Here is a 72,089-nt window from a genome sequence, read left to right as displayed (position 1 = left end):
CAATATTCCCCAATTTGCCCCAAAATAACACAAATTGATGCCATTTCTGCCTGGATGCTGCGTCTGAAATTTAAGCTCTCTCACTCCTTCCTTGCCCAAGATCTGGGCGTTTCAAGTTCTCCTCAGCTGAAAAAAACATTGACCGCGGGGTCAACATTTTCACCAAAAATTCAATATTCCCCAATTTGCCCCGAAATAACACAAATTGAAGCCATTGCAGCCTGGATGCTGTGTCTGAAATGTGAGCTCTCTAACTCCTTCCTTGCCCAAGATATGGGCGTTTCAAGTTCTCCTCAGCTGAAAAAAACATTGACCGCGTGGTCAACTTTTTCACCAAAAATTCAATGTTCCCCAATTTGCCCCAAAATAACACAAATTGAAGCCATTGCAGCCTGGATGCTGTGTCTGAAATGTGAGCTCTCTCACTCCTTCCTTATCAAAGATATGGGCGTTTCAAGTTCTCCTCAGCTGAAAAAAACATTGACCGCGTGGTCAACTTTTTCACCAAAAATTCAATGTTCCCCAATTTGCCCCAAAATAACACAAATTGAAGCCATTGCAGCCTGGATGCTGTGTCTGAAATGTGAGCTCTCTCACTCCTTCCTTGTCCAAGATATGGGCGTTTCAAGTTTTCTCCAGTTGAAAAAACACGTTGACCGCGGGGTCAACATTTTCACCAAAAATTCAATATTCCCCAATTTGCCCCAAAATAAAACAAATTGATGCCATTCCTGCCTGGATGCTGCGTCTGAAATTTAAGCTCTCTCACTCCTTCCTTGCCCAAGATATGGGCGTTTCAAGTTCTCCTCAGCTGAAAAAAACATTGACCGCGGGGTCAACTTTTTCACCAAAAAAACAATATTCCCCAATTTGCCCCAAAATAACACAAATTGAAGCCATTGCAGCCTGGATGCTGCGTCTAAAAATTTGAACACTCTAACTCCTTCCTTGCCCAAGATATGGGCGTTTCAAGTTTTCTCCAGTTGAAAAAACACGTTGACCGCGGGGTCAACATTTTCACCAAAAATTCAATATTCCCCAATTTGCCCCAAAATAACACAAATTCATCCCATTGCAGCCTGGATGCTGTGTCTGAAATGTGAGCTCTCTCACTCCTTCCTTATCCAAGATATGGGCGTTTCAAGTTCTCCTCAGCTGAAAAAAACATTGACCGCAGGCTCAACATTTTCACCAAAAATTCAATATTCCCCACTTTGCCCCAAAATAACACAAATTGAAGCCATTGCAGCCTGGATGCTGTGTCTGAAATGTGAGCTCTCTCACTCCTTCCTTATCCAAGATATGGGCGTTTCAAGTTCTCCTCAGCTGAAAAAAACATTGACCGCGGGGTCAACTTTTTCACCAAAAAAACAATATTCCCCAATTTGCCCCAAAATAACACAAATTGAATACATTGCAGCCTGGATGCTGCGTCTAAAAATTTGAACACTCTAACTCCTTCCTTGCCCAAGATATGGGCGTTTCAAGTTTTCTCCAGTTGAAAAAACACGTTGACCGCGGGGTCAACATTTTCACCAAAAATTCAATATTCCCCAATTTGCCCCAAAATAACACAAATTGAAGCCATTGCAGCCTGGATGCTGTGTCTGAAATGTGAGCTCTCTCACTCCTTCCTTGTCCAAGATATGGGCGTTTCAAGTTTTCTCCAGTTGAAAAAACACGTTGACCGCGGGGTCAACATTTTCACCAAAAATTCAATATTCCCCAATTTGCCCCAAAATAACACAAATTCATCCCATTGCAGCCTGGATGCTGTGTCTGAAATGTGAGCTCTCTCACTCCTTCCTTATCCAAGATATGGGCGTTTCAAGTTTTCTCCAGTTGAAAAAACAAGTTGACCGCGGGGTCAACATTTTCACCAAAAATTCAATATTCCCCAATTTGCCCCGAAATAACACAAATTGAAGCCATTGCAGCCTGGATGCTGTGTCTGAAATGTGAGCTCTCTAACTCCTTCCTTGCCCAAGATATGGGCGTTTCAAGTTCTCCTCAGCTGAAAAAAACATTGACCGCGGGGTCAACATTTTCACAAAAAATTCAATATTCCCCAATTTGCCCCGAAATAACACAAATTGAAGCCATTGCAGCCTGGATGCTGTGTCTAAAAATTTTAACACTCTAACTCCTTCCTTGCCCAAGATACGGGCGTTTCAAGTTATCTCCTCTGCTGAAAAAAACATTGACCGCGAGGTCAACTTTTTCACCAAAAATTCAATATTCCCCAATTTGCCCCAAAATAACACAAATTGATGCCATTCCTGCCTGGATGCTGCGTCTGAAATTTAAGCCCTCTCACTCCTTCCTTGCCCAAGATATGGGCGTTTCAAGTTCTCCTCAGCTGAAAAAAACATTGACCGCGGGGTCAACATTTTCACCAAAAATTCAATATTCCCCAATTTGCCCCAAAATAACACAAATTCATCCCATTGCAGCCTGGATGCTGTGTCTGAAATGTGACCTCTCTCACTCCTTCCTTATCCAAGATATGGGCGTTTCAAGTTTTCTCCAGCTGAAAAATACATTGACCGCGGGGTCAACATTTTCACCAAAAATTCAATATTCCCCAATTTGCCCCGAAATAACACAAATTGAAGCCATTGCAGCCTGGATGCTGTGTCTGAAATGTGAGCTCTCTAACTCCTTCCATGCCCAAGATATGGGCGTTTCAAGTTCTCCTCAGCTGAAAAAAACATTGACCGCGGGGTCAACATTTTCACCAAAATTTCAATATTCCCCAATTTGCCCCAAAATAACACAAATTGAAGCCATTGCAGCCTGGATGCTGTGTCTGAAACGTGAGCTCTCTCACTCCTTCCTTATCCAAGATATGGGCGTTTCAAGTTCTCCTCAGCTGAAAAAAACATTGACCGCGGGGTCAACATTTTCACAAAAAATTCAATATTCCCCAATTTGCCCCGAAATAACACAAATTGAAGCCATTGCAGCCTGGATGCTGTGTCTAAAAATTTTAACACTCTCACTCCTTCCTTGCCCAAGATACGGGCGTTTCAAGTTCTCCTCAGCTGAAAAAAACATTGACCGCGGGGTCAACATTTTCACCAAAAATTCAATATTCCCCAATTTGCCCCGAAATAACACAAATTGAAGCCATTGCAGCCTGGATGCTGTGTCTGAAATGTGAGCTCTCTAACTCCTTCCATGCCCAAGATATGGGCGTTTCAAGTTCTCCTCAGCTGTAAAAAACATTGACCGCGGGGTCAACATTTTCACAAAAAATTCAATATTCCCCAATTTGCCCCGAAATAACACAAATTGAAGCCATTGCAGCCTGGATGCTGCGTCTAAAAATTTGAACACTCTAACTCCTTCCTTGCCCAAGATATGGGCGTTTCAAGTTCTCCTCAGCTGAAAAAAACATTGACCGCGTGGTCAACTTTTTCACCAAAAATTCAATGTTCCCCAATTTGCCCCCAAATAACACAAATTGAAGCCATTGCAGCCTGGATGCTGTGTCTGAAATGTGAGCTCTCTCACTCCTTCCTTATCCAAGATATGGGCGTTTCAAGTTCTCCTCAGCTGAAAAAAACATTGACCGCGGGGTCAACATTTTCACCAAAAATTCAATATTCCCCAATTTGCCCCAAAATAACACAAATTGATGCCATTCCTGCCTGGATGCTGCGTCTGAAATTTAAGCTCTCTCACTCCTTCCTTGCCCAAGATATGGGCGTTTCAAGTTCTCCTCAGCTGAAAAAAACATTGACCGCGGGGTCAACATTTTCACCAAAAATTCAATATTCCCCAATTTGCCCCAAAATAACACAAATTCATCCCATTGCAGCCTGGATGCTGTGTCTGAAATGTGAGCTCTCTCACTCCTTCCTTATCCAAGATATGGGCGTTTCAAGTTCTCCTCAGCTGAAAAAAACATTGACCGCGGGGTCAACATTTTCACCAAAAATTCAATGTTCCCCAATTTGCCCCAAAATAACACAAATTGAAGCCATTGCAGCCTGGATGCTGTGTCTGAAATGTGAGCTCTCTCACTCCTTCCTTATCCAAGATATGGGCGTTTCAAGTTTTCTCCAGTTGAAAAAACACGTTGACCGCGGGGTCAACATTTTCACCAAAAATTCAATATTCCCCAATTTGCCCCAAAATAACACAAATTGAAGCCATTGCAGCCTGGATGCTGTGTCTGAAATGTGAGCTCTCTCACTCCTTCCTTATCCAAGATATGGGCGTTTCAAGTTTTCTCCAGTTGAAAAAACACGTTGACCGCGGGGTCAACATTTTCACCAAAAATTCAATATTCCCCAATTTGCCCCAAAATAACACAAATTGAAGCCATTGCAGCCTGGATGCTGTGTCTGAAATGTGAGCTCTCTCACTCCTTCCTTATCCAAGATATGGGCGTTTCAAGTTCTCCTCAGCTGAAAAAAACATTGACCGCGGGGTCAACATTTTCACCAAAAATTCAATGTTCCCCAATTTGCCCCAAAATAACACAAATTGAAGCCATTGCAGCCTGGATGCTGTGTCTGAAATGTGAGCTCTCTCACTCCTTCCTTATCCAAGATATGGGCGTTTCAAGTTTTCTCCAGTTGAAAAAACACGTTGACCGCGGGGTCAACATTTTCACCAAAAATTCAATATTCCCCAATTTGCCCCAAAATAACACAAATTGAAGCCATTGCAGCCTGGATGCTGTGTCTGAAATGTGAGCTCTCTCACTCCTTCCTTATCCAAGATATGGGCGTTTCAAGTTCTCCTCAGCTGAAAAAAACATTGACCGCGGGGTCAACATTTTCACCAAAAATTCAATGTTCCCCAATTTGCCCCAAAATAACACAAATTGAAGCCATTGCAGCCTGGATGCTGTGTCTGAAATGTGAGCTCTCTCACTCCTTCCTTGCCCAAGATATGGGCGTTTCAAGTTCTCCTCAGCTGAAAAAAACATTGACCGCGGGGTCAACATTTTCACAAAAAATTCAATATTCCCCAATTTGCCCCGAAATAACACAAATTGAAGCCATTGCAGCCTGGATGCTGTGTCTGAAACGTGAGCTCTCTCACTCCTTCCTTATCCAAGATATGGGCGTTTCAAGTTCTCCTCAGCTGAAAAAAACATTGACCGCGGGGTCAACATTTTCACAAAAAATTCAATATTCCCCAATTTGCCCCGAAATAACACAAATTGAAGCCATTGCAGCCTGGATGCTGTGTCTGAAACGTGAGCTCTCTCACTCCTTCCTTATCCAAGATATGGGCGTTTCAAGTTCTCCTCAGCTGAAAAACACGTTGACCGCGGGGTCAACATTTTCACCATAAATTCAATATTCCCCAATTTGCCCCAAAATAACACAAATTGATGCCATTCCTGCCTGGATGCTGCGTCTGAAATTTAAGCTCTCTCACTCCTTCCTTGCCCAAGATATGGGCGTTTCAAGTTCTCCTCAGCTGAAAAAAACATTGACCGCGGGGTCAACATTTTCACCAAAAATTCAATATTCCCCACTTTGCCCCAAAATAACACAAATTGAAGCCATTGCAGCCTGGATGCTGTGTCTGAAATGTGAGCTCTCTCACTCCTTCCTTGCCCAAGATACGGGCGTTTCAAGTTATCTCCTCAGCTGAAAAAAACATTGACCGCGGGGTCAACATTTTCACCAAAAATTCAATATTCCCCAATTTGCCCCAAAATAACACAAATTCATCCCATTGCAGCCTGGATGCTGTGTCTGAAATGTGAGCTCTCTCACTCCTTCCTTATCCAAGATATGGGCGTTTCAAGTTCTCCTCAGCTGAAAAAAACATTGACCACGGGGTCAACTTTTTCACCAAAAATTCAATATTCCCCAATTTGCCCCAAAATAACACAAATTGATGCCATTCCTGCCTGGATGCTGCGTCTGAAATGTGAGCTCTCTCACTCCTTCCTTATCCAAGATATGGGCGTTTCAAGTTTTCTCCAGTTGAAAAAACAAGTTGACCGCGGGGTCAACATTTTCACCAAAAATTCAATATTCCCCAATTTTCCCCGAAATAACACAAATTGAAGCCATTGCAGCCTGGATGCTGTGTCTTAAACGTGAGCTCTCTCACTCCTTCCTTATCCAAGATATGGGCGTTTCAAGTTCTCCTCAGCTGAAAAAAACATTGACCGCGGGGTCAACATTTTCACAAAAAATTCAATCTTCCCCAATTTGCCCCAAAATGACACAAATTGAAGCCATTGCAGCCTGGATGCTGCGTCTAAAAATTTGAACACTCTAACTCCTTCCTTGCCCAAGATACGGGCGTTTCAAGTTATCTCCTCTGCTGAAAAAAACATTGACCGCGAGGTCAACTTTTTCACCAAAAATTTAATATTCCCCAATTTGCCCCAAAATAACACAAATTGAAGCCATTGCAGCCTGGATGCTGTGTCTGAAATGTGTGCTCTCTCACTCCTTCCTTATCCAAGATATGGGCGTTTCAAGTTTTCTCCAGTTGAAAAAACACGTTGACCGTGGGGTCAACTTTTTCACCAAAAATTCAATATTCCCCACTTTGCCCCAAAATAACACAAATTGAAGCCATTGCAGCCTGGATGCTGCGTCTGAAATTTAAGCTCTCTCACTCCTTCCTTGCCCAAGATATGGGCGTTTCAAGTTCTCCTCAGCTGAAAAAAACATTGACCGCGGGGTCAACATTTTCACCAAAAATTCAATATTCCCCAATTTGCCCCAAAATAACACAAATTGAAGCCATTGCAGCCTGGATGCTGTGTCTGAAATGTGAGCTCTCTCACTCCTTCCTTGCCCAAGACACGGGCGTTTCAAGTTATCTCCTCAGCTGAAAAAAACATTGACCGCGAGGTCAACTTTTTCACCAAAAATTCAATATTCCCCAATTTGCCCCAAAATAACACAAATTGATGCCATTCCTGCCTGGATGCTGCGTCTGAAATTTAAGCTCTCTCACTCCTTCCTTGCCCAAGATATGGGCGTTTCAAGTTCTCCTCAGCTGAAAAAAACATTGACCGCGGGGTCAACATTTTCACCAAAAATTCAATATTCCCCAATTTGCCCCAAAATAACACAAATTCATCCCATTGCAGCCTGGATGCTGTGTCTGAAATGTGAGCTCTCTCACTCCTTCCTTATCCAAGATATGGGCGTTTCAAGTTCTCCTCAGCTGAAAAAAACATTGACCGAGGGGTCAACTTTTTCACCAAATAAACAATATTCCCCAATTTGCCCCAAAATAACACAAATTGAAGCCATTGCAGCCTGGATGCTGTGTCTGAAATGTGAGCTCTCTCACTCCTTCCTTATCCAAGATATGGGCTTTTCAAGTTTTCTCCAGTTGAAAAAACACGTTGACCGCGGGGTCAACATTTTCACCAAAAATTCAATATTCCCCAATTTGCCCCAAAATAACACAAATTGATGCCATTCCTGCCTGGATGCTGCGTCTGAAATGTGAGCTCTCTCACTCCTTCCTTATCCAAGATACGGGCGTTTCAAGTTCTCCTCAGCTGAAAAAAACATTGACCGCGGGGTCAACATTTTCACCAAAAATTCAATATTCCCCACTTTGCCCCAAAATAACACAAATTGAAGCCATTGCAGCCTGGATGCTGTGTCTGAAATGTGAGCTCTCTCACTCCTTCCTTGCCCAAGACACGGGCGTTTCAAGTTATCTCCTCAGCTGAAAAAAACATTGACCGCGGGGTCAACTTTTTCACCAAAAAAACAATATTCCCCAATTTGCCCCAAAATAACACAAATTGAAGCCATTGCAGCCTGGATGCTGCGTCTAAAAATTTGAACACTCTAACTCCTTCCTTATCCAAGATATGGGCGTTTCAAGTTTTCTGCAGTTGAAAAAACACGTTGACCGCGGGGTCAACATTTTCACCAAAAATTCAATATTCCCCAATTTGCCCCAAAATAACACAAATTCATCCCATTGCAGCCTGGATGCTGTGTCTGAAATGTGAGCTCTCTCACTCCTTCCTTATCCAAGATACGGGCGTTTCAAGTTATCTCCTCAGCTGAAAAAAACATTGACCGCGGGGTCAACATTTTCACCAAAAATTCAATATTCCCCAATTTGCCCCAAAATAACACAAATTGAAGCCATTGCAGCCTGGATGCTGTGTCTGAAATGTGAGCTCTCTCACTACTTCCTTATCCAAGATATGGGCATTTCAAGTTTTCCTCAGCTGAAAAAAACATTGACCGCGTGGTCAACTTTTTCACCAAAAATTCAATATTCCCCAATTTGCCCCGAAATAACACAAATTCATCCCATTGCAGCCTGGATGCTGTGTCTGAAATATGAGCTCTCTCACTCCTTCCTTGCCCAAGATACGGGCGTTTCAAGTTATCTCCTCAGCTGAAAAAAACATTGACCGCGAGGTCAACATTTTCACCAAAAATTCAATATTCCCCAATTTGCCCCAAAATAACACAAATTGAAGCCATTGCAGCCTGGATGCTGTGTCTGAAATGTGAGCTCTCTCACTACTTCCTTATCCAAGATACGGGCGTTTCAAGTTATCTCCTCAGCTGAAAAAAACATTGACCGCGGGGTCAACATTTTCACCAAAAATTCAATATTCCCCAATTTGCCCCAAAATAACACAAATTGAAGCCATTGCAGCCTGGATGCTGTGTCTGAAATGTGAGCTCTCTCACTACTTCCTTATCCAAGATATGGGCATTTCAAGTTTTCCTCAGCTGAAAAAAACATTGACCGCGTGGTCAACTTTTTCACCAAAAATTCAATATTCCCCAATTTGCCCCGAAATAACACAAATTCATCCCATTGCAGCCTGGATGCTGTGTCTGAAATATGAGCTCTCTCACTCCTTCCTTGCCCAAGATACGGGCGTTTCAAGTTATCTCCTCAGCTGAAAAAAACATTGACCGCGAGGTCAACATTTTCACCAAAATTCAATATTCCCCAATTTGCCCCAAAATAACACAAATTGAAGCCATTGCAGCCTGGATGCTGTGTCTGAAATGTGAGCTCTCTCACTACTTCCTTATCCAAGATATGGGCATTTCAAGTTTTCCTCAGCTGAAAAAAACATTGACCGCGTGGTCAACTTTTTCACCAAAAATTCAATATTCCCCAATTTGCCCCGAAATAACACAAATTCATCCCATTGCAGCCTGGATGCTGTGTCTGAAATATGAGCTCTCTCACTCCTTCCTTGCCCAAGATACGGGCGTTTCAAGTTATCTCCTCAGCTGAAAAAAACATTGACCGCGAGGTCAACATTTTCACCAAAAATTCAATATTCCCCAATTTGCCCCAAAATAACACGAATAGAAGCCATTGCAGCCTGGATGCTGCGTCTGAAATATGAGCTCTCTCACTCCTTCCTTGCCCAAGATACGGGCGTTTCAAGTTATCTCCTCAGCTGAAAAAAACATTGACCGCGGGGTCAACATTTTCACCAAAAATTCAATATTCCCCAATTTGCCCCAAAATAACACAAATTGAAGCCATTGCAGCCTGGATGCTGTGTCTGAAATGTGAGCTCTCTCACTACTTCCTTATCCAAGATATGGGCATTTCAAGTTCTCCTCAGCTGAAAAAAACATTGACCGCGGGGTCAACTTTTTCACCAAAAATTCAATATTCCCCAATTTGCCCCGAAATAACACAAATTCATCCCATTGCAGCCTGGATGCTGTGTCTGAAATGTGAGCTCTCTCACTCCTTCCTTATCCAAGATATGGGCGTTTCAAGTTTTCTCCAGTTGAAAAAACACGTTGACCGCGGGGTCAACATTTTCACAAAAAATTCAATATTCCCCAATTTGCCCCAAAATAACACAAATTGAAGCCATTGCAGCCTGGATGCTGTGTTTGAAATGTGAGCTCTCTCACTCCTTCCTTATCCAAGATATGGGCGTTTCAAGTTTTCTCCAGTTGAAACAACAGGTTGACCGCGGGGTCAACTTTTTCACCAAAAATTCAATATTCCCCACTTTGCCCCAAAATAACACAAATTGAAGCCATTGCAGCCTGGATGCTGTGTCTGAAATGTGAGCTCTCTCACTCCTTCCTTGCCCAAGACACGGGCGTTTCAAGTTATCTCCTCAGCTGAAAAAAACATTGACCGCGAGGTCAACTTTTTCACCAAAAATTCAATATTCCCCAATTTGCCCCAAAATAACACAAATTGATGCCATTCCTGCCTGGATGCTGCGTCTGAAATTTAAGCTCTATCACTCCTTCCTTGCCCAAGATATGGGCGTTTCAAGTTCTCCTCAGCTGAAAAAAACATTGACCGAGGGTCAACTTTTTCACCAAATAAACAATATTCCCCAATTTGCCCCAAAATAACACAAATTGAAGCCATTGCAGCCTGGATGCTGTGTCTGAAATGTGAGCTCTCTCACTCCTTCCTTATCCAAGATATGGGCTTTTCAAGTTTTCTCCAGTTGAAAAACACGTTGACCGCGGGGTCAACATTTTCACCAAAAATTCAATATTCCCCAATTTGCCCCAAAATAACACAAATTGATGCCATTCCTGCCTGGATGCTGCGTCTGAAATTTAAGCTCTCTCACTCCTTCCTTGCCCAAGATATGGGCGTTTCAAGTTCTCCTCAGCTGAAAAAAACATTGACCGCGGGTCAACATTTTCACCAAAAATTCAATATTCCCCAATTTGCCCCAAAATAACACAAATTCATCCCATTGCAGCCTGGATGCTGTGTCTGAAATGTGAGCTCTCTCACTCCTTCCTTATCCAAGATATGGGCGTTTCAAGTTCTCCTCAGCTGAAAAAACATTGACCACGGGGTCAACTTTTTCACCAAAAATTCAATATTCCCCAATTTGCCCCAAAATAACACAAATTGATGCCATTCCTGCCTGGATGCTGCGTCTGAAATGTGAGCTCTCTCACTCCTTCCTTATCCAAGATATGGGCGTTTCAAGTTTTCTCCAGTTGAAAAAACAAGTTGACCGCGGGGTCAACATTTTCACCAAAAATTCAATATTCCCCAATTTGCCCCGAAATAACACAAATTGAAGCCATTGCAGCCTGGATGCTGTGTCTGAAACGTGAGCTCTCTCACTCCTTCCTTATCCAAGATATGGGCGTTTCAAGTTCTCCTCAGCTGAAAAAAACATTCACCGCGGGGTCAACATTTTCACCAAAAATTCAATATTCCCCAATTTGCCCCAAAATAACACAAATTCATCCCATTGCAGCCTGGATGCTGTGTCTGAAATGTGACCTCTCTCACTCCTTCCTTATCCAAGATATGGGCGTTTCAAGTTTTCTCCAGTTGAAAAAACAAGTTGACCGCGGGGTCAACATTTTCACCAAAAATTCAATATTCCCCAATTTGCCCCAAAATAACACAAATTGAAGCCATTGCAGCCTGGATGCTGTGTCTGAAATGTGAGCTCTCTCACTCCTTCCTTATCCAAGATATGGGCGTTTTCAAGTTCTCCTCAGCTGAAAAAAACATTGACCGCGGGGTCAACTTTTCACCAAAAATTCAATATTCCCCAATTTGCCCCAAAATAACACAAATTGAAGCCATTGCAGCCTGGATGCTGCGTCTAAAAATTTGAACACTCTTACTCCTTCCTTGCCCAAGATATGGGCGTTTCAAGTTCTCCTCAGCTGAAAAAAACATTGACCGCGGGGTCAACATTTCACCAAAAATTCAATATTCCCCAATTTGCCCCAAAATAACACAAATTCATCCCATTGCAGCCTGGATGCTGTGTCTGAAATGTGAGCTCTCTCACTCCTTCCTTGCCCAAGATACGGGCGTTTCAAGTTATCTCCTCAGCTGAAAAAAACATTGACCGCGGGGTCAACTTTTTCACAAACAAATCAATATTCCCCAATTTGCCCCAAAATAACACAAATTCATCCAATTGCAGCCTGGATGCTGTGTCTGAAATGTGAGCTCTCTCACTCCTTCCTTATCCAAGATATGGGCGTTTCAAGTTCTCCTCAGCTGAAAAAAACATTGACCGCGAGGTCAACTTTTTCACCAAAAATTCAATATTCCCCAATTTGCCCCAAAATTACACAAATTGATGCCATTCCTGCCTGGATGCTGCGTCTGAAATTTAAGCTCTCTCACTCCTTCCTTGCCAAGATATGGGCGTTTCAAGTTCTCCTCAGCTGAAAAAAACATTGACCGCGGGGTCAACATTTTCACCAAAAATTCAATATTCCCCAATTTGCCCCAAAATAACACAAATTGAAGCCATTGCAGCCTGGATGCTGTGTCTGAAATGTGAGCTCTCTCACTCCTTCCTTATCCAAGATATGGGCGTTTCAAGTTCTCCTCAGCTGAAAAAAACATTGACCGCGGGGTCAACATTTTCACCAAAAATTCAATGTTCCCCAATTTGCCCCAAAATAACACAAATTGAAGCCATTGCAGCCTGGATGCTGTGTCTGAAATGTGAGCTCTCTCACTCCTTCCTTATCCAAGATATGGGCGTTTCAAGTTTTCTCCAGTTGAAAAAACACGTTGACCGCGGGGTCAACATTTTCACCAAAAATTCAATATTCCCCAATTTGCCCCAAAATAACACAAATTGAAGCCATTGCAGCCTGGATGCTGTGTTTGAAATGTGAGCTCTCTCACTCCTTCCTTGTCCAAGATATGGGCGTTTCAAGTTTTCTCCAGTTGAAAAAACACGTTGACCGCGGGGTCAACATTTTCACCATAAATTCAATATTCCCCAATTTGCCCCAAAATAACACAAATTAATGCCATTCCTGCCTGGATGCTGCGTCTGAAATTTAAGCTCTCTCACTCCTTCCTTGCCCAAGATATGGGCGTTTCAAGTTCTCCTCAGCTGAAAAAAACATTGACCGCGGGGTCAACATTTTCACCAAAAATTCAATATTCCCCAATTTGCCCCAAAATAACACAAATTCATCCCATTGCAGCCTGGATGCTGTGTCTGAAATGTGAGCTCTCTCACTCCTTCCTTATCCAAGATATGGGCGTTTCAAGTTCTCCTCAGCTGAAAAAAACATTGACCGCGGGGTCAATATTTTCACCAAAAATTCAATATTCCCCACTTTGCCCCAAAATAACACAAATTGAAGCCATTGCAGCCTGGATGCTGTGTCTGAAATGTGAGCTCTCTCACTCCTTCCTTGCCCAAGATACGGGCGTTTCAAGTTATCTCCTCAGCTGAAAAAAACATTGACCGCGAGGTCAACTTTTTCACCAAAAATTCAATATTCCGCAATTTGCCCCAAAATAACACAAATTGATGCCATTCCTGCCTGGATGCTGCGTCTGAAATTTAAGCTCTCTCACTCCTTCCTTGCCCAAGATATGGGCGTTTCAAGTTCTCCTCAGCTGAAAAAAACATTGACCGCGGGGTCAACATTTTCACCAAAAATTCAATATTCCCCAATTTGCCCCAAAATAACACAAATTCATCCCATTGCAGCCTGGATGCTGTGTCTGAAATGTGAGCTCTCTCACTCCTTCCTTATCCAAGATATGGGCGTTTCAAGTTCTCCTCAGCTGAAAAAAACATTGACCACGGGGTCAACTTTTTCACCAAAAATTCAATATTCCCCAATTTGCCCCAAAATAACACAAATTGATGCCATTCCTGCCTGGATGCTGCGTCTGAAATGTGAGCTCTCTCACTCCTTCCTTATCCAAGATATGGGCGTTTCAAGTTTTCTCCAGTTGAAAAAACAAGTTGACCGCGGGGTCAACATTTTCACCAAAAATTCAATATTCCCCAATTTGCCCCGAAATAACACAAATTGAAGCCATTGCAGCCTGGATGCTGTGTCTGAAACGTGAGCTCTCTCACTCCTTCCTTATCCAAGATATGGGCGTTTCAAGTTCTCCTCAGCTGAAAAAACATTGACCGCGGGGTCAACATTTTCACAAAAAATTCAATATTCCCCAATTTGCCCCAAAATGACACAAATTGAAGCCATTGCAGCCTGGATGCTGTGTCTGAAATGTGAGCTCTCTCACTCCTTCCTTGCCCAAGATACGGGCGTTTCAAGTTATCTCCTCAGCTGAAAAAACATTGACCGCGAGGTCAACTTTTTCACCAAAAATTCAATATTCCGCAATTTGCCCCAAAATAACACAAATTGAAGCCATTGCAGCCTGGATGCTGTGTCTGAAATGTGAGCTCTCTCACTCCTTCCTTGCCCAAGATATGGGCGTTTCAAGTTCTCCTCAGCTGAAAAAACATTGACCGCGGGGTCAACTTTTTCACCAAAAATTCAATATTCCCCAATTTGCCCCAAAATAACACAAATTCATCCATTGCAGCCTGGATGCTGTGTCTGAAATGTGAGCTCCCTCACTCCTTCCTTATCCAAGATATGGGCGTTTCAAGTTCTCCTCAGCTGAAAAAAACATTGACCGCGGGGTCAACTTTTTCACCAAAATAACAATATTCCCCAATTTGCCCCAAAATAACACAAATTGAAGCCATTGCAGCCTGGATGCTGTGTCTGAAATGTGAGCTCTCTCACTCCTTCCTTGCCCAAGATACGGGCGTTTCAAGTTATCTCCTCAGCTGAAAAAAACATTGACCGCGAGGTCAACTTTTTCACCAAAAATTCAATATTCCGCAATTTGCCCCAAAATAACACAAATTGATGCCATTCCTGCCTGGATGCTGCGTCTGAAATTTAAGCTCTCTCACTCCTTCCTTGCCCAAGATATGGGCGTTTCAAGTTCTCCTCAGCTGAAAAAAACATTGACCGCGGGGTCAACATTTTCACCAAAAATTCAATATTCCCCAATTTGCCCCAAAATAACACAAATTCATCCCATTGCAGCCTGGATGCTGTGTCTGAAATGTGAGCTCTCTCACTCCTTCCTTATCCAAGATATGGGCGTTTCAAGTTCTCCTCAGCTGAAAAAAACATTGACCACGGGGTCAACTTTTTCACCAAAAATTCAATATTCCCCAATTTGCCCCAAAATAACACAAATTGATGCCATTCCTGCCTGGATGCTGCGTCTGAAATGTGAGCTCTCTCACTCCTTCCTTATCCAAGATATGGGCGTTTCAAGTTCTCCTCAGCTGAAAAAAACATTGACCGCGGGGTCAACATTTTCACAAAAAATTCAATATTCCCCAATTTGCCCCAAAATGACACAAATTGAAGCCATTGCAGCCTGGATGCTGTGTCTGAAATGTGAGCTCTCTCACTCCTTCCTTGCCCAAGATACGGGCGTTTCAAGTTATCTCCTCAGCTGAAAAAAACATTGACCGCGAGGTCAACTTTTTCACCAAAAATTCAATATTCCGCAATTTGCCCCAAAATAACACAAATTGAAGCCATTGCAGCCTGGATGCTGTGTCTGAAATGTGAGCTCTCTCACTCCTTCCTTGCCCAAGATATGGGCGTTTCAAGTTCTCCTCAGCTGAAAAAAACATTGACCGCGGGGTCAACTTTTTCACCAAAAATTCAATATTCCCCAATTTGCCCCAAAATAACACAAATTCATCCCATTGCAGCCTGGATGCTGTGTCTGAAATGTGAGCTCCCTCACTCCTTCCTTATCCAAGATATGGGCGTTTCAAGTTCTCCTCAGCTGAAAAAAACATTGACCGCGGGGTCAACTTTTTCACCAAAATAACAATATTCCCCAATTTGCCCCAAAATAACACAAATTGAAGCCATTGCAGCCTGGATGCTGCGTCTAAAAATTTGAACACTCTAACTCCTTCCTTGCCCAAGATATGGGCGTTTCAAGTTTTCTCCAGTTGAAAAAACACGTTGACCGCGGGGTCAACTTTTTCACCAAAAATTCAATATTCCCCACTTTGCCCCAAAATAACACAAATTGAAGCCATTGCAGCCTGGATGCTGCGTCTGAAATTTAAGCTCTCTCACTCCTTCCTTGCCCAAGATATGGGCGTTTCAAGTTCTCCTCAGCTGAAAAAAACATTGACCGCGGGGTCAACATTTTCACCAAAAATTCAATATTCCCCACTTTGCCCCAAAATAACACAAATTGAAGCCATTGCAGCCTGGATGCTGTGTCTGAAATGTGAGCTCTCTCACTCCTTCCTTGCCCAAGACACGGGCGTTTCAAGTTATCTCCTCAGCTGAAAAAAACATTGACCGCGAGGTCAACTTTTTCACCAAAAATTCAATATTCCCCAATTTGCCCCAAAATAACACAAATTGATGCCATTTCTGCCTGGATGCTGCGTCTGAAATTTAAGCTCTCTCACTCCTTCCTTGCCCAAGATCTGGGCGTTTCAAGTTCTCCTCAGCTGAAAAAAACATTGACCGCGGGGTCAACATTTTCACCAAAAATTCAATATTCCCCAATTTGCCCCAAAATAACACAAATTGAAGCCATTGCAGCCTGGATGCTGTGTCTGAAATGTGTGCTCTCTCACTCCTTCCTTATCCAAGATATGGGCGTTTCAAGTTTTCTCCAGTTGAAAAAACACGTTGACCGCGGGGTCAACTTTTTCACCAAAAATTCAATATTCCCCACTTTGCCCCAAAATAACACAAATTGAAGCCATTGCAGCCTGGATGCTGCGTCTGAAATTTAAGCTCTCTCACTCCTTCCTTGCCCAAGATATGGGCGTTTCAAGTTCTCCTCAGCTGAAAAAAACATTGACCGCGGGGTCAACATTTTCACCAAAAATTCAATATTCCCCACTTTGCCCCAAAATAACACAAATTGAAGCCATTGCAGCCTGGATGCTGTGTCTGAAATGTGAGCTCTCTCACTCCTTCCTTGCCCAAGACACGGGCGTTTCAAGTTATCTCCTCAGCTGAAAAAAACATTGACCGCGAGGTCAACTTTTTCACCAAAAATTCAATATTCCCCAATTTGCCCCAAAATAACACAAATTCATCCCATTGCAGCCTGGATGCTGTGTCTGAAATGTGAGCTCCCTCACTCCTTCCTTATCCAAGATATGGGCGTTTCAAGTTCTCCTCAGCTGAAAAAAACATTGACCGCGGGGTCAACATTTTCACCAAAAATTCAATATTCCCAACTTTGCCCCAAAATAACACAAATTGAAGCCATTGCAGCCTGGATGCTGCGTCTAAAAATTTGAACACTCTAACTCCTTCCTTGCCCAAGATATGGGCGTTTCAAGTTTTCTCCAGTTGAAAAAACACGTTGACCGCGGGGTCAACTTTTTCACCAAAAATTCAATATTCCCCACTTTGCCCCAAAATAACACAAATTGAAGCCATTGCAGCCTGGATGCTGCGTCTGAAATTTAAGCTCTCTCACTCCTTCCTTGCCCAAGATATGGGCGTTTCAAGTTCTCCTCAGCTGAAAAAAACATTAACCGCGGGGTCAACATTTTCACCAAAAATTCAATATTCCCCACTTTGCCCCAAAATAACACAAATTGAAGCCATTGCAGCCTGGATGCTGTGTCTGAAATGTGAGCTCTCTCACTCCTTCCTTGCCCAAGACACGGGCGTTTCAAGTTATCTCCTCAGCTGAAAAAAACATTGACCGCGAGGTCAACTTTTTCACCAAAAATTCAATATTCCCCAATTTGCCCCAAAATAACACAAATTGATGCCATTTCTGCCTGGATGCTGCGTCTGAAATTTAAGCTCTCTCACTCCTTCCTTGCCCAAGATCTGGGCGTTTCAAGTTCTCCTCAGCTGAAAAAAACATTGACCGCGGGGTCAACATTTTCACCAAAAATTCAATATTCCCCAATTTGCCCCAAAATAACACAAATTCATCCCATTGCAGCCTGGATGCTGTGTCTGAAATGTGAGCTCCCTCACTCCTTCCTTATCCAAGATATGGGCGTTTCAAGTTCTCCTCAGCTGAAAAAAACATTGACCGCGGGGTCAACATTTTCACCAAAAATTCAATATTCCCAACTTTGCCCCAAAATAACACAAATTGAAGCCATTGCAGCCTGGATGCTGCGTCTAAAAATTTGAACACTCTAACTCCTTCCTTGCCCAAGATATGGGCGTTTCAAGTTTTCTCCAGTTGAAAAAACACGTTGACCGCGGGGTCAACTTTTTCACCAAAAATTCAATATTCCCCACTTTGCCCCAAAATAACACAAATTGAAGCCATTGCAGCCTGGATGCTGCGTCTGAAATTTAAGCTCTCTCACTCCTTCCTTGCCCAAGATATGGGCGTTTCAAGTTCTCCTCAGCTGAAAAAAACATTAACCGCGGGGTCAACATTTTCACCAAAAATTCAATATTCCCCACTTTGCCCCAAAATAACACAAATTGAAGCCATTGCAGCCTGGATGCTGTGTCTGAAATGTGAGCTCTCTCACTCCTTCCTTGCCCAAGACACGGGCGTTTCAAGTTATCTCCTCAGCTGAAAAAAACATTGACCGCGAGGTCAACTTTTTCACCAAAAATTCAATATTCCCCAATTTGCCCCAAAATAACACAAATTGATGCCATTTCTGCCTGGATGCTGCGTCTGAAATTTAAGCTCTCTCACTCCTTCCTTGCCCAAGATCTGGGCGTTTCAAGTTCTCCTCAGCTGAAAAAAACATTGACCGCGGGGTCAACATTTTCACCAAAAATTCAATATTCCCCAATTTGCCCCAAAATAACACAAATTGAAGCCATTGCAGCCTGGATGCTGTGTCTGAAATGTGTGCTCTCTCACTCCTTCCTTATCCAAGATATGGGCGTTTCAAGTTTTCTCCAGTTGAAAAAACACGTTGACCGCGGGGTCAACTTTTTCACCAAAAATTCAATATTCCCCACTTTGCCCCAAAATAACACAAATTGAAGCCATTGCAGCCTGGATGCTGCGTCTGAAATTTAAGCTCTCTCACTCCTTCCTTGCCCAAGATATGGGCGTTTCAAGTTCTCCTCAGCTGAAAAAAACATTGACCGCGGGGTCAACATTTTCACCAAAAATTCAATATTCCCCACTTTGCCCCAAAATAACACAAATTGAAGCCATTGCAGCCTGGATGCTGTGTCTGAAATGTGAGCTCTCTCACTCCTTCCTTGCCCAAGACACGGGCGTTTCAAGTTATCTCCTCAGCTGAAAAAAACATTGACCGCGAGGTCAACTTTTTCACCAAAAATTCAATATTCCCCAATTTGCCCCAAAATAACACAAATTCATCCCATTGCAGCCTGGATGCTGTGTCTGAAATGTGAGCTCTCTCACTCCTTCCTTATCCAAGATATAGGCGTTTCAAGTTCTCCTCAGCTGAAAAAAACATTGACCGCGGGGTCAACATTTTCACCAAAAATTCAATATTCCCAACTTTGCCCCAAAATAACACAAATTGAAGCCATTGCAGCCTGGATGCTGCGTCTGAAATTTAAGCTCTCTCACTCCTTCCTTGCCCAAGATATGGGCGTTTCAAGTTCTCCTCAGCTGAAAAAAACATTGACCGCGTGGTCAACTTTTTCACCAAAAATTCAATGTTCACCAATTTGCCCCAAAATAACACAAATTGAAGCCATTGCAGCCTGGATGCTGTGTCTGAAATGTGAGCTCTCTCACTCCTTCCTTATCCAAGATATGGGCGTTTCAAGTTTTCTGCAGTTGAAAAAACACGTTGACCGCGGGGTCAACATTTTCACAAAAAATTCAATATTCCCCAATTTGCCCCAAAATGACACAAATTGAAGCCATTGCAGCCTGGATGCTGCGTCTAAAAATTTTAACACTCTAACTCCTTCCTTGCCCAAGATACGGGCGTTTCAAGTTATCTCCTCAGCTGAAAAAAACATTGACCGCGAGGTCAACTTTTTCACCAAAAATTCAATATTCCCCAATTTGCCCCAAAATAACACAAATTGATGCCATTTCTGCCTGGATGCTACGTCTGAAATTTAAGCTCTCTCACTCCTTCCTTGCCCAAGATATGGGCGTTTCAAGTTCTCCTCAGCTGAAAAAAACATTGACCGCGGGGTCAACATTTTCACCAAAAATTCAATATTCCCCAATTTGCCCCAAAATAACACAAATTGATGCCATTTCTGCCTGGATGCTGCGTCTGAAATTTAAGCTCTCTCACTCCTTCCTTGCCCAAGATCTGGGCGTTTCAAGTTCTCCTCAGCTGAAAAAAACATTGACCGCGGGGTCAACATTTTCACCAAAAATTCAATATTCCCCAATTTGCCCCAAAATAACACAAATTGAAGCCATTGCAGCCTGGATGCTGTGTCTGAAATTTAAGCTCTCTCACTCCTTCCTTGCCCAAGATATGGGCGTTTCAAGTTCTCCTCAGCTGAAAAAAACATTGACCGCGGGGTCAACTTTTTCACCAAAAATTCAATATTCCCCAATTTGCCCCAAAATAACACAAATTCATCCCATTGCAGCCTGGATGCTGTGTCTGAAATGTGAGCTCTCTCACTCCTTCCTTATCCAAGATATGGGCGTTTCAAGTTCTCCTCAGCTGAAAAAAACATTGACCGCGAGGTCAACTTTTTCACCAAAAATTCAATATTCCGCAATTTGCCCCAAAATAACACAAATTGAAGCCATTGCAGCCTGGATGCTGCGTCTGAAATTTAAGCTCTCTCACTCCTTCCTTGCCCAAGATATGGGCGTTTCAAGTTCTCCTCAGCTGAAAAAAACATTGACCGCGGGGTCAACATTTTCACCAAAAATTCAATATTCCCCAATTTGCCCCAAAATAACACAAATTCATCCCATTGCAGCCTGGATGCTGTGTCTGAAATGTGAGCTCTCTCACTCCTTCCTTATCCAAGATATGGGCGTTTCAAGTTCTCCTCAGCTGAAAAAAACATTGACCGCGGGGTCAACATTTTCACCAAAAATTCAATATTCCCCAATTTGCCCCAAAATAACACAAATTGAAGCCATTGCAGCCTGGATGCTGTGTCTGAAATGTGAGCTCTCTCACTCCTTCCTTATCCAAGATATGGGCGTTTCAAGTTTTCTCCAGTTGAAAAAACATTGACCGCGGGGTCAACTTCTTCACCAAAAATTCAATATTCCCCACTTTGCCCCAAAATAACACAAATTGAAGCCATTGCAGCCTGGATGCTGCGTCTGAAATTTAAGCTCTCTCACTCCTTCCTTGCCCAAGATATGGGCGTTTCAAGTTCTCCTCAGCTGAAAAAAACATTGACCGCGGGGTCAACATTTTCACCAAAAATTCAATATTCCCCAATTTGCCCCAAAATAACACAAATTGAAGCCATTGCAGCCTGGATGCTGTGTCTGAAATGTGAGCTCTCTCACTCCTTCCTTGTCCAAGATATGGGCGTTTCAAGTTTTCTCCAGTTGAAAAAACACGTTGACCGCGGGGTCAACATTTTCACCAAAAATTCAATATTCCCCAATTTGCCCCAAAATAACACAAATTGAAGCCATTGCAGCCTGGATGCTGTGTCTGAAATGTGAGCTCTCTCACTCCTTCCTTATCCAAGATATGGGCGTTTCAAGTTCTCCTCAGCTGAAAAAAACATTGACCGCGGGGTCAACATTTTCACCAAAAATTCAATGTTCCCCAATTTGCCCCAAAATAACACAAATTGAAGCCATTGCAGCCTGGATGCTGTGTCTGAAATGTGAGCTCTCTCACTCCTTCCTTATCCAAGATATGGGCGTTTCAAGTTTTCTCCAGTTGAAAAAACATGTTGACCGCGGGGTCAACATTTTCACCAAAAATTCAATATTCCCCAATTTGCCCCAAAATAACACAAATTGGCGCCATTGCAGCCTGGATGCTGTGTCTGAAATGTGAGCTCTCTCACTCCTTCCTTATCCAAGATATGGGCGTTTCAAGTTTTCTCCAGTTGAAAAAACACGTTGACTGCGGGGTCAACTTTTTCACCAAAAATTCAATATTCCCCACTTTGCCCCAAAATAACACAAATTGAAGCCATTGCAGCCTGGATGCTGCGTCTGAAATTTAAGCTCTCTCACTCCTTCCTTGCCCAAGATATGGGCGTTTCAAGTTCTCCTCAGCTGAAAAAAACATTGACCGCGGGGTCAACATTTTCACCAAAAATTCAATATTCCCCACTTTGCCCCAAAATAACACAAATTGAAGCCATTGCAGCCTGGATGCTGTGTCTGAAATGTGAGCTCTCTCACTCCTTCCTTGCCCAAGACACGGGGGTTTCAAGTTATCTCCTCAGCTGAAAAAAACATTGACCGCGAGGTCAACTTTTTCACCAAAAATTCAATATTCCCCAATTTGCCCCAAAATAACACAAATTGATGCCATTCCTGCCTGGATGCTGCGTCTGAAATTTAAGCTCTCTCACTCCTTCCTTGCCCAAGATATGGGCGTTTCAAGTTCTCCTCAGCTGAAAATAACATTGACCGCGGGGTCAACTTTTTCACCAAAAATTCAATGTTCCCCAATTTGCCCCAAAATAACACAAATTCATCCCATTGCAGCCTGGATGCTGTGTCTGAAATGTGAGCTCTCTCACTCCTTCCTTATCCAAGATATGGGCGTTTCAAGTTCTCCTCAGCTGAAAAAAACATTGACCGCGGGGTCAACTTTTTCACCAAAAAAACAATATTCCCCAATTTGCCCCAAAATAACACAAATTGAAGCCATTGCAGCCTGGATGCTGCGTCTAAAAATTTGAACACTCTAACTCCTTCCTTGCCCAAGATATGGGCGTTTCAAGTTTTCTCCAGTTGAAAAAACACGTTGACCGCGGGGTCAACATTTTCACCAAAAATTCAATATTCCCCAATTTGCCCCAAAATAACACAAATTGGCGCCATTGCAGCCTGGATGCTGTGTCTGAAATGTGAGCTCTCTCACTCCTTCCTTATCCAAGATATGGGCGTTTCAAGTTTTCTCCAGTTGAAAAAACACGTTGACCGCGGGGTCAACTTTTTCACCAAAAATTCAATATTCCCCACTTTGCCCCAAAATAACACAAATTGAAGCCATTGCAGCCTGGATGCTGCGTCTGAAATTTAAGCTCTCTCACTCCTTCCTTGCCCAAGACACGGGGGTTTCAAGTTATCTCCTCAGCTGAAAAAAACATTGACCGCGAGGTCAACTTTTTCACCAAAAATTCAATATTCCCCAATTTGCCCCAAAATAACACAAATTCATCCCATTGCAGCCTGGATGCTGTGTCTGAAATGTGAGCTCTCTCACTCCTTCCTTATCCAAGATATGGGCGGTTCAAGTTCTCCTCAGCTGAAAAAAACATTGACCGCGGGGTCAACATTTTCACAAAAAATTCAATGTTCCCCAATTTGCCCCAAAATAACACAAATTCATCCCATTGCAGCCTGGATGCTGTGTCTGAAATGTGAGCTCTCTCACTCCTTCCTTGTCCAAGATACGGGCGTTTCAAGTTATCTCCTCTGCTGAAAAAAACATTGACCGCGAGGTCAACATTTTCACCAAAAATTCAATATTCCCCAATTTGCCCCAAAATAACACAAATTGAAGCCATTGCAGCCTGGATGCTGTGTCTGAAATGTGAGCTCTCTCACTCCTTCCTTGTCCAAGATATGGGCGTTTCAAGTTTTCTCCAGTTGAAAAAACACGTTGACCGCGGCGTCAACATTTTCACCAAAAATTCAATATTCCCCAATTTGCCCCAAAATAACACAAATTGAAGCCATTGCAGCCTGGATGCTGTGTCTGAAATGTGAGCTCTCTCACTCCTTCCTTGTCCAAGATATGGGCGTTTCAAGTTTTCTCCAGTTGAAAAAACACGTTGACCGCGGGGTCAACATTTTCACCAAAAATTCAATATTCCCCAATTTGCCCCAAAATAACACAAATTCATCCCATTGCAGCCTGGATGCTGTGTCTGAAATGTGAGCTCTCTCACTCCTTCCTTATCCAAGATATGGGCGGTTCAAGTTCTCCTCAGCTGAAAAAAACATTGACCGCGGGGTCAACATTTTCACCAAAAATTCAATGTTCCCCAATTTGCCCCAAAATAACACAAATTGAAGCCATTGCAGCCTGGATGCTGTGTCTGAAATGTGAGCTCTCTCACTCCTTCCTTATCCAAGATATGGGCGTTTCAAGTTTTCTCCAGTTGAAAAAACAAGTTGACCGCGGGGTCAACATTTTCACCAAAAATTCAATATTCCCCAATTTGCCCCAAAATAACACAAATTCATCCCATTGCAGCCTGGATGCTGTGTCTGAAATTTGAGCTCTCTCACTCCTTCCTTATCAAAGATATGGGCGTTTCAAGTTCTCCTCAGCTGAAAAAAACATTGACCGCGGGGTCAACTTTTTCACCAAAAAAACAATATTCCCCAATTTGCCCCAAAATAACACAAATTGAAGCCATTGCAGCCTGGATGCTGTGTCTGAAATGTGAGCTCTCTCACTCCTTCCTTATCCAAGATATGGGCGTTTCAAGTTTTCTCCAGTTGAAAAAACACGTTGACCGCGGGGTCAACATTTTCACCAAAAATTCAATATTCCCCAATTTGCCCCAAAATAACACAAATTCATCCCATTGCAGCCTGGATGCTGTGTTTGAAATGTGAGCTCTCTCACTCCTTCCTTATCCAAGATATGGGCGTTTCAAGTTCTCCTCAGCTGAAAAAAACATTGACCACGGGGTCAACTTTTTCACCAAAAATTCAATATTCCCCACTTTGCCCCAAAATAACACAAATTGAAGCCATTGCAGCCTGGATGCTGCGTCTGAAATGTGAGCTCTCTCACTCCTTCCTTATCCAAGATATGGGCGTTTCAAGTTTTCTCCAGTTGAAAAAACAAGTTGACCGCGGGGTCAACATTTTCACCAAAAATTCAATATTCCCCAATTTGCCCCAAAATAACACAAATTGAAGACATTGCAGCCTGGATGCTGCGTCTAAAAATTTGAACACTCTAACTCCTTCCTTGCCCAAGATATGGGCGTTTCAAGTTTTCTCCAGTTGAAAAAACACGTTGACCGCGGGGTCAACATTTTCACCAAAAATTCAATATTCCCCAATTTGCCCCAAAATAACACAAATTGAAGCCATTGCAGCCTGGATGCTGTGTCTGAAATGTGAGCTCTCTCACTCCTTCCTTGTCCAAGATATGGGCGTTTCAAGTTTTCTCCAGTTGAAAAAACACGTTGACCGCGGGGTCAACATTTTCACCAAAAATTCAATATTCCCCAATTTGCCCCAAAATAACACAAATTCATCCCATTGCAGCCTGGATGCTGTGTCTGAAATGTGAGCTCTCTCACTCCTTCCTTATCCAAGATATGGGCGGTTCAAGTTCTCCTCAGCTGAAAAAAACATTGACCGCGGGGTCAACATTTTCACCAAAAATTCAATGTTCCCCAATTTGCCCCAAAATAACACAAATTGAAGACATTGCAGCCTGGATGCTGCGTCTAAAAATTTGAACACTCTAACTCCTTCCTTGCCCAAGATATGGGCGTTTCAAGTTTTCTCCAGTTGAAAAAACACGTTGACCGCGGGGTCAACATTTTCACCAAAAATTCAATATTCCCCAATTTGCCCCAAAATAACACAAATTGAAGCCATTGCAGCCTGGATGCTGTGTCTGAAATGTGAGCTCTCTCACTCCTTCCTTGTCCAAGATATGGGCGTTTCAAGTTTTCTCCAGTTGAAAAAACACGTTGACCGCGGGGTCAACATTTTCACCAAAAATTCAATATTCCCCAATTTGCCCCAAAATAACACAAATTCATCCCATTGCAGCCTGGATGCTGTGTCTGAAATGTGAGCTCTCTCACTCCTTCCTTATCCAAGATATGGGCGGTTCAAGTTCTCCTCAGCTGAAAAAAACATTGACCGCGGGGTCAACATTTTCACCAAAAATTCAATGTTCCCCAATTTGCCCCAAAATAACACAAATTGAAGCCATTGCAGCCTGGATGCTGTGTCTGAAATGTGAGCTCTCTCACTCCTTCCTTATCCAAGATATGGGCGGTTCAAGTTCTCCTCAGCTGAAAAAAACATTGACCGCGGGGTCAACATTTTCACCAAAAATTCAATGTTCCCCAATTTGCCCCAAAATAACACAAATTGAAGCCATTGCAGCCTGGATGCTGTGTCTGAAATGTGAGCTCTCTCACTCCTTCCTTATCCAAGATATGGGCGTTTCAAGTTCTCCTCAGCTGAAAAAAACATTGACCGCGGGGTCAACATTTTCACCAAAAATTCAATATTCCCCACTTTGCCCCAAAATAACACAAATTGAAGCCATTGCAGCCTGGATGCTGTGTCTGAAATGTGAGCTCTCTCACTCCTTCCTTGCCCAAGATACGGGCGTTTCAAGTTATCTCCTCAGCTGAAAAAAACATTGACCGCGGGGTCAACATTTTCACCAAAAATTCAATATTCCCCAATTTGCCCCAAAATAACACAAATTCATCCCATTGCAGCCTGGATGCTGTGTCTGAAATGTGAGCTCTCTCACTCCTTCCTTATCCAAGATATGGGCGTTTCAAGTTCTCCTCAGCTGAAAAAAACATTGACCGCGAGGTCAACTTTTTCACCAAAAATTCAATATTCCCCAATTTGCCCCAAAATAACACAAATTGATGCCATTCCTGCCTGGATGCTGCGTCTGAAATGTGAGCTCTCTCACTCCTTCCTTATCCAAGATATGGGCGTTTCAGTTTTCTCCAGTTGAAAAAACAAGTTGACCGCGGGGTCAACATTTTCACCAAAAATTCAATATTCCCCAATTTGCCCCGAAATAACACAAATTGAAGCCATTGCAGCCTGGATGCTGTGTCTGAAACGTGAGCTCTCTCACTCCTTCCTTATCCAAGATATGGGCGTTTCAAGTTCTCCTCAGCTGAAAAAAACATTGACCGCGGGGTCAACATTTTCACAAAAAATTCAATATTCCCCAATTTGCCCCAAAATGACACAAATTGAAGCCATTGCAGCCTGGATGCTGCGTCTAAAAATTTTAACACTCTAACTCCTTCCTTGCCCAAGATACGGGAGTTTCAAGTTATCTCCTCTGCTGAAAAAAACATTGACCGCGAGGTCAACTTTTTCACCAAAAATTCAATATTCCCCAATTTGCCCCAAAATAACACAAATTGAAGCCATTGCAGCCTGGATGCTGTGTCTGAAATGTGAGCTCTCTCACTCCTTCCTTATCCAAGATATGGGCGTTTCAAGTTCTCCTCAGCTGAAAAAAACATTGACCGCGGGGTCAACATTTTCACCAAAAATTCAATGTTCCCCAATTTGCCCCAAAATAACACAAATTGAAGACATTGCAGCCTGGATGCTGCGTCTAAAAATTTGAACACTCTAACTCCTTCCTTGCCCAAGATATGGGCGTTTCAAGTTTTCTCCAGTTGAAAAAACACGTTGACCGCGGGGTCAACATTTTCACCAAAAATTCAATATTCCCCAATTTGCCCCAAAATAACACAAATTGAAGCCATTGCAGCCTGGATGCTGTGTCTGAAATGTGAGCTCTCTCACTCCTTCCTTATCCAAGATATGGGCGTTTCAAGTTTTCTCCAGTTGAAAAAACACGTTGACCGCGGGGTCAACATTTTCACAAAAAATTCAATATTCCCCAATTTGCCCCAAAATAACACAAATTGAAGCCATTGCAGCCTGGATGCTGTGTCTGAAATGTGAGCTCTCTCACTCCTTCCTTATCCAAGATATGGGCGTTTCAAGTTTTCTCCAGTTGAAAAAACACGTTGACCGCGGGGTCAACATTTTCACCAAAAATTCAATATTCCCCAATTTGCCCCAAAATAACACAAATTGAAGCCATTGCAGCCTGGATGCTGTGTCTGAAATGTGAGCTCTCTCACTCCTTCCTTGTCCAAGATATGGGCGTTTCAAGTTTTCTCCAGTTGAAAAAACAAGTTGACCGCGGGGTCAACATTTTCACCAAAAATTCAATATTCCCCAATTTGCCCCGAAATAACACAAATTCATCCCATTGCAGCCTGGATGCTGCGTCTAAAAATTTTAACAATCTAACTCCTTCCTTGCCCAAGATACGGGAGTTTCAAGTTATCTCCTCTGCTGAAAAAAACATTGACCGCGAGGTCAACTTTTTCACCAAAAATTCAATATTCCCCAATTTGCCCCAAAATAACACAAATTGAAGCCATTGCAGCCTGGATGCTGTGTCTGAAATGTGAGCTCTCTCACTCCTTCCTTATCCAAGATATGGGCGTTTCAAGTTTTCTCCAGTTGAAAAAACACGTTGACCGCGGGGTCAACATTTTCACCAAAAATTCAATATTCCCCAATTTGCCCCAAAATAACACAAATTGAAGCCATTGCAGCCTGGATGCTGTGTCTGAAATGTGAGCTCTCTCACTCCTTCCTTGTCCAAGATATGGGCGTTTCAAGTTTTCTCCAGTTGAAAAAACACGTTGACCGCGGGGTCAACATTTTCACCAAAAATTCAATATTCCCCAATTTGCCCCGAAATAACACAAATTCATCCCATTGCAGCCTGGATGCTGCGTCTAAAAATTTTAACAATCTAACTCCTTCCTTGCCCAAGATACGGGAGTTTCAAGTTATCTCCTCTGCTGAAAAAAACATTGACCGCGAGGTCAACTTTTTCACCAAAAATTCAATATTCCCCAATTTGCCCCAAAATAACACAAATTGAAGCCATTGCAGCCTGGATGCTGTGTCTGAAATGTGAGCTCTCTCACTCCTTCCTTATCCAAGATATGGGCGTTTCAAGTTTTCTCCAGTTGAAAAAACACGTTGACCGCGGGGTCAACATTTTCACAAAAAATTCAATATTCCCCAATTTGCCCCAAAATGACACAAATTGAAGCCATTGCAGCCTGGATGCTGCGTCTAAAAATTTTAACACTCTAACTCCTTCCTTGCCCAAGATACGGGAGTTTCAAGTTATCTCCTCTGCTGAAAAAAACATTGACCGCGAGGTCAACTTTTTCACCAAAAATTCAATATTCCCCAATTTGCCCCAAAATAACACAAATTGAAGCCATTGCAGCCTGGATGCTGTGTCTGAAATGTGAGCTCTCTCACTCCTTCCTTATCCAAGATATGGGCGTTTCAAGTTCTCCTCAGCTGAAAAAAACATTGACCGCGGGGTCAACTTTTTCACCAAAAAAACAATATACCCCAATTTGCCCCAAAATAACACAAATTGAAGACATTGCAGCCTGGATGCTGCGTCTAAAAATTTTAACAATCTAACTCCTTCCTTGCCCAAGATACGGGAGTTTCAAGTTATCTCCTCTGCTGAAAAAAACATTGACCGCGAGGTCAACTTTTTCACCAAAAATTCAATATTCCCCAATTTGCCCCAAAATAACACAAATTGAAGCCATTGCAGCCTGGATGCTGTGTCTGAAATGTGAGCTCTCTCACTCCTTCCTTATCCAAGATATGGGCGTTTCAAGTTTTCTCCAGTTGAAAAAACACGTTGACCGCGGGGTCAACATTTTCACCAAAAATTCAATATTCCCCAATTTGCACCAAAATAACACAAATTGAAGCCATTGCAGCCTGGATGCTGTGTCTGAAATGTGAGCTCTCTCACTCCTTCCTTATCCAAGATATGGGCGGTTCAAGTTCTCCTCAGCTGAAAAAAACATTGACCGCGGGGTCAACATTTTCACCAAAAATTCAATGTTCCCCAATTTGCCCCAAAATAACACAAATTGAAGCCATTGCAGCCTGGATGCTGTGTCTGAAATGTGAGCTCTCTCACTCCTTCCTTATCCAAGATATGGGCGTTTCAAGTTTTCTCCAGTTGAAAAAACACGTTGACCGCGGGGTCAACATTTTCACCAAAAATTCAATATTCCCCAATTTGCCCCAAAATAACACAAATTGATGCCATTCCTGCCTGGATGCTGCGTCTGAAATTTAAGCTCTCTCACTCCTTCCTTGCCCAAGATATGGGCGTTTCAAGTTCTCCTCAGCTGAAAAAAACATTGACCACGGGGTCAACTTTTTCACCAAAAAAACAATATTCCCCAATTTGCCCCAAAATAACACAAATTGAAGCCATTGCAGCCTGGATGCTGCTTCTGAAATGTGAGCTCTCTCACTCCTTCCTTATCCAAGATATGGGCGTTTCAAGTTTTCTCCAGTTGAAAAAACAAGTTGACCGCGGGGTCAACATTTTCACCAAAAATTCAATATTCCCCAATTTGCCCCGAAATAACACAAATTGAAGCCATTGCAGCCTGGATGCTGTGTCTGAAACGTGAGCTCTCTCACTCCTTCCTTATCCAAGATATGGGCGTTTCAAGTTCTCCTCAGCTGAAAAAAACATTGACCGCGGGGTCAACATTTTCACAAAAAATTCAATATTCCCCAATTTGCCCCGAAATAACACAAATTGAAGCCATTGCAGCCTGGATGCTGTGTCTGAAACGTGAGCTCTCTCACTCCTTCCTTATCCAAGATATGGGCGTTTCAAGTTCTCCTCAGCTGAAAAAAACATTGACCGCGGGGTCAACATTTTCACAAAAAATTCAATATTTCCCAATTTGCCCCAAAATGACACAAATTGAAGCCATTGCAGCCTGGATGCTGCGTCTAAAAATTTTAACACTCTAACTCCTTCCTTGCCCAAGATACGGGCGTTTCAAGTTATCTCCTCTGCTGAAAAAAACATTGACCGCGAGGTCAACTTTTTCACCAAAAATTCAATATTCCCCAATTTGCCCCAAAATAACACAAATTGATGCCATTCCTGCCTGGATGCTGCGTCTGAAATTTAAGCCCTCTCACTCCTTCCTTGCCCAAGATACGGGCGTTTCAAGTTCTCCTCAGCTGAAAAAAACATTGACCGCGGGGTCAACATTTTCACCAAAAATTCAATATTCCCCAATTTGCCCCAAAATAACACAAATTCATCCCATTGCAGCCTGGATGCTGTGTCTGAAATGTGACCTCTCTCACTCCTTCCTTATCCAAGATATGGGCGTTTCAAGTTTTCTCCAGTTGAAAAAACGAGTTGACCGCGGGGTCAACATTTTCACCAAAAATTCAATATTCCCCAATTTGCCCCGAAATAACACAAATTGAAGCCATTGCAGCCTGGATGCTGTGTCTGAAATGTGAGCTCTCTAACTCCTTCCTTGCCCAAGATATGGGCGTTTCAAGTTCTCCTCAGCTGAAAAAAACATTGACCGCGGGGTCAACATTTTCACAAAAAATTCAATATTCCCCAATTTGCCCCGAAATAACACAAATTGAAGCCATTGCAGCCTGGATGCTGTGTCTGAAACGTGAGCTCTCTCACTCCTTCCTTATCCAAGATATGGGCGTTTCAAGTTCTCCTCAGCTGAAAAAAACATTGACCGCGGGGTCAACATTTTCACAAAAAATTCAATATTCCCCAATTTGCCCCGAAATAACACAAATTGAAGCCATTGCAGCCTGGATGCTGCGTCTAAAAATTTGAACACTCTAACTCCTTCCTTGCCCAAGATATGGGCGTTTCAAGTTCTCCTCAGCTGAAAAAAACATTGACCGCGGGGTCAACTTTTTCACCAAAAAAACAATTTTCCCAAATTTGCCCCAAAATAACACAAATTGAAGACATTGCAGCCTGGATGCTGCGTCTAAAAATTTGAACACTCTAACTCCTTCCTTGCCCAAGATATGGGCGTTTCAAGTTTTCTCCAGTTGAAAAAACACGTTGACCGCGGGGTCAACATTTTCACCAAAAATTCAATATTCCCCAATTTGCCCCAAAATAACACAAATTGAAGCCATTGCAGCCTGGATGCTGTGTCTGAAATGTGAGCTCTCTCACTCCTTCCTTATCCAAGATATGGGCGTTTCAAGTTCTCCTCAGCTGAAAAAAACATTGACCGCGGGGTCAACATTTTCACCAAAAATTCAATATTCCCCACTTTGCCCCAAAATAACACAAATTGAAGCCATTGCAGCCTGGATGCTGTGTCTGAAATGTGAGCTCTCTCACTCCTTCCTTGCCCAAGATACGGGCGTTTCAAGTTATCTCCTCAGCTGAAAAAAACATTGACCGTGAGGTCAACTTTTTCACCAAAAATTCAATATTCCGCAATTTGCCCCAAAATAACACAAATTGATGCCATTCCTGCCTGGATGCTGCGTCTGAAATTTAAGCTCTCTCACTCCTTCCTTGCCCAAGATATGGGCGTTTCAAGTTCTCCTCAGCTGAAAAAAACATTGACCGCGGGGTCAACATTTTCACCAAAAATTCAATATTCCCCAATTTGCCCCAAAATAACACAAATTCATCCCATTGCAGCCTGGATGCTGTGTCTGAAATGTGAGCTCTCTCACTCCTTCCTTATCCAAGATATGGGCGTTTCAAGTTCTCCTCAGCTGAAAAAAACATTGACCGCGGGGTCAACATTTTCACCAAAAATTCAATATTCCCCACTTTGCCCCAAAATAACACAAATTGAAGCCATTGCAGCCTGGATGCTGTGTCTAAAATGTGAGCTCTCTCACTCCTTCCTTATCCAAGATATGGGCGTTTCAAGTTCTCCTCAGCTGAAAAAAACATTGACCGCGGGGTCAACATTTTCACCAAAAATTCAATATTCCCCACTTTGCCCCAAAATAACACAAATTGAAGCCATTGCAGCCTGGATGCTGTGTCTGAAATGTGAGCTCTCTCACTCCTTCCTTGCCCAAGATACGGGCGTTTCAAGTTATCTCCTCAGCTGAAAAAAACATTGACCGCGGGGTCAACATTTTCACAAAAAATTCAATATTCCCCAATTTGCCCCAAAATAACACAAATTGAAGCCATTGCAGCCTGGATGCTGTGTCTGAAATGTGAGCTCTCTCACTCCTTCCTTATCCAAGATATGGGCGTTTCAAGTTTTCTCCAGTTGAAAAAACACGTTGACCGCGGGGTCAACATTTTCACCAAAAATTCAATATTCCCCAATTTGCCCCAAAATAACACAAATTGATGCCATTCCTGCCTGGATGCTGCGTCTGAAATTTAAGCTCTCTCACTCCTTCCTTGCCCAAGATATGGGCGTTTCAAGTTCTCCTCAGCTGAAAAAAACATTGACCGCGGGGTCAACATTTTCACCAAAAATTCAATATTCCCCAATTTGCCCCAAAATAACACAAATTGAAGCCATTGCAGCCTGGATGCTGTGTCTGAAATGTGAGCTCTCTCACTCCTTCCTTATCCAAGATATGGGCGGTTCAAGTTCTCCTCAGCTGAAAAAAACATTGACCGCGGGGTCAACATTTTCACCAAAAATTCAATGTTCCCCAATTTGCCCCAAAATAACACAAATTGAAGCCATTGCAGCCTGGATGCTGTGTCTGAAATGTGAGCTCTCTCACTCCTTCCTTATCCAAGATATGGGCGTTTCAAGTTTTCTCCAGTTGAAAAAACACGTTGACCGCGGGGTCAACATTTTCACCAAAAATTCAATATTCCCCACTTTGCCCCAAAATAACACAAATTGAAGCCATTGCAGCCTGGATGCTGTGTCTGAAATGTGAGCTCTCTCACTCCTTCCTTGCCCAAGATACGGGCGTTTCAAGTTATCTCCTCAGCTGAAAAAAACATTGACCGCGGGGTCAACATTTTCACCAAAAATTCAATATTCCCCAATTTGCCCCAAAATAACACTAATTCATCCCATTGCAGCCTGGATGCTGTGTCTGAAATGTGAGCTCTCTCACTCCTTCCTTATCCAAGATATGGGCGTTTCAAGTTCTCCTCAGCTGAAAAAAACATTGACCGCGGGGTCAACATTTTCACCAAAAATTCAATATTACCCACTTTGCCCCAAAATAACACAAATTGAAGCCATTGCAGCCTGGATGCTGTGTCTGAAATGTGAGCTCTCTCACTCCTTCCTTATCCAAGATATGGGCGTTTCAAGTTCTCCTCAGCTGAAAAAAACATTGACCGCGGGGTCAACATTTTCACCAAAAATTCAATATTCCCCACTTTGCCCCAAAATAACACAAATTGAAGCCATTGCAGCCTGGATGCTGTGTCTGAAATGTGAGCTCTCTCACTCCTTCCTTGCCCAAGATACGGGCGTTTCAAGTTATCTCCTCAGCTGAAAAAAACATTGACCGCGAGGTCAACTTTTTCACCAAAAATTCAATATTCCGCAATTTGCCCCAAAATAACACAAATTGATGCCATTCCTGCCTGGATGCTGCGTCTGAAATTTAAGCTCTCTCACTCCTTCCTTGCCCAAGATATGGGCGTTTCAAGTTCTCCTCAGCTGAAAAAAACATTGACCGCGGGGTCAACATTTTCACCAAAAATTCAATATTCCCCAATTTGCCCCAAAATAACACAAATTGAAGCCATTGCAGCCTGGATGCTGTGTCTGAAATGTGAGCTCTCTCACTCCTTCCTTATCCAATATATGGGCGTTTCAAGTTCTCCTCAGCTGAAAAAAACATTGACCGCGGGGTCAACTTTTTCACCAAAAAAACAATATTCCCCAATTTGCCCCAAAATAACACAAATTCATCCAATTGCAGCCTGGATGCTGTGTCTGAAATGTGAGCTCTCTCACTCCTTCCTTATCCAAGATATGGGCGTTTCAAGTTCTCCTCAGCTGAAAAAAACATTGACCGCGAGGTCAACTTTTTCACCAAAAATTCAATATTCCCCAATTTGCCCCAAAATAACACAAATTGATGCCATTTCTGCCTGGATGCTGCGTCTGAAATTTAAGCTCTCTCACTCCTTCCTTGCCCAAGATACGGGCGTTTCAAGTTATCTCCTCAGCTGAAAAAAACATTGACCGCGGGGTCAAAATTTTCACAAAAAATTCAATATTCCCCAATTTGCCCCAAAATGACACAAATTGAAGCCATTGCAGCCTGGATGCTGTGTCTGAAATGTGAGCTCTCTCACTCCTTCCTTATCCAAGATATGGGCGTTTCAAGTTCTCCTCAGCTGAAAAAAACATTGACCGCGGGGTCAACATTTTCACCAAAAAAACAATATTCCCCAATTTGCCCCAAAATAACACAAATTGATGCCATTCCTGCCTGGATGCTGCGTCTGAAATTTAAGCTCTCTCACTCCTTCCTTGCCCAAGATATGGGCGTTTCAAGTTCTCCTCAGCTGAAAAAAACATTGACTGCGGGGTCAACTTTTTCACCAAAAATTCAATATTCCCCAATTTGCCCCAAAATAACACAAATTGATGCCATTCCTGCCTGGATGCTGCGTCTGAAATGTGAGCTCTCTAACTCCTTCCTTGCCCAAGATATGGGCGTTTCAAGTTCTCCTCAGCTGAAAAAAACATTGACCGCGGGGTCAACATTTTCACAAAAAATTCAATATTCCCCAATTTGCCCCAAAATAACACAAATTGAAGCCATTGCAGCCTGGATGCTGCGTCTAACAATTTGAACACTCTAACTCCTTCCTTGCCCAAGATATGGGCGTTTCAAGTTCTCCTCAGCTGAAAAAAACATTGACCGCGGGGTCAACATTTTCACCAAAAAATCAATATTCCCCAATTTGCCCCAAAATAACACAAATTCATCCCATTGCAGCCTGGATGCTGTGTCTGAAATGTGAGCTCTCTCACTCCTTCCTTATCCAAGATATGGGCGTTTCAAGTTCTCCTCAGCTGAAAAAAACATTGACCGCGGGGTCAACATTTTCACCAAAAAATCAATATTCCCCAATTTGCCCCAAAATAACACAAATTCATCCCATTGCAGCCTGGATGCTGTGTCTGAAATGTGAGCTCTCTCACTCCTTCCTTATCCAAGATATGGGCGTTTCAAGTTCTCCTCAGCTGAAAAAAACATTGACCGCGGGGTCAACTTTTTCACCAAAAAATCAATATTCCCCAATTTGCCCCAAAATAACACAAATTCATCCCATTGCAGCCTGGATGCTGTGTCTGAAATGTGAGCTCTCTCACTCCTTCCTCATCCAAGAAATGGGCGTATCAAGTTCTCCTCAGCTGAAAAATACATTGACCGCGGGGTCAACATTTTCACCAAAAATTCAATATTCCTCACTTTGCCCCAAAATAACACAAATTGAAGCCATTGCAGCCTGGATGCTGTGTCTGAAATGTGAGCTCTCTCACTCCTTCCTTGCCCAAGATACGGGCGTTTCAAGTTATCTCCTCAGCTGAAAAAAACATTGACCGCGGGGTCAACATTTTCACCAAAAATTCAATATTCCCCAATTTGCCCCAAAATAACACAAATTCATCCCATTGCAGCCTGGATGCTGTGTCTGAAATGTGAGCTCTCTCACTCCTTCCTTATCAAAGATATGGGCGTTTCAAGTTCTCCTCAGCTGAAAAATACATTGACCGCGGGGTCAACATTTTCACCAAAAATTCAATATTCCCCACTTTGCCCCAAAATAACACAAATTGAAGCCATTGCAGCCTGGATGCTGTGTCTGAAATGTGAGCTCTCTCACTCCTTCCTTGCCCAAGATACGGGCGTTTCAAGTTATCTCCTCAGCTGAAAAAAACATTGACCGCGGGGTCAACATTTTCAGAAAAAATTCAATATTCCCCAATTTGCCCCAAAATGACACAAATTGAAGCCATTGCAGCCTGGATGCTGTGTCTGAAATGTGAGCTCTCTCACTCCTTCCTTATCCAAGATATGGGCGTTTCAAGTTCTCCTCAGCTGAAAAAAACATTGACCGCGGGGTCAACTTTTTCACCAAAAAATCAATATTCCCCAATTTGCCCCAAAATAACACAAATTGAAGCCATTGCAGCCTGGATGCTGCGTCTAAAAATTTGAACACTCTAACTCCTTCCTTGCCCAAGATATGGGCGTTTCAAGTTCTCCTCAGCTGAAAAAAACATTGACCGCGGGGTCAAGATTTTCACAAAAAATTCAATATTCCCCAATTTGCCCCAAAATGACACAAATTGAAGCCATTGCAGCCTGGATGCTGCGTCTAAAAATTTTAACACTCTAACTCCTTCCTTGCCCAAGATACGGGCGTTTCAAGTTATCTCCTCAGCTGAAAAAAACATTGACCGCGAGGTCAACTTTTTCACCAAAAATTCAATATTCCCCAATTTGCCCCAAAATAACACAAATTGATGCCATTTCTGCCTGGATGCTGCGTCTGAAATTTAAGCTCTCTCACTCCTTCCTTGCCCAAGATATGGGCGTTTCAAGTTCTCCTCAGCTGAAAAAAACATTGACCGCGGGGTCAACATTTTCACAAAAAAATCAATATTCCCCAATTTGCCCCAAAATAACACAAATTCATCCAATTGCAGCCTGGATGCTGTGTCTGAAATGTGAGCTCTCTCACTCCTTCCTCATCCAAGATATGGGCGTTTCAAGTTCTCCTCAGCTGAAAAATACATTGACCGCGGGGTCAACATTTTCACCAAAAATTCAATATTCCCCACTTTGCCCCAAAATAACACAAATTGAAGCCATTGCAGCCTGGATGCTGTGTCTGAAATGTGAGCTCTCTAACTCCTTCCATGCCCAAGATATGGGCGTTTCAAGTTCTCCTCAGCTGAAAAAAACATTGACCGCGTGGTCAACTTTTTCACCAAAAATTCAATGTTCCCCAATTTGCCCCAAAATAACACAAATTGAAGCCATTGCAGCCTGGATGCTGTGTCTGAAATGTGAGCTCTCTCACTCCTTCCTTATCCAAGATATGGGCGTTTCAAATTTTCTCCAGTTGAAAAAACACGTTGACCGCGGGGTCAACATTTTCACCAAAAATTCAATATTCCCCAATTTGCCCCAAAATAACACAAATTGAAGCCATTGCAGCCTGGATGCTGTGTCTGAAATGTGAGCTCTCTCACTCCTTCCTTATCCAATATATGGGCGTTTCAAGTTTTCCTCAGCTGAAAAAAACATTGACCGCGGGGTCAACATTTTCACCAAAATTTCAATATTCCCCAATTTGCCCCAAAATAACACAAATTGAAGCCATTGCAGCCTGGATGCTGTGTCTGAAATGTGAGCTCTCTCACTCCTTCCTTGTCCAAGATATGGGCGTTTCAAGTTTTCTCCAGTTGAAAAAACACGTTGACCGCGGGGTCAACATTTTCACCAAAAATTCAATATTCCCCAATTTGCCCCAAAATAACACAAATTCATCCCATTGCAGCCTGGATGCTGTGTCTGAAATGTGAGCTCTCTCACTCCTTCCTTGCCCAAGATACGGGCGTTTCAAGTTATCTCCTCAGCTGAAAAAAACATTGACCGCGGGGTCAACTTTTTCACCAAAATTTCAATATTCCCCAATTTGCCCCAAAATAACACAAATTGAAGCCATTGCAGCCTGGATGCTGTGTCTGAAATGTGAGCTCTCTCACTCCTTCCTTGTCCAAGATATGGGCGTTTCAAGTTTTCTCCAGTTGAAAAAACACGTTGACCGCGGGGTCAACATTTTCACCAAAAATTCAATATTCCCCAATTTGCCCCAAAATAACACAAATTCATCCCATTGCAGCCTGGATGCTGTGTCTGAAATGTGAGCTCTCTCACTCCTTCCTTGCCCAAGATACGGGCGTTTCAAGTTATCTCCTCAGCTGAAAAAAACATTGACCGCGGGGTCAACTTTTTCACAAAAAAATCAATATTCCCCAATTTGCCCCAAAATAACACAAATTCATCCAATTGCAGCCTGGATGCTGTGTCTGAAATGTGAGCTCTCTCACTCCTTCCTTATCCAAGATATGGGCGTTTCAAGTTCTCCTCAGCTGAAAAAAACATTGACCGCGAGGTCAACTTTTTCACCAAAAATTCAATATTCCCCAATTTGCCCCAAAATAACACAAATTGATGCCATTTCTGCCTGGATGCTGCGTCTGAAATTTAAGCTCTCTCACTCCTTCCTTGCCCAAGATACGGGCGTTTCAAGTTATCTCCTCAGCTGAAAAAAACATTGACCGCGGGGTCAACATTTTCACCAAAAAATCAATATTCCCCAATTTGCCCAAAAATAACACAAATTCATCCCATTGCAGCCTGGATGCTGTGTCTGAAATGTGAGCTCTCTCACTCCTTCCTTATCCAAGATATGGGCGTTTCAAGTTCTCCTCAGCTGAAAAAAACATTGACCGCGGGGTCAACTTTTTCACAAAAAAATCAATATTCCCCAATTTGCCCCAAAATAACACAAATTCATCCCATTGCAGCCTGGATGCTGTGTCTGAAATGTGAGCTCTCTCACTCCTTCCTCATCCAAGATATGGGCGTTTCAAGTTCTCCTCAGCTGAAAAATACATTGACCGCGGGGTCAACATTTTCACCAAAAATTCAATATTCCCCACTTTGCCCCAAAATAACACAAATTTAAGCCATTGCAGCCTGGATGCTGTGTCTGAAATGTGAGCTCTCTCACTCCTTCCTTGCCCAAGACACGGGCGTTTCAAGTTATCTCTTCAGCTGAAAAAAACATTGACCGCGAAGTCAACTTTTTCACCAAAAATTCAATATTCCCCAATTTGCCCCAAAAAAACACAAATTGATGCCATTCCTGCCTGGATGCTGCGTCTGAAATTTAAGCTCTCTCACTCCTTCCTTATCCAAGATATGGGCGTTTCAAGTTCTCCTCAGCTGAAAAAAACATTGACCGCGGGGTCAACATTTTCACCAAAAATTCAATATTCCCCACTTTGCCCCAAAATAACACAAATTGAAGCCATTGCAGCCTGGATGCTGCGTCTGAAATGTGAGCTCTCTCACTCCTTCCTTATCCAAGATATGGGCGTTTCAAGTTTTCTCCAGTTGAAAAAACAAGTTGACCGCGGGGTCAACATTTTCACCAAAAATTCAATATTCCCCAATTTGCCCCGAAATAACACAAATTGAAGCCATTGCAGCCTGGATGCTGTGTCTGAAACGTGAGCTCTCTCACTCCTTCCTTATCCAAGATACGGGCGTTTCAAGTTCTCCTCAGCTGAAAAAAACATTGACCGCGGGGTCAACATTTTCACAAAAAATTCAATATTCCCCAATTTGCCCCAAAATGACACAAATTGAAGCCATTGCAGCCTGGATGCTGCGTCTAAAAATTTTAACACTCTTACTCCTTCCTTGCCCAAGATATGGGCGTTTCAAGTTCTCCTCAGCTGAAAAAAACATTGACCGCGGGGTCAACATTTTCACCAAAAATTCAATATTCCCCACTTTGCCCCAAAATAACACAAATTCATCCCATTGCAGCCTGGATGCTGTGTCTGAAATGTGAGCTCTCTCACTCCTTCCTTGCCCAAGATACGGGCGTTTCAAGTTATCTCCTCAGCTGAAAAAAACATTGACCGCGGGGTCAACTTTTTCACAAAAAAATCAATATTCCCCAATTTGCCCCAAAATAACACAAATTCATCCAATTGCAGCCTGGATGCTGTGTCTGAAATGTGAGCTCTCTCACTCCTTCCTTATCCAAGATATGGGCGTTTCAAGTTCTCCTCAGCTGAAAAAAACATTGACCGCAAGGTCAACTTTTTCACCAAAAATTCAATATTCCCCAATTTGCCCCAAAATAACACAAATTGATGCCATTCCTGCCTGGATGCTGCGTCTGAAATTTAAGCTCTCTCACTCCTTCCTTGCCCAAGATATGGGCGTTTCAAGTTCTCCTCAGCTGAAAAAAACATTGACCGCGGGGTCAACATTTTCACCAAAAATTCAATATTCCCCAATTTGCCCCAAAATAACACAAATTCATCCCATTGCAGCCTGGATGCTGTGTCTGAAATGTGAGCTCTCTCACTCCTTCCTTATCCAAGATATGGGCGTTTCAAGTTCTCCTCAGCTGAAAAAAACATTGACCGCGGGGTCAACATTTTCACCAAAAACTCAGTATTCCCCACTTTGCCCCAAAATAACACAAATTGAAGCCATTGCAGCCTGGATGCTGTGTCTGAAATGTGAGCTCTCTCACTCCTTCCTTGCCCAAGACACGGGCGTTTCAAGTTATCTCCTCAGCTGAAAAACACGTTGACCGCGGGGTCAACATTTTCACCAAAAATTCAATATTCCCCAATTTGCCCCAAAATAACACAAATTGATGCCATTCCTGCCTGGATGCTGCGTCTGAAATGTGAGCTCTCTCACTCCTTCCTTATCCAAGATATGGGCGTTTCAAGTTTTCTCCAGTTGAAAAAACAAGTTGACCGCGGGGTCAACATTTTCACCAAAAATTCAATATTCCCCAATTTGCCCCGAAATAACACAAATTGAAGCCATTGCAGCCTGGATGCTGTGTCTGAAATGTGAGCTCTCTCACTCCTTCCTTGCCCAAGACACGGGCGTTTCAAGTTATCTCCTCTGCTGAAAAAAACATTGACCACGAGGTCAACTTTTTCACCAAAAATTCAATATTCCGCAATTTGCCCCAAAATAACACAAATTGAAGCCATTGCAGCCTGGATGCTGTGTCTGAAATGTGAGCTCTCTCACTCCTTCCTTATCCAAGATATGGGCGTTTCAAGTTCTCCTCAGCTGAAAAAAACATTGACCGCGGGGTCAACTTTTTCACCAAAAATTCAATATTCCCCAATTTGCCCCAAAATAACACAAATTGAAGCCATTGCAGCCTGGATGCTGTGTCTGAAATGTGAGCTCTCTCACTCCTTCCTTATCCAAGATATGGGCGTTTCAAGTTTTCTCCAGTTGAAAAAACACGTTGACCGCGGGGTCAACATTTTCACCAAAAATTCAATATTCCCCAATTTGCCCCAAATTAACACAAATTGAAGCCATTGCAGCCTGGATGCTGTGTCTGAAATGTGAGCTCTCTCACTCCTTCCTTATCCAAGATATGGGCGTTTCAAGTTTTCTCCAGTTGAAAAAACACGTTGACCGCGGGGTCAACTTTTTCACCAAAAATTCAATATTCCCCACTTTGCCCCAAAATAACACAAATTGAAGCCATTGCAGCCTGGATGCTGCGTCTGAAATTTAAGCTCTCTCACTCCTTCCTTGCCCAAGATATGGGCGTTTCAAGTTCTCCTCAGCTGAAAAAAACATTGACCGCGGGGTCAACTTTTTCACCAAAAATTCAATATTCCCCAATTTGCCCCAAAATAACACAAATTCATCCCATTGCAGCCTGGATGCTGTGTCTGAAATGTGAGCTCTCTCACTCCTTCCTTATCCAAGATATGGGCGTTTCAAGTTCTCCTCAGCTGAAAAAAACATTGACCGCGGGGTCAACATTTTCACCAAAAATTCAATATTCCCCACTTTGCCCCAAAATAACACAAATTGAAGCCATTGCAGCCTGGATGCTGCGTCTGAAATTTAAGCTCTCTCACTCCTTCCTTGCCCAAGATATGGGCGTTTCAAGTTCTCCTCAGCTGAAAAAAACATTGACCGCGGGGTCAACTTTTTCACCAAAAATTCAATATTCCCCAATTTGCCCCAAAATAACACAAATTCATCCCATTGCAGCCTGGATGCTGTGTCTGAAATGTGAGCTCTCTCACTCCTTCCTTATCCAAGATATGGGCGTTTCAAGTTCTCCTCAGCTGAAAAAAACATTGACCGCGGGGTCAACATTTTCACCAAAAATTCAATATTCCCCACTTTGCCCCAAAATAACACAAATTGAAGCCATTGCAGCCTGGATGCTGTGTCTGAAATGTGAGCTCTCTCACTCCTTCCTTGCCCAAGATACGGGCGTTTCAAGTTATCTCCTCAGCTGAAAAAAACATTGACCGCGAGGTCAACTTTTTCACCAAAAATTCAATATTCCGCAATTTGCCCCAAAATAACACAAATTGATGCCATTCCTGCCTGGATGCTGCGTCTGAAATTTAAGCTCTCTCACTCCTTCCTTGCCCAAGATATGGGCGTTTCAAGTTCTCCTCAGCTGAAAAAAACATTGACCGCGGGGTCAACATTTTCACCAAAAATTCAATATTCCCCAATTTGCCCCAAAATAACACAAATTCATCCCATTGCAGCCTGGATGCTGTGTCTGAAATGTGAGCTCTCTCACTCCTTCCTTATCCAAGATATGGGCGTTTCAAGTTCTCCTCAGCTGAAAAAAACATTGACCACGGGGTCAACTTTTTCACCAAAAATTCAATATTCCCCAATTTGCCCCAAAATAACACAAATTGATGCCATTCCTGCCTGGATGCTGCGTCTGAAATGTGAGCTCTCTCACTCCTTCCTTGCCCAAGATATGGGCGTTTCAAGTTTTCTCCAGTTGAAAAAACACGTTGACCGCGGGGTCAACATTTTCACCAAAAATTCAATATTCCCCAATTTGCCCCAAAATAACACAAATTCATCCCATTGCAGCCTGGATGCTGTGTCTGAAATGTGACCTCTCTCACTCCTTCCTTATCCAAGATATGGGCGTTTCAAGTTTTCTCCAGTTGAAAAAACAAGTTGACCGCGGGGTCAACATTTTCACCAAAAATTCAATATTCCCCAATTTGCCCCAAAATAACACAAATTGAAGCCATTGCAGCCTGGATGCTGTGTCTGAAATGTGAGCTCTCTCACTCCTTCCTTATCCAAGATATGGGCGTTTCAAGTTCTCCTCAGCTGAAAAAAACATTGACCGCGGGGTCAACATTTTCACAAAAAATACAATATTCCCCAATTTGCCCCAAAATGACACAAATTGAAGCCATTGCAGCCTGGATGCTGCGTCTAAAAATTTTAACACTCTAACTCCTTCCTTGCCCAAGATACGGGCGTTTCAAGTTATCTCCTCTGCTGAAAAAAACATTGACCGCGAGGTCAACTTTTTCACCAAAAATTCAATATTCCCCAATTTGCCCCAAAATAACACAAATTGATGCCATTCCTGCCTGGATGCTGCGTCTGAAATTTAAGCCCTCTCACTCCTTCCTTGCCCAAGATATGGGCGTTTCAAGTTCTCCTCAGCTGAAAAAAACATTGACCGCGGGGTCAACATTTTCACCAAAAATTCAATATTCCCCAATTTGCCCCAAAATAACACAAATTCATCCCATTGCAGCCTGGATGCTGTGTCTGAAATGTGACCTCTCTCACTCCTTCCTTATCCAAGATATGGGCGTTTCAAGTTTTCTCCAGTTGAAAAAACAAGTTGACCGCGGGGTCAACATTTTCACCAAAAATTCAATATTCCCCAATTTGCCCCAAAATAACACAAATTGAAGCCATTGCAGCCTGGATGCTGTGTCTGAAATGTGAGCTCTCTCACTCCTTCCTTATCCAAGATATGGGCGTTTCAAGTTTTCTCCAGTTGAAAAAACACGTTGACCGCGGGGTCAACATTTTCACCAAAAATTCAATATTCCCCAATTTGCCCCAAAATAACACAAATTCATCCCATTGCAGCCTGGATGCTGTGTCTGTAATGTGAGCTCTCTCACTCCTTCCTTATCCAAGATATGGGCGTTTCAAGTTCTCCTCAGCTGAAAAAAACATTGACCGCGGGGTCAACATTTTCACCAAAAATTCAATATTCCCCACTTTGCCCGAAAATAACACAAATTGAAGCCATTGCAGCCTGGATGCTGCGTCTGAAATTTAAGCTCTCTCACTCCTTCCTTGCCCAAGATATGGGCGTTTCAAGTTCTCCTCAGCTGAAAAGAACATTGACCGCAGGGTCAACATTTTCACCAAAAATTCAATATTCCCCACTTTGCCCCAAAATAACACAAATTGAAGCCATTGCAGCCTGGATGCTGTGTCTGAAATGTGAGCTCTCTCACTCCTTCCTTATCCAAGATATGGGCGTTTCAAGTTCTCCTCAGCTGAAAAAAACATTGACCGCAGGGTCAACATTTTCACCAAAAATTCAATATTCCCCACTTTGCCCCAAAATAACACAAATTGAAGCCATTGCAGCCTGGATGCTGTGTCTGAAATGTGAGCTCTCTCACTCCTTCCTTATCCAAGATATGGGCGTTTCAAGTTCTCCTCAGCTGAAAAAAACATTGACCGCGGGGTCAACTTTTTCACCAAAAAAACAATATTCCCCAATTTGCCCCAAAATAACACAAATTGAATACATTGCAGCCTGGATGCTGCGTCTAAAAATTTGAACACTCTAACTCCTTCCTTGCCCAAGATATGGGCGTTTCAAGTTTTCTCCAGTTGAAAAAACACGTTGACCGCGGGGTCAACATTTTCACCAAAAATTCAATATTCCCCAATTTGCCCCAAAATAACACAAATTGAAGCCATTGCAGCCTGGATGCTGTGTCTGAAATGTGAGCTCTCTCACTCCTTCCTTGTCCAAGATATGGGCGTTTCAAGTTTTCTCCAGTTGAAAAAACACGTTGACCGCGGGGTCAACATTTTCACCAAAAATTCAATATTCCCCAATTTGCCCCAAAATAACACAAATTCATCACATTGCAGCCTGGATGCTGTGTCTGAAATGTGAGCTCTCTCACTCCTTCCTTATCCAAGATATGGGCGTTTCAAGTTCTCCTCAGCTGAAAAAAACATTGACCGCGGGGTCAACATTTTCACCAAAAATTCAATATTCCCCAATTTGCCCCAAAATAACACAAATTCATCCCATTGCAGCCTGGATGCTGTGTCTGAAATGTGAGCTCTCTCACTCCTTCCTTATCCAAGATATGGGCGTTTCAAGTTTTCTCCAGTTGAAAAAACACGTTGACCGCGGGGTCAACATTTTCACCAAAAATTCAATATTCCCCAATTTGCCCCGAAATAACACAAATTGAAGCCATTGCAGCCTGGATGCTGTGTCTGAAATGTGAGCTCTCTAACTCCTTCCTTGCCCAAGATATGGGCGTTTCAAGTTCTCCTCAGCTGAAAAATACATTGACCGCGGGGTCAACATTTTCACCAAAAATTCAATATTCCCCAATTTGTCCCGAAATAACACAAATTCATCCCATTGCAGCCTGGATGCTGTGTCTGAAATGTAAGCTCTCTCACTCCTTCCTTATCCAAGATATGGGCGTTTCAAGTTCTCCTCAGCTGAAAAAAAAAATTGACCGCAGGGTCAACTTTTTCACCAAAAATTCAATATTCCCCAATTTGTCCCGAAATAACACAAATTCATCCCATTGCAGCCTGGATGCTGTGTCTGAAATGTGAGCTCTCTCACTCCTTCCTTATCCAAGATATGGGCGTTTCAAGTTCTCCTCAGCTGAAAAAAACATTGACCGCGGGGTCAACTTTTTCACAAAAAAATCAATATTCCCCAATTTGCCCGAAAAAACCACAAATTGAAGCCATTGCAGCCTGGATGCTGTGTCTGAAATGTGAGCTCTCTCACTCCTTCCTTATCCAAGATATGGGCGTTTCAAGTTTTCTCCAGTTGAAAAAACACGTTGACCGCGGGGTCAGCATTTTCACAAAAAATTCAATATTCCCCAATTTGCCCCAAAATAACACAAATTGATGCCATTCCTGCCTGGATGCTGCGTCTGAAATTTAAGCTCTCTCACTCCTTCCTTGCCCAAGATATGGGCGTTTCAAGTTCTCCTCAGCTGAAAAAAACATTGACCGCGGGGTCAACATTTTCACCAAAAATTCAATATTCCCCACTTTGCCCCAAAATAACACAAATTGAAGCCATTCCTGCCTGGATGCTGCGTCTGAAATTTAAGCTCTCTCACTCCTTCCTTGCCCAAGATATGGGCGTTTCAAGTTCTCCTCAGCTGAAAAAAACATTGACCGCGGGGTCAACTTTTTCACCAAAAATTCAATATTCCCCACTTTGCCCCAAAATAACACAAATTGAAGCCATTGCAGCCTGGATGCTGCGTCTGAAATTTAAGCTCTCTCACTCCTTCCTTGCCCAAGATATGGGCGTTTCAAGTTCTCCTCAGCTGAAAAAAACATTGACCGCGGGGTCAACATTTTCACCAAAAATTCAATATTCCCCAATTTGCCCCAAAATAACACAAATTCATCCCATTGCAGCCTGGATGCTGTGTCTGAAATGTGAGCTCTCTCACTCCTTCCTTGCCCAAGATATGGGCGTTTCAAGTTCTCCTCAGCTGAAAAAAACATTGACCGCGGGGTCAACATTTTCACCAAAAATTCAATATTCCCCAATTTGCCCCAAAATAACACAAATTGAAGCCATTGCAGCCTGGATGCTGTGTCTGAAATGTGAGCTCTCTCACTCCTTCCTTATCCAAGATATGGGCGTTTCAAGTTTTCTCCAGTTGAAAAAACACGTTGACCGCGGGGTCAACATTTTCACCAAAAATTCAATATTCCCCAATTTGCCCCAAAATAACACAAATTGAAGCCATTGCAGCCTGGATGCTGTGTCTGAAATGTGAGCTCTCTCACTCCTTCCTTATCCAAGATATGGGCGTTTCAAGTTCTCCTCAGCTGAAAAAAACATTGACCGCGGGGTCAACATTTTCAACAAAAATTCAATATTCCCCAATTTGCCCCAAAATAACACAAATTCATCCCATTGCAGCCTGGATGCTGTGTCTGAAATGTGAGCTCTCTCACTCCTTCCTTATCCAAGATATGGGCGTTTCAAGTTCTCCTCAGCTGAAAAAAACATTGACCGCGGGGTCAACATTTTCACCAAAAATTCAATATTCCCCAATTTGCCCCAAAATAACACAAATTGAAGCCATTGCAGCCTGGATGCTGTGTCTGAAATGTGAGCTCTCTCACTCCTTCCTTATCCAAGATATGGGCGTTTCAAGTTTTCTCCAGTTGAAAAAACACGTTGACCGCGGGGTCAACATTTTCACCAAAAATTCAATATTCCCCAATTTGCCCCAAAATAACACAAATTGAAGCCATTGCAGCCTGGATGCTGTGTCTGAAATGTGAGCTCTCTCACTCCTTCCTTATCCAAGATATGGGCGTTTCAAGTTCTCCTCAGCTGAAAAAAACATTGACCGCGGGGTCAACATTTTCAACAAAAATTCAATATTCCCCAATTTGCCCCAAAATAACACAAATTCATCCCATTGCAGCCTGGATGCTGTGTCTGAAATTTGAGCTCTCTCACTCCTTCCTTTTCAAAGATATGGGCGTTTCAAGTTCTCCTCAGCTGAAAAAAACATTGACCGCAGGGTCAACTTTTTCACCAAAAAAACAATATTCCCCAATTTGCCCCAAAATAACACAAATTGAAGCCATTGCAGCCTGGATGCTGTGTCTGAAATGTGAGCTCTCTCACTCCTTCCTTATCCAAGATATGGGCGTTTCAAGTTTTCTCCAGTTGAAAAAACATGTTGACCGCGGGGTCAACATTTTCACCAAAAATTCAATATTCCCCAATTTGCCCCAAAATAACACAAATTGATGCCATTCCTGCCTGGATGCTGCGTCTGAAATTTAAGCTCTCTCACTCCTTCCTTGCCCAAGATATGGGCGTTTCAAGTTCTCCTCAGCTGAAAAAAACATTGACCGCGGGGTCAACATTTTCACCAAAAATTCAATATTCCCCAATTTGCCCCAAAATAACACAAATTCATCCCATTGCAGCCTGGATGCTGTGTTTGAAATGTGAGCTCTCTCACTCCTTCCTTATCCAAGATATGGGCGTTTCAAGTTCTCCTCAGCTGAAAAAAACATTGACCGCGGGGTCAACTTTTTCACCAAAAAAACAATATTCCCCAATTTGCCCCAAAATAACACAAATTGAAGCCATTGCAGCCTGGATGCTGTGTCTGAAATGTGAGCTCTCTCACTCCTTCCTTATCCAAGATATGGGCGTTTCAAGTTTTCTCCAGTTGAAAAAACACGTTGACCGCGGGGTCAACATTTTCACCAAAAATTCAATATTCCCCAATTTGCCCCAAAATAACACAAATTGAAGCCATTGCAGCCTGGATGCTGTGTCTGAAATGTGAGCTCTCTCACTCCTTCCTTGTCCAAGATATGGGCGTTTCAAGTTTTCTCCAGTTGAAAAAACACGTTGACCGCGGGGTCAACATTTTCACCAAAAATTCAATATTCCCCAATTTGCCCCAAAATAACACAAATTGATGCCTTTCCTGCCTGGATGCTGCGTCTGAAATTTAAGCTCTCTCACTCCTTCCTTGCCCAAGATATGGGCGTTTCAAGTTCTCCTCAGCTGAAAAAAACATTGACCGCGGGGTCAACATTTTCACCAAAAATTCAATATTCCCCAATTTGCCCCAAAATAACACAAATTCATCCCATTGCAGCCTGGATGCTGTGTCTGAAATGTGAGCTCTCTCACTCCTTCCTTATCCAAGATATGGGCGTTTCAAGTTCTCCTCAGCTGAAAAAAAACATTGACCGCGGGGTCAACATTTTCACCAAAAATTCAATATTACCCACTTTGCCGCAAAATAACACAAATTGAAGCCATTGCAGCCTGGATGCTGTGTCTGAAATGTGAGCTCTCTCACTCCTTCCTTGCCCAAGATATGGGCGTTTCAAGTTATCTCCTCAGCTGAAAAAAACATTGACCGCGGGGTCAACATTTTCACCAAAAATTCAATATTCCCCAATTTGCCCCAAAATGACACAAATTGAAGCCATTGCAGCCTGGATGCTGTGTCTGAAATGTGAGCTCTCTCACTCCTTCCTTATCCAAGATATGGGCGTTTCAAGTTTTCTCCAGTTGAAAAAACACGTTGACCGCGGGGTCAACATTTTCACCAAAAATTCAATATTCCCCAATTTGCCCCAAAATAACACAAATTCATCCCATTGCAGCCTGGATGCTGTGTCTGAAATGTGAGCTCTCTCACTCCTTCCTTGCCCAAGATACGGGCGTTTCAAGTTATCTCCTCAGCTGAAAAAAACATTGACCGCGGGGTCAACTTTTTCACAAAAAAATCAATATTCCCCAATTTGCCCCAAAATAACACAAATTCATCCAATTGCAGCCTGGATGCTGTGTCTGAAATGTGAGCTCTCTCACTCCTTCCTTATCCAAGATATGGGCGTTTCAAGTTCTCCTCAGCTGAAAAATACATTGACCGCGGGGTCAACATTTTCACCAAAAATTCAATATTCCCCACTTTGCCCCAAAATAACACAAATTGAAGCCATTGCAGCCTGGATGCTGTGTCGGAAATGTGAGCTCTCTCACTCCTTCCTTGCCCAAGATACGGGCGTTTCAAGTTATCTCCTCAGCTGAAAAAAACATTGACCGCGGGGTCAACATTTTCACCAAAAAATCAATATTCCCCAATTTGCCCCAAAATAACACAAATTCATCCCATTGCAGCCTGGATGCTGTGTCTGAAATGTGAGCTCTCTCACTCCTTCCTTATCCAAGATATGGGCGTTTCAAGTTCTCCTCAGCTGAAAAAAACATTGACCGCGGGGTCAACTTTTTCACAAAAAAATCAATATTCCCCAATTTGCCCCAAAATAACACAAATTCATCCCATTGCAGCCTGGATGCTGTGTCTGAAATGTGAGCTCTCTCACTCCTTCCTCATCCAAGTTATGGGCGTTTCAAGTTCTCCTCAGCTGAAAAATACATTGACCGCGGGGTCAACATTTTCACCAAAAATTCAATATTCCCCACTTTGCCCCAAAATAACACAAATTGAAGCCATTGCAGCCTGGATGCTGTGTTTGAAATGTGAGCTCTCTCACTCCTTCCTTATCCAAGATATGGGCGTTTCAAGTTCTCCTCAGCTGAAAAAAACATTGACCGAGGGGTCAACTTTTTCACCAAAAAAACAATATTCCCCAATTTGCCCCAAAATAACACAAATTGAAGCCATTGCAGCCTGGATGCTGTGTCTGAAATGTGAGCTCTCTCACTCCTTCCTTATCCAAGATATGGGCGTTTCAAGTTTTCTCCAGTTGAAAAAACACGTTGACCGCGGGGTCAACATTTTCACCAAAAATTCAATATTCCCCAATTTGCCCCAAAATAACACAAATTGATGCCATTCCTGCCTGGATGCTGCGTCTGAAATTTAAGCTCTCTCACTCCTTCCTTGCTCAAGATATGGGCGTTTCAAGTTCTCCTCAGCTGAAAAAAACATTGACCGCGGGGTCAACATTTTCACCAAAAATTCAATATTACCCACTTTGCCCCAAAATAACACAAATTGAAGCCATTGCAGCCTGGATGCTGTGTCTGAAATGTGAGCTCTCTCACTCCTTCCTTGCCCAAGATACGGGCGTTTCAAGTTATCTCCTCAGCTGAAAAAAACATTGACCGCGAGGTCAACTTTTTCACCAAAAATTCAATATTCCGCAATTTGCCCCAAAATAACACAAATTGATGCCATTCCTGCCTGGATGCTGCGTCTGAAATTTAAGCTCTCTCACTCCTTCCTTGCCCAAGATATGGGCGTTTCAAGTTTTCTCCAGTTGAAAAAACATGTTGACCGCGGGGTCAACATTTTCACCAAAAATTCAATATTCCCCAATTTGCCCCAAAATAACACAAATTGATGCCATTCCTGCCTGGATGCTGCGTCTGAAATTTAAGCTCTCTCACTCCTTCCTTGCCCAAGATATGGGCGTTTCAAGTTCTCCTCAGCTGAAAAAAACATTGACCGCGGGGTCAACATTTTCACCAAAAATTCAATATTCCCCAATTTGCCCCAAAATAACACAAATTCATCCCATTGCAGCCTGGATGCTGTGTCTGAAATGTGAGCTCTCTCACTCCTTCCTTATCCAAGATATGGGCGTTTCAAGTTCTCCTCAGCTGAAAAAAACATTGACCACGGGGTCAACTTTTTCACCAAAAATTCAATATTCCCCAATTTGCCCCAAAATAACACAAATTGATGCCATTCCTGCCTGGATGCTGCGTCTGAAATTTAAGCTCTCTCACTCCTTCCTTGCCCAAGATATGGGCGTTTCAAGTTCTCCTCAGCTGAAAAAAACATTGACCGCGGGGTCAACTTTTTCACCAAAAATTCAATATTCCCCACTTTGCCCCAAAATAACACAAATTGAAGCCATTGCAGCCTGGATGCTGCGTCTGAAATTTAAGCTCTCTCACTCCTTCCTTGCCCAAGATATGGGCGTTTCAAGTTCTCCTCAGCTGAAAAAAACATTGACCGCGGGGTCAACATTTTCACCAAAAATTCAATATTCCCCAATTTGCCCCAAAATAACACAAATTCATCCCATTGCAGCCTGGATGCTGTGTCTGAAATGTGAGCTCTCTCACTCCTTCCTTGCCCAAGATATGGGCGTTTCAAGTTCTCCTCAGCTGAAAAAAACATTGACCGCGGGGTCAACATTTTCACCAAAAATTCAATATTCCCCAATTTGCCCCAAAATAACACAAATTGAAGCCATTGCAGCCTGGATGCTGTGTCTGAAATGTGAGCTCTCTCACTCCTTCCTTATCCAAGATATGGGCGTTTCAAGTTTTCTCCAGTTGAAAAAACACGTTGACCGCGGGGTCAACATTTTCACCAAAAATTCAATATTCCCCAATTTGCCCCAAAATAACACAAATTGAAGCCATTGCAGCCTGGATGCTGTGTCTGAAATGTGAGCTCTCTCACTCCTTCCTTATCCAAGATATGGGCGTTTCAAGTTCTCCTCAGCTGAAAAAAACATTGACCGCGGGGTCAACATTTTCAACAAAAATTCAATATTCCCCAATTTGCCCCAAAATAACACAAATTCATCCCATTGCAGCCTGGATGCTGTGTCTGAAATGTGAGCTCTCTCACTCCTTCCTTATCCAAGATATGGGCGTTTCAAGTTCTCCTCAGCTGAAAAAAACATTGACCGCGGGGTCAACATTTTCACCAAAAATTCAATATTCCCCAATTTGCCCCAAAATAACACAAATTGAAGCCATTGCAGCCTGGATGCTGTGTCTGAAATGTGAGCTCTCTCACTCCTTCCTTATCCAAGATATGGGCGTTTCAAGTTTTCTCCAGTTGAAAAAACACGTTGACCGCGGGGTCAACATTTTCACCAAAAATTCAATATTCCCCAATTTGCCCCAAAATAACACAAATTGAAGCCATTGCAGCCTGGATGCTGTGTCTGAAATGTGAGCTCTCTCACTCCTTCCTTATCCAAGATATGGGCGTTTCAAGTTCTCCTCAGCTGAAAAAAACATTGACCGCGGGGTCAACATTTTCAACAAAAATTCAATATTCCCCAATTTGCCCCAAAATAACACAAATTCATCCCATTGCAGCCTGGATGCTGTGTCTGAAATTTGAGCTCTCTCACTCCTTCCTTTTCAAAGATATGGGCGTTTCAAGTTCTCCTCAGCTGAAAAAAACATTGACCGCAGGGTCAACTTTTTCACCAAAAAAACAATATTCCCCAATTTGCCCCAAAATAACACAAATTGAAGCCATTGCAGCCTGGATGCTGTGTCTGAAATGTGAGCTCTCTCACTCCTTCCTTATCCAAGATATGGGCGTTTCAAGTTTTCTCCAGTTGAAAAAACATGTTGACCGCGGGGTCAACATTTTCACCAAAAATTCAATATTCCCCAATTTGCCCCAAAATAACACAAATTGATGCCATTCCTGCCTGGATGCTGCGTCTGAAATTTAAGCTCTCTCACTCCTTCCTTGCCCAAGATATGGGCGTTTCAAGTTCTCCTCAGCTGAAAAAAACATTGACCGCGGGGTCAACATTTTCACCAAAAATTCAATATTCCCCAATTTGCCCCAAAATAACACAAATTCATCCCATTGCAGCCTGGATGCTGTGTTTGAAATGTGAGCTCTCTCACTCCTTCCTTATCCAAGATATGGGCGTTTCAAGTTCTCCTCAGCTGAAAAAAACATTGACCGCGGGGTCAACTTTTTCACCAAAAAAACAATATTCCCCAATTTGCCCCAAAATAACACAAATTGAAGCCATTGCAGCCTGGATGCTGTGTCTGAAATGTGAGCTCTCTCACTCCTTCCTTATCCAAGATATGGGCGTTTCAAGTTTTCTCCAGTTGAAAAAACACGTTGACCGCGGGGTCAACATTTTCACCAAAAATTCAATATTCCCCAATTTGCCCCAAAATAACACAAATTCATCCAATTGCAGCCTGGATGCTGTGTCTGAAATGTGAGCTCTCTCACTCCTTCCTTATCCAAGATATGGGCGTTTCAAGTTCTCCTCAGCTGAAAAATACATTGACCGCGGGGTCAACATTTTCACCAAAAATTCAATATTCCCCACTTTGCCCCAAAATAACACAAATTGAAGCCATTGCAGCCTGGATGCTGTGTCGGAAATGTGAGCTCTCTCACTCCTTCCTTGCCCAAGATACGGGCGTTTCAAGTTATCTCCTCAGCTGAAAAAAACATTGACCGCGGGGTCAACATTTTCACCAAAAAATCAATATTCCCCAATTTGCCCCAAAATAACACAAATTCATCCCATTGCAGCCTGGATGCTGTGTCTGAAATGTGAGCTCTCTCACTCCTTCCTTATCCAAGATATGGGCGTTTCAAGTTCTCCTCAGCTGAAAAAAACATTGACCGCGGGGTCAACTTTTTCACAAAAAAATCAATATTCCCCAATTTGCCCCAAAATAACACAAATTCATCCCATTGCAGCCTGGATGCTGTGTCTGAAATGTGAGCTCTCTCACTCCTTCCTCATCCAAGTTATGGGCGTTTCAAGTTCTCCTCAGCTGAAAAATACATTGACCGCGGGGTCAACATTTTCACCAAAAATTCAATATTCCCCACTTTGCCCCAAAATAACACAAATTGAAGCCATTGCAGCCTGGATGCTGTGTTTGAAATGTGAGCTCTCTCACTCCTTCCTTATCCAAGATATGGGCGTTTCAAGTTCTCCTCAGCTGAAAAAAACATTGACCGAGGGGTCAACTTTTTCACCAAAAAAACAATATTCCCCAATTTGCCCCAAAATAACACAAATTGAAGCCATTGCAGCCTGGATGCTGTGTCTGAAATGTGAGCTCTCTCACTCCTTCCTTATCCAAGATATGGGCGTTTCAAGTTTTCTCCAGTTGAAAAAACACGTTGACCGCGGGGTCAACATTTTCACCAAAAATTCAATATTCCCCAATTTGCCCCAAAATAACACAAATTGATGCCATTCCTGCCTGGATGCTGCGTCTGAAATTTAAGCTCTCTCACTCCTTCCTTGCTCAAGATATGGGCGTTTCAAGTTCTCCTCAGCTGAAAAAAACATTGACCGCGGGGTCAACATTTTCACCAAAAATTCAATATTCCCCAATTTGCCCCAAAATAACACAAATTGAAGCCATTGCAGCCTGGATGCTGTGTCTGAAATGTGTGCTCTCTCACTCCTTCCTTATCCAAGATATGGGCGTTTCAAGTTTTCTCCAGTTGAAAAAACACGTTGACCGCGGGGTCAACTTTTTCACCAAAAATTCAATATTCCCCACTTTGCCCCAAAATAACACAAATTGAAGCCATTGCAGCCTGGATGCTGCGTCTGAAATTTAAGCTCTCTCACTCCTTCTTTGCCCAAGATATGGGCGTTTCAAGTTCTCCTCAGCTGAAAAAAACATTGACCGCGGGGTCAACATTTTCACCAAAAATTCAATATTCCCCACTTTGCCCCAAAATAACACAAATTGAAGCCATTGCAGCCTGGATGCTGTGTCTGAAATGTGAGCTCTCTCACTCCTTCCTTGCCCAAGACACGGGCGTTTCAAGTTATCTCTTCAGCTGAAAAAAACATTGACCGCGAGGTCAACTTTTTCACCAAAAATACAATATTCCCCAATTTGCCCCAAAAAAACACAAATTGATGCCATTCCTGCCTGGATGCTGCGTCTGAAATTTAAGCTCTCTCACTCCTTCCTTATCCAAGATATGGGCGTTTCAAGTTCTCCTCAGCTGAAAAAAACATTGACCGCGTGGTCAACTTTTTCACCAAAAATTCAATGTTCCCCAATTTGCCCCAAAATAACACAAATTGAAGCCATTGCAGCCTGGATGCTGTGTCTGAAATGTGAGCTCTCTCACTCCTTCCTTATCCAATATATGGGCGTTTCAAGTTCTCCTCAGCTGAAAAAAACATTTACCGCGGGGTCAACATTTTCACCAAAATTTCAATATTCCCCAATTTGCCCCAAAATAACACAAATTGAAGCCATTGCAGCCTGGATGCTGTGTCTGAAATGTGAGCTCTCTCACTCCTTCCTTGTCCAAGATATGGGCGTTTCAAGTTTTCTCCAGTTGAAAAAACACGTTGACCGCGGGGTCAACATTTTCACCAAAAATTCAATATTCCCCAATTTGCCACAAAATAACACAAATTCATCCCATTGCAGCCTGGATGCTGTGTCTGAAATGTGAGCTCTCTCACTCCTTCCTTGCCCAAGATACGGGCGTTTCAAGTTATCTCCTCAGCTGAAAAAAACATTGACCGCGGGGTCAACTTTTTCACCAAAAATTCAATATTCCCCAATTTGCCCCAAAATAACACAAATTCATCCCATTGCAGCCTGGATGCTGTGTCTGAAATGTGAGCTCTCTCACTCCTTCCTTATCCAAGATATGGGCGTTTCAAGTTCTCCTCAGCTGAAAAAAACATTGACCGCGGGGTCAACATTTTCACCAAAAATTCAATATTCCCCACTTTGCCCCAAAATAACACAAATTGAAGCCATTGCAGCCTGGATGCTGTGTCTGAAATGTGAGCTCTCTCACTCCTTCCTTGCCCAAGATACGGGCGTTTCAAGTTATCTCCTCAGCTGAAAAAAACATTGACCGCGAGGTCAACTTTTTCACCAAAAATTCAATATTCCGCAATTTGCCCCAAAATAACACAAATTGATGCCATTCCTGCCTGGATGCTGCGTCTGAAATGTGAGCTCTCTCACTCCTTCCTTATCCAAGATATGGGCGTTTCAAGTTTTCTCCAGTTGAAAAAACAAGTTGATCGCGGGGTCAACTTTTTCACCAAAAATTCAATATTCCCCACTTTGCCCCAAAATAACACAAATTGAAGCCATTGCAGCCTGGATGCTGTGTCTGAAATGTGAGCTCTCTCACTCCTTCCTTGCCCAAGATACGGGCGTTTCAAGTTATCTCCTCAGCTGAAAAAAACATTGACCGCGAGGTCAACTTTTTCACCAAAAATTCAATATTCCCCACTTTGCCCCAAAATAACACAAATTGAAGCCATTGCAGCCTGGATGCTGCGTCTAAAAATTTTAACACTCTAACTCCTTCCTTGCCCAAGATACGGGCGTTTCAAGTTATCTCCTCAGCTGAAAAAAACATTGACCGCGAGGTCAACTTTTTCACCAAAAATTCAATATTCCCCAATTTGCCCCAAAATAACACAAATTGATGCCATTTCTGCCTGGATGCTCCGTCTGAAATTTAAGCTCTCTCACTCCTTCCTTGCCCAAGATCTGGGCGTTTCAAGTTCTCCTCAGCTGAAAAAAACATTGACCGCGGGGTCAACATTTTCACCAAAAATTCAATATTCCCCAATTTGCCCCAAAATAACACAAATTGATGCCATTTCTGCCTGGATGCTGCGTCTGAAATTTAAGCTCTCTCACTCCTTCCTTGCCCAAGATCTGGGCGTTTCAAGTTCTCCTCAGCTGAAAAAAACATTGACCGCGGGGTCAACATTTTCACCAAAAATTCAATATTCCCCAATTTGCCCCGAAATAACACAAATTGAAGCCATTGCAGCCTGGATGCTGTGTCTGAAATGTGAGCTCTCTAACTCCTTCCTTGCCCAAGATATGGGCGTTTCAAGTTCTCCTCAGCTGAAAAAAACATTGACCGCGTGGTCAACTTTTTCACCAAAAATTCAATGTTCCCCAATTTGCCCCAAAATAACACAAATTGAAGCCATTGCAGCCTGGATGCTGTGTCTGAAATGTGAGCTCTCTCACTCCTTCCTTATCAAAGATATGGGCGTTTCAAGTTCTCCTCAGCTGAAAAAAACATTGACCGCGTGGTCAACTTTTTCACCAAAAATTCAATGTTCCCCAATTTGCCCCAAAATAACACAAATTGAAGCCATTGCAGCCTGGATGCTGTGTCTGAAATGTGAGCTCTCTCACTCCTTCCTTGTCCAAGATATGGGCGTTTCAAGTTTTCTCCAGTTGAAAAAACACGTTGACCGCGGGGTCAACATTTTCACCAAAAATTCAATATTCCCCAATTTGCCCCAAAATAAAACAAATTGATGCCATTCCTGCCTGGATGCTGCGTCTGAAATTTAAGCTCTCTCACTCCTTCCTTGCCCAAGATATGGGCGTTTCAAGTTCTCCTCAGCTGAAAAAAACATTGACCGCGGGGTCAACTTTTTCACCAAAAAAACAATATTCCCCAATTTGCCCCAAAATAACACAAATTGAAGCCATTGCAGCCTGGATGCTGCGTCTAAAAATTTGAACACTCTAACTCCTTCCTTGCCCAAGATATGGGCGTTTCAAGTTTTCTCCAGTTGAAAAAACACGTTGACCGCGGGGTCAACATTTTCACCAAAAATTCAATATTCCCCAATTTGCCCCAAAATAACACAAATTCATCCCATTGCAGCCTGGATGCTGTGTCTGAAATGTGAGCTCTCTCACTCCTTCCTTATCCAAGATATGGGCGTTTCAAGTTCTCCTCAGCTGAAAAAAACATTGACCGCAGGCTCAACATTTTCACCAAAAATTCAATATTCCCCACTTTGCCCCAAAATAACACAAATTGAAGCCATTGCAGCCTGGATGCTGTGTCTGAAATGTGAGCTCTCTCACTCCTTCCTTATCCAAGATATGGGCGTTTCAAGTTCTCCTCAGCTGAAAAAAACATTGACCGCGGGGTCAACTTTTTCACCAAAAAAACAATATTCCCCAATTTGCCCCAAAATAACACAAATTGAATACATTGCAGCCTGGATGCTGCGTCTAAAAATTTGAACACTCTAACTCCTTCCTTGCCCAAGATATGGGCGTTTCAAGTTTTCTCCAGTTGAAAAAACACGTTGACCGCGGGGTCAACATTTTCACCAAAAATTCAATATTCCCCAATTTGCACCAAAATAACACAAATTGAAGCCATTGCAGCCTGGATGCTGTGTCTGAAATGTGAGCTCTCTCACTCCTTCCTTGTCCAAGATATGGGCGTTTCAAGTTTTCTCCAGTTGAAAAAACACGTTGACCGCGGGGTCAACATTTTCACCAAAAATTCAATATTCCCCAATTTGCCCCAAAATAACACAAATTCATCCCATTGCAGCCTGGATGCTGTGTCTGAAATGTGAGCTCTCTCACTCCTTCCTTATCCAAGATATGGGCGTTTCAAGTTTTCTCCAGTTGAAAAAACAAGTTGACCGCGGGGTCAACATTTTCACCAAAAATTCAATATTCCCCAATTTGCCCCGAAATAACACAAATTGAAGCCATTGCAGCCTGGATGCTGTGTCTGAAATGTGAGCTCTCTAACTCCTTCCTTGCCCAAGATATGGGCGTTTCAAGTTCTCCTCAGCTGAAAAAAACATTGACCGCGGGGTCAACATTTTCACAAAAAATTCAATATTCCCCAATTTGCCCCGAAATAACACAAATTGAAGCCATTGCAGCCTGGATGCTGTGTCTAAAAATTTTAACACTCTAACTCCTTCCTTGCCCAAGATACGGGCGTTTCAAGTTATCTCCTCTGCTGAAAAAAACATTGACCGCGAGGTCAACTTTTTCACCAAAAATTCAATATTCCCCAATTTGCCCCAAAATAACACAAATTGATGCCATTCCTGCCTGGATGCTGCGTCTGAAATTTAAGCCCTCTCACTCCTTCCTTGCCCAAGATATGGGCGTTTCAAGTTCTCCTCAGCTGAAAAAAACATTGACCGCGGGGTCAACATTTTCACCAAAAATTCAATATTCCCCAATTTGCCCCAAAATAACACAAATTCATCCCATTGCAGCCTGGATGCTGTGTCTGAAATGTGACCTCTCTCACTCCTTCCTTATCCAAGATATGGGCGTTTCAAGTTTTCTCCAGCTGAAAAATACATTGACCGCGGGGTCAACATTTTCACCAAAAATTCAATATTCCCCAATTTGCCCCGAAATAACACAAATTGAAGCCATTGCAGCCTGGATGCTGTGTCTGAAATGTGAGCTCTCTAACTCCTTCCATGCCCAAGATATGGGCGTTTCAAGTTCTCCTCAGCTGAAAAAAACATTGACCGCGGGGTCAACATTTTCACCAAAATTTCAATATTCCCCAATTTGCCCCAAAATAACACAAATTGAAGCCATTGCAGCCTGGATGCTGTGTCTGAAACGTGAGCTCTCTCACTCCTTCCTTATCCAAGATATGGGCGTTTCAAGTTCTCCTCAGCTGAAAAAAACATTGACCGCGGGGTCAACATTTTCACAAAAAATTCAATATTCCCCAATTTGCCCCGAAATAACACAAATTGAAGCCATTGCAGCCTGGATGCTGTGTCTAAAAATTTTAACACTCTCACTCCTTCCTTGCCCAAGATACGGGCGTTTCAAGTTCTCCTCAGCTGAAAAAAACATTGACCGCGGGGTCAACATTTTCACCAAAAATTCAATATTCCCCAATTTGCCCCGAAATAACACAAATTGAAGCCATTGCAGCCTGGATGCTGTGTCTGAAATGTGAGCTCTCTAACTCCTTCCATGCCCAAGATATGGGCGTTTCAAGTTCTCCTCAGCTGTAAAAAACATTGACCGCGGGGTCAACATTTTCACAAAAAATTCAATATTCCCCAATTTGCCCCGAAATAACACAAATTGAAGCCATTGCAGCCTGGATGCTGCGTCTAAAAATTTGAACACTCTAACTCCTTCCTTGCCCAAGATATGGGCGTTTCAAGTTCTCCTCAGCTGAAAAAAACATTGACCGCGTGGTCAACTTTTTCACCAAAAATTCAATGTTCCCCAATTTGCCCCCAAATAACACAAATTGAAGCCATTGCAGCCTGGATGCTGTGTCTGAAATGTGAGCTCTCTCACTCCTTCCTTATCCAAGATATGGGCGTTTCAAGTTCTCCTCAGCTGAAAAAAACATTGACCGCGGGGTCAACATTTTCACCAAAAATTCAATATTCCCCAATTTGCCCCAAAATAACACAAATTGATGCCATTCCTGCCTGGATGCTGCGTCTGAAATTTAAGCTCTCTCACTCCTTCCTTGCCCAAGATATGGGCGTTTCAAGTTCTCCTCAGCTGAAAAAAACATTGACCGCGGGGTCAACATTTTCACCAAAAATTCAATATTCCCCAATTTGCCCCAAAATAACACAAATTCATCCCATTGCAGCCTGGATGCTGTGTCTGAAATGTGAGCTCTCTCACTCCTTCCTTATCCAAGATATGGGCGTTTCAAGTTCTCCTCAGCTGAAAAAAACATTGACCGCGGGGTCAACATTTTCACCAAAAATTCAATGTTCCCCAATTTGCCCCAAAATAACACAAATTGAAGCCATTGCAGCCTGGATGCTGTGTCTGAAATGTGAGCTCTCTCACTCCTTCCTTATCCAAGATATGGGCGTTTCAAGTTTTCTCCAGTTGAAAAAACACGTTGACCGCGGGGTCAACATTTTCACCAAAAATTCAATATTCCCCAATTTGCCCCAAAATAACACAAATTGAAGCCATTGCAGCCTGGATGCTGTGTCTGAAATGTGAGCTCTCTCACTCCTTCCTTATCCAAGATATGGGCGTTTCAAGTTTTCTCCAGTTGAAAAAACACGTTGACCGCGGGGTCAACATTTTCACCAAAAATTCAATATTCCCCAATTTGCCCCAAAATAACACAAATTGAAGCCATTGCAGCCTGGATGCTGTGTCTGAAATGTGAGCTCTCTCACTCCTTCCTTATCCAAGATATGGGCGTTTCAAGTTCTCCTCAGCTGAAAAAAACATTGACCGCGGGGTCAACATTTTCACCAAAAATTCAATGTTCCCCAATTTGCCCCAAAATAACACAAATTGAAGCCATTGCAGCCTGGATGCTGTGTCTGAAATGTGAGCTCTCTCACTCCTTCCTTATCCAAGATATGGGCGTTTCAAGTTTTCTCCAGTTGAAAAAACACGTTGACCGCGGGGTCAACATTTTCACCAAAAATTCAATATTCCCCAATTTGCCCCAAAATAACACAAATTGAAGCCATTGCAGCCTGGATGCTGTGTCTGAAATGTGAGCTCTCTCACTCCTTCCTTATCCAAGATATGGGCGTTTCAAGTTCTCCTCAGCTGAAAAAAACATTGACCGCGGGGTCAACATTTTCACCAAAAATTCAATGTTCCCCAATTTGCCCCAAAATAACACAAATTGAAGCCATTGCAGCCTGGATGCTGTGTCTGAAATGTGAGCTCTCTCACTCCTTCCTTGCCCAAGATATGGGCGTTTCAAGTTCTCCTCAGCTGAAAAAAACATTGACCGCGGGGTCAACATTTTCACAAAAAATTCAATATTCCCCAATTTGCCCCAAAATAACACAAATTCATCCCATTGCAGCCTGGATGCTGTGTCTGAAATTTGAGCTCTCTCACTCCTTCCTTTTCAAAGATATGGGCGTTTCAAGTTCTCCTCAGCTGAAAAAAACATTGACCGCAGGGTCAACTTTTTCACCAAAAAAACAATATTCCCCAATTTGCCCCAAAATAACACAAATTGAAGCCATTGCAGCCTGGATGCTGTGTCTGAAATGTGAGCTCTCTCACTCCTTCCTTATCCAAGATATGGGCGTTTCAAGTTTTCTCCAGTTGAAAAAACATGTTGACCGCGGGGTCAACATTTTCACCAAAAATTCAATATTCCCCAATTTGCCCCAAAATAACACAAATTGATGCCATTCCTGCCTGGATGCTGCGTCTGAAATTTAAGCTCTCTCACTCCTTCCTTGCCCAAGATATGGGCGTTTCAAGTTCTCCTCAGCTGAAAAAAACATTGACCGCGGGGTCAACATTTTCACCAAAAATTCAATATTCCCCAATTTGCCCCAAAATAACACAAATTCATCCCATTGCAGCCTGGATGCTGTGTTTGAAATGTGAGCTCTCTCACTCCTTCCTTATCCAAGATATGGGCGTTTCAAGTTCTCCTCAGCTGAAAAAAACATTGACCGCGGGGTCAACTTTTTCACCAAAAAAACAATATTCCCCAATTTGCCCCAAAATAACACAAATTGAAGCCATTGCAGCCTGGATGCTGTGTCTGAAATGTGAGCTCTCTCACTCCTTCCTTATCCAAGATATGGGCGTTTCAAGTTTTCTCCAGTTGAAAAAACACGTTGACCGCGGGGTCAACATTTTCACCAAAAATTCAATATTCCCCAATTTGCCCCAAAATAACACAAATTGAAGCCATTGCAGCCTGGATGCTGTGTCTGAAATGTGAGCTCTCTCACTCCTTCCTTGCCCAAGATATGGGCGTTTCAAGTTATCTCCTCAGCTGAAAAAAACATTGACCGCGGGGTCAACATTTTCACCAAAAATTCAATATTCCCCAATTTGCCCCAAAATGACACAAATTGAAGCCATTGCAGCCTGGATGCTGTGTCTGAAATGTGAGCTCTCTCACTCCTTCCTTATCCAAGATATGGGCGTTTCAAGTTTTCTCCAGTTGAAAAAACACGTTGACCGCGGGGTCAACATTTTCACCAAAAATTCAATATTCCCCAATTTGCCCCAAAATAACACAAATTCATCCCATTGCAGCCTGGATGCTGTGTCTGAAATGTGAGCTCTCTCACTCCTTCCTTGCCCAAGATACGGGCGTTTCAAGTTATCTCCTCAGCTGAAAAAAACATTGACCGCGGGGTCAACTTTTTCACAAAAAAATCAATATTCCCCAATTTGCCCCAAAATAACACAAATTCATCCAATTGCAGCCTGGATGCTGTGTCTGAAATGTGAGCTCTCTCACTCCTTCCTTATCCAAGATATGGGCGTTTCAAGTTCTCCTCAGCTGAAAAATACATTGACCGCGGGGTCAACATTTTCACCAAAAATTCAATATTCCCCACTTTGCCCCAAAATAACACAAATTGAAGCCATTGCAGCCTGGATGCTGTGTCGGAAATGTGAGCTCTCTCACTCCTTCCTTGCCCAAGATACGGGCGTTTCAAGTTATCTCCTCAGCTGAAAAAAACATTGACCGCGGGGTCAACATTTTCACCAAAAAATCAATATTCCCCAATTTGCCCCAAAATAACACAAATTCATCCCATTGCAGCCTGGATGCTGTGTCTGAAATGTGAGCTCTCTCACTCCTTCCTTATCCAAGATATGGGCGTTTCAAGTTCTCCTCAGCTGAAAAAAACATTGACCGCGGGGTCAACTTTTTCACAAAAAAATCAATATTCCCCAATTTGCCCCAAAATAACACAAATTCATCCCATTGCAGCCTGGATGCTGTGTCTGAAATGTGAGCTCTCTCACTCCTTCCTCATCCAAGTTATGGGCGTTTCAAGTTCTCCTCAGCTGAAAAATACATTGACCGCGGGGTCAACATTTTCACCAAAAATTCAATATTCCCCACTTTGCCCCAAAATAACACAAATTGAAGCCATTGCAGCCTGGATGCTGTGTTTGAAATGTGAGCTCTCTCACTCCTTCCTTATCCAAGATATGGGCGTTTCAAGTTCTCCTCAGCTGAAAAAAACATTGACCGAGGGGTCAACTTTTTCACCAAAAAAACAATATTCCCCAATTTGCCCCAAAATAACACAAATTGAAGCCATTGCAGCCTGGATGCTGTGTCTGAAATGTGAGCTCTCTCACTCCTTCCTTATCCAAGATATGGGCGTTTCAAGTTTTCTCCAGTTGAAAAAACACGTTGACCGCGGGGTCAACATTTTCACCAAAAATTCAATATTCCCCAATTTGCCCCAAAATAACACAAATTGATGCCATTCCTGCCTGGATGCTGCGTCTGAAATTTAAGCTCTCTCACTCCTTCCTTGCTCAAGATATGGGCGTTTCAAGTTCTCCTCAGCTGAAAAAAACATTGACCGCGGGGTCAACATTTTCACCAAAAATTCAATATTCCCCAATTTGCCCCAAAATAACACAAATTGAAGCCATTGCAGCCTGGATGCTGTGTCTGAAATGTGTGCTCTCTCACTCCTTCCTTATCCAAGATATGGGCGTTTCAAGTTTTCTCCAGTTGAAAAAACACGTTGACCGCGGGGTCAACTTTTTCACCAAAAATTCAATATTCCCCACTTTGCCCCAAAATAACACAAATTGAAGCCATTGCAGCCTGGATGCTGCGTCTGAAATTTAAGCTCTCTCACTCCTTCTTTGCCCAAGATATGGGCGTTTCAAGTTCTCCTCAGCTGAAAAAAACATTGACCGCGGGGTCAACATTTTCACCAAAAATTCAATATTCCCCACTTTGCCCCAAAATAACACAAATTGAAGCCATTGCAGCCTGGATGCTGTGTCTGAAATGTGAGCTCTCTCACTCCTTCCTTGCCCAAGACACGGGCGTTTCAAGTTATCTCTTCAGCTGAAAAAAACATTGACCGCGAGGTCAACTTTTTCACCAAAAATACAATATTCCCCAATTTGCCCCAAAAAAACACAAATTGATGCCATTCCTGCCTGGATGCTGCGTCTGAAATTTAAGCTCTCTCACTCCTTCCTTATCCAAGATATGGGCGTTTCAAGTTCTCCTCAGCTGAAAAAAACATTGACCGCGTGGTCAACTTTTTCACCAAAAATTCAATGTTCCCCAATTTGCCCCAAAATAACACAAATTGAAGCCATTGCAGCCTGGATGCTGTGTCTGAAATGTGAGCTCTCTCACTCCTTCCTTATCCAATATATGGGCGTTTCAAGTTCTCCTCAGCTGAAAAAAACATTTACCGCGGGGTCAACATTTTCACCAAAATTTCAATATTCCCCAATTTGCCCCAAAATAACACAAATTGAAGCCATTGCAGCCTGGATGCTGTGTCTGAAATGTGAGCTCTCTCACTCCTTCCTTGTCCAAGATATGGGCGTTTCAAGTTTTCTCCAGTTGAAAAAACACGTTGACCGCGGGGTCAACATTTTCACCAAAAATTCAATATTCCCCAATTTGCCACAAAATAACACAAATTCATCCCATTGCAGCCTGGATGCTGTGTCTGAAATGTGAGCTCTCTCACTCCTTCCTTGCCCAAGATACGGGCGTTTCAAGTTATCTCCTCAGCTGAAAAAAACATTGACCGCGGGGTCAACTTTTTCACCAAAAATTCAATATTCCCCAATTTGCCCCAAAATAACACAAATTCATCCCATTGCAGCCTGGATGCTGTGTCTGAAATGTGAGCTCTCTCACTCCTTCCTTATCCAAGATATGGGCGTTTCAAGTTCTCCTCAGCTGAAAAAAACATTGACCGCGGGGTCAACATTTTCACCAAAAATTCAATATTCCCCACTTTGCCCCAAAATAACACAAATTGAAGCCATTGCAGCCTGGATGCTGTGTCTGAAATGTGAGCTCTCTCACTCCTTCCTTGCCCAAGATACGGGCGTTTCAAGTTATCTCCTCAGCTGAAAAAAACATTGACCGCGAGGTCAACTTTTTCACCAAAAATTCAATATTCCGCAATTTGCCCCAAAATAACACAAATTGATGCCATTCCTGCCTGGATGCTGCGTCTGAAATGTGAGCTCTCTCACTCCTTCCTTATCCAAGATATGGGCGTTTCAAGTTTTCTCCAGTTGAAAAAACAAGTTGATCGCGGGGTCAACTTTTTCACCAAAAATTCAATATTCCCCACTTTGCCCCAAAATAACACAAATTGAAGCCATTGCAGCCTGGATGCTGTGTCTGAAATGTGAGCTCTCTCACTCCTTCCTTGCCCAAGATACGGGCGTTTCAAGTTATCTCCTCAGCTGAAAAAAACATTGACCGCGAGGTCAACTTTTTCACCAAAAATTCAATATTCCCCACTTTGCCCCAAAATAACACAAATTGAAGCCATTGCAGCCTGGATGCTGCGTCTAAAAATTTTAACACTCTAACTCCTTCCTTGCCCAAGATACGGGCGTTTCAAGTTATCTCCTCAGCTGAAAAAAACATTGACCGCGAGGTCAACTTTTTCACCAAAAATTCAATATTCCCCAATTTGCCCCAAAATAACACAAATTGATGCCATTTCTGCCTGGATGCTCCGTCTGAAATTTAAGCTCTCTCACTCCTTCCTTGCCCAAGATCTGGGCGTTTCAAGTTCTCCTCAGCTGAAAAAAACATTGACCGCGGGGTCAACATTTTCACCAAAAATTCAATATTCCCCAATTTGCCCCAAAATAACACAAATTGATGCCATTTCTGCCTGGATGCTGCGTCTGAAATTTAAGCTCTCTCACTCCTTCCTTGCCCAAGATCTGGGCGTTTCAAGTTCTCCTCAGCTGAAAAAAACATTGACCGCGGGGTCAACATTTTCACCAAAAATTCAATATTCCCCAATTTGCCCCGAAATAACACAAATTGAAGCCATTGCAGCCTGGATGCTGTGTCTGAAATGTGAGCTCTCTAACTCCTTCCTTGCCCAAGATATGGGCGTTTCAAGTTCTCCTCAGCTGAAAAAAACATTGACCGCGTGGTCAACTTTTTCACCAAAAATTCAATGTTCCCCAATTTGCCCCAAAATAACACAAATTGAAGCCATTGCAGCCTGGATGCTGTGTCTGAAATGTGAGCTCTCTCACTCCTTCCTTATCAAAGATATGGGCGTTTCAAGTTCTCCTCAGCTGAAAAAAACATTGACCGCGTGGTCAACTTTTTCACCAAAAATTCAATGTTCCCCAATTTGCCCCAAAATAACACAAATTGAAGCCATTGCAGCCTGGATGCTGTGTCTGAAATGTGAGCTCTCTCACTCCTTCCTTGTCCAAGATATGGGCGTTTCAAGTTTTCTCCAGTTGAAAAAACACGTTGACCGCGGGGTCAACATTTTCACCAAAAATTCAATATTCCCCAATTTGCCCCAAAATAAAACAAATTGATGCCATTCCTGCCTGGATGCTGCGTCTGAAATTTAAGCTCTCTCACTCCTTCCTTGCCCAAGATATGGGCGTTTCAAGTTCTCCTCAGCTGAAAAAAACATTGACCGCGGGGTCAACTTTTTCACCAAAAAAACAATATTCCCCAATTTGCCCCAAAATAACACAAATTGAAGCCATTGCAGCCTGGATGCTGCGTCTAAAAATTTGAACACTCTAACTCCTTCCTTGCCCAAGATATGGGCGTTTCAAGTTTTCTCCAGTTGAAAAAACACGTTGACCGCGGGGTCAACATTTTCACCAAAAATTCAATATTCCCCAATTTGCCCCAAAATAACACAAATTCATCCCATTGCAGCCTGGATGCTGTGTCTGAAATGTGAGCTCTCTCACTCCTTCCTTATCCAAGATATGGGCGTTTCAAGTTCTCCTCAGCTGAAAAAAACATTGACCGCAGGCTCAACATTTTCACCAAAAATTCAATATTCCCCACTTTGCCCCAAAATAACACAAATTGAAGCCATTGCAGCCTGGATGCTGTGTCTGAAATGTGAGCTCTCTCACTCCTTCCTTATCCAAGATATGGGCGTTTCAAGTTCTCCTCAGCTGAAAAAAACATTGACCGCGGGGTCAACTTTTTCACCAAAAAAACAATATTCCCCAATTTGCCCCAAAATAACACAAATTGAATACATTGCAGCCTGGATGCTGCGTCTAAAAATTTGAACACTCTAACTCCTTCCTTGCCCAAGATATGGGCGTTTCAAGTTTTCTCCAGTTGAAAAAACACGTTGACCGCGGGGTCAACATTTTCACCAAAAATTCAATATTCCCCAATTTGCACCAAAATAACACAAATTGAAGCCATTGCAGCCTGGATGCTGTGTCTGAAATGTGAGCTCTCTCACTCCTTCCTTGTCCAAGATATGGGCGTTTCAAGTTTTCTCCAGTTGAAAAAACACGTTGACCGCGGGGTCAACATTTTCACCAAAAATTCAATATTCCCCAATTTGCCCCAAAATAACACAAATTCATCCCATTGCAGCCTGGATGCTGTGTCTGAAATGTGAGCTCTCTCACTCCTTCCTTATCCAAGATATGGGCGTTTCAAGTTTTCTCCAGTTGAAAAAACAAGTTGACCGCGGGGTCAACATTTTCACCAAAAATTCAATATTCCCCAATTTGCCCCGAAATAACACAAATTGAAGCCATTGCAGCCTGGATGCTGTGTCTGAAATGTGAGCTCTCTAACTCCTTCCTTGCCCAAGATATGGGCGTTTCAAGTTCTCCTCAGCTGAAAAAAACATTGACCGCGGGGTCAACATTTTCACAAAAAATTCAATATTCCCCAATTTGCCCCGAAATAACACAAATTGAAGCCATTGCAGCCTGGATGCTGTGTCTAAAAATTTTAACACTCTAACTCCTTCCTTGCCCAAGATACGGGCGTTTCAAGTTATCTCCTCTGCTGAAAAAAACATTGACCGCGAGGTCAACTTTTTCACCAAAAATTCAATATTCCCCAATTTGCCCCAAAATAACACAAATTGATGCCATTCCTGCCTGGATGCTGCGTCTGAAATTTAAGCCCTCTCACTCCTTCCTTGCCCAAGATATGGGCGTTTCAAGTTCTCCTCAGCTGAAAAAAACATTGACCGCGGGGTCAACATTTTCACCAAAAATTCAATATTCCCCAATTTGCCCCAAAATAACACAAATTCATCCCATTGCAGCCTGGATGCTGTGTCTGAAATGTGACCTCTCTCACTCCTTCCTTATCCAAGATATGGGCGTTTCAAGTTTTCTCCAGCTGAAAAATACATTGACCGCGGGGTCAACATTTTCACCAAAAATTCAATATTCCCCAATTTGCCCCGAAATAACACAAATTGAAGCCATTGCAGCCTGGATGCTGTGTCTGAAATGTGAGCTCTCTAACTCCTTCCATGCCCAAGATATGGGCGTTTCAAGTTCTCCTCAGCTGAAAAAAACATTGACCGCGGGGTCAACATTTTCACCAAAATTTCAATATTCCCCAATTTGCCCCAAAATAACACAAATTGAAGCCATTGCAGCCTGGATGCTGTGTCTGAAACGTGAGCTCTCTCACTCCTTCCTTATCCAAGATATGGGCGTTTCAAGTTCTCCTCAGCTGAAAAAAACATTGACCGCGGGGTCAACATTTTCACAAAAAATTCAATATTCCCCAATTTGCCCCGAAATAACACAAATTGAAGCCATTGCAGCCTGGATGCTGTGTCTAAAAATTTTAACACTCTCACTCCTTCCTTGCCCAAGATACGGGCGTTTCAAGTTCTCCTCAGCTGAAAAAAACATTGACCGCGGGGTCAACATTTTCACCAAAAATTCAATATTCCCCAATTTGCCCCGAAATAACACAAATTGAAGCCATTGCAGCCTGGATGCTGTGTCTGAAATGTGAGCTCTCTAACTCCTTCCATGCCCAAGATATGGGCGTTTCAAGTTCTCCTCAGCTGTAAAAAACATTGACCGCGGGGTCAACATTTTCACAAAAAATTCAATATTCCCCAATTTGCCCCGAAATAACACAAATTGAAGCCATTGCAGCCTGGATGCTGCGTCTAAAAATTTGAACACTCTAACTCCTTCCTTGCCCAAGATATGGGCGTTTCAAGTTCTCCTCAGCTGAAAAAAACATTGACCGCGTGGTCAACTTTTTCACCAAAAATTCAATGTTCCCCAATTTGCCCCCAAATAACACAAATTGAAGCCATTGCAGCCTGGATGCTGTGTCTGAAATGTGAGCTCTCTCACTCCTTCCTTATCCAAGATATGGGCGTTTCAAGTTCTCCTCAGCTGAAAAAAACATTGACCGCGGGGTCAACATTTTCACCAAAAATTCAATATTCCCCAATTTGCCCCAAAATAACACAAATTGATGCCATTCCTGCCTGGATGCTGCGTCTGAAATTTAAGCTCTCTCACTCCTTCCTTGCCCAAGATATGGGCGTTTCAAGTTCTCCTCAGCTGAAAAAAACATTGACCGCGGGGTCAACATTTTCACCAAAAATTCAATGTTCCCCAATTTGCCCCAAAATAACACAAATTGAAGCCATTGCAGCCTGGATGCTGTGTCTGAAATGTGAGCTCTCTCACTCCTTCCTTATCCAAGATATGGGCGTTTCAAGTTTTCTCCAGTTGAAAAAACACGTTGACCGCGGGGTCAACATTTTCACCAAAAATTCAATATTCCCCAATTTGCCCCAAAATAACACAAATTGAAGCCATTGCAGCCTGGATGCTGTGTCTGAAATGTGAGCTCTCTCACTCCTTCCTTATCCAAGATATGGGCGTTTCAAGTTTTCTCCAGTTGAAAAAACACGTTGACCGCGGGGTCAACATTTTCACCAAAAATTCAATATTCCCCAATTTGCCCCAAAATAACACAAATTGAAGCCATTGCAGCCTGGATGCTGTGTCTGAAATGTGAGCTCTCTCACTCCTTCCTTATCCAAGATATGGGCGTTTCAAGTTCTCCTCAGCTGAAAAAAACATTGACCGCGAGGTCAACTTTTTCACCAAAAATTCAATATTCCCCAATTTGCCCCAAAATAACACAAATTGAAGCCATTGCAGCCTGGATGCTGTGTCTGAAATGTGAGCTCTCTAACTCCTTCCTTGCCCAAGATACGGGCGTTTCAAGTTATCTCCTCTGCTGAAAAAAACATTGACCGCGAGGTCAACTTTTTCACCAAAAATTCAATATTCCCCAATTTGCCCCAAAATAACACAAATTGAAGCCATTGCAGCCTGGATGCTGTGTCTGAAATGTGTGCTCTCTCACTCCTTCCTTATCCAAGATATGGGCGTTTCAAGTTTTCTCCAGTTGAAAAAACACGTTGACCGTGGGGTCAACTTTTTCACCAAAAATTCAATATTCCCCACTTTGCCCCAAAATAACACAAATTGAAGCCATTGCAGCCTGGATGCTGCGTCTGAAATTTAAGCTCTCTCACTCCTTCCTTGCCCAAGATATGGGCGTTTCAAGTTCTCCTCAGCTGAAAAAAACATTGACCGCGGGGTCAACATTTTCACCAAAAATTCAATATTCCCCAATTTGCCCCAAAATAACACAAATTGAAGCCATTGCAGCCTGGATGCTGTGTCTGAAATGTGAGCTCTCTCACTCCTTCCTTATCCAAGATATGGGCGTTTCAAGTTTTCTCCAGTTGAAAAAACACGTTGACCGCGGGGTCAACATTTTCACAAAAAATTCAATATTCCCCAATTTGCCCCAAAATAACACAAATTGAAGCCATTGCAGCCTGGATGCTGTGTTTGAAATGTGAGCTCTCTCACTCCTTCCTTATCCAAGATATGGGCGTTTCAAGTTTTCTCCAGTTGAAACAACAGGTTGACCGCGGGGTCAACT

This window comes from Genypterus blacodes, unplaced genomic scaffold (assembly GCF_046128005.1).
Source record: "Genypterus blacodes isolate CSIRO-AG114 ecotype Tasmania unplaced genomic scaffold, CSIRO-AGI_Gbla_v1 ptg000191l_1, whole genome shotgun sequence".
Classification (NCBI taxonomy): Eukaryota; Metazoa; Chordata; class Actinopteri; order Ophidiiformes; family Ophidiidae; genus Genypterus; species Genypterus blacodes.
The sequence above is the reverse complement of the archived record's forward strand: the minus strand, read 5'-3'. Positions refer to the sequence as shown.